Source organism: Macrosteles quadrilineatus, unplaced genomic scaffold (assembly GCF_028750875.1).
Source record: "Macrosteles quadrilineatus isolate MER2022 unplaced genomic scaffold, UCM_ALF_1.0 Scaffold_3__2_contigs__length_128488019, whole genome shotgun sequence".
Lineage (NCBI taxonomy): Eukaryota > Metazoa > Arthropoda > Insecta > Hemiptera > Cicadellidae > Macrosteles > Macrosteles quadrilineatus.
Window position 1 is genome coordinate 45907933 of NW_026542596.1, and position 72089 is coordinate 45980021.

Below are 72089 nucleotides of genomic sequence, written 5' to 3' on the forward strand. Positions count from 1 at the left end.
TAATTAACATATTCAAAAAAGATATGATTGAAATAATTATCTGTGGCAGTGTAGTTTTTTTTTTTTTTTTTTAGGGAGAGGTGGGAAAATGCATTTATGCACACAGGTTGCTAGCCTGTAGTGTGGAACTCCAACGGGCTTAAGGCCCAGAGACTACCCACTAAAAACCTCCTCTACTCTTCGGACACTAGCCTGGGAACACTTGTCGCACTTCATCAGAACTAGGCCGAGTTTGCCTACGCCCGAGGGGCTTACGCCGTGTCTAGCCGTTTATTTCTTATCAAATCTAGACTATGTTCCGATCTAGATCATTCTTTTTAGCTTGAAGGACATTCCGGACAAAGTGCGACCAGCAGTCCCAGTAGTCCTCACCCTTCAGCAAGGTCTCACAGATCGATTCAATCGACAGCACCCCAAGATGTTGAATGGCCTCCTGGCGAAGCATATCCCATTGTGGACAGTGGAAAAAAGTGTGTTCCGCGTCGTCGGGAATGCATGGGCAGTAAATGCAGTCAGGTGAATTCGTTTTGGTCATCAAGTGCAGGTACGACTGAAAATAGCCGTGACCTGACAAGAACTGCGTGAGGTAATAGTCAACCTCACCGTGCCGCCGTTCTACCCACGGTTGGACCTGCCTGATGAGTCTGGCAGTCCAACGTCCTCGAGTCTCCCTTTCCCAGCTTTCTTGCCACATCTGAAAAGTGCGGGAGCGCTCTTCTGTTCTTGCAGCGTCCTTTCCGATGTAGCCTTGTCTCTGGTAGATTGCCTTCCTCTCCGCTGCCAAGAGTTTGACTGGGATAACTCCAGCGATCACCAAAACGGCCGGTTCGGACACCGTACGGTACGCGGAAGCGACCCTGAGTGCCGCCTGACGCTGCACTCGTGCGAGCCTCAACCTATACGCCTCCTTGTTAAGCGCGTCTGCCCACACCTCAGAGCCATAGAGAAGCACGGACTGGACTGCAGACATCAGTAGTCTTCTACGGCTGGACCGGGGACCACCGACATTGGCCATAAGCCTACTAAGAGCAGCAACACTCCTAGCAGCCTTGTCCGCCGTACGGAAGATCTGGTCCCTCCAGCTCAGCTTGTTGTCCACCATGACACCAAGGTACTTGGCGGTTCGCGTGGTTTGGACAACTACGTTCCCAACTCGTAGCGGAACGATGGTTTCAATCTGTTTTTTCGTGAGGATGACGATCTCTGTCTTGCGCAGAGCGAGTGTCAGACCATGATCAGTCATCCAGGCGTTTACAACGCGCATGACTTGGTTCAGTTTCAGTTGGGCTAGCTCAACGTTGCGTGCAGCAATGAGGGCTGCGACGTCATCGGCGTACCCAACTAAAACGGTCTCCTCTGGCATCTCAGATCTCAGAAGGCTGTCGTAGGCAGCGTTCCACAAATCTGGGCCGAGTATCGAACCTTGCGCGGCACCGGAAGTAACATCCATCGTCCGCGAACCATCTTTAGTTTCGTAATTAAGAGTTCTGCAGCGCAGGTAGTCCTCGATCAGCCTCAACAGATATGCTGGTACGCGGAAGCTGTTCCTCAACGCGCTCAACATATCGACCCATCTCGCCGAGTTAAAAGCATTCTTGACATCTAGCGTAACAAGAAGCACGATACGGCGAGAGTAATGATTGAAGCTCTCGGCACGCTCTACCGCTCTGTGTACCTCGGATATCGCGTCGATTGTTGACCGACCCTTTCTGAAGCCGTACTGACGAGGAGGCAAATCTCCGGCAGCTTCCACGGCAGACGTCAGGTGGCAGCGGATCAGTTTCTCGAAGAGTTTTCCGGCCACATCCAACATACAGAGGGGTCTGTAAGACGACGGCATATTCGGGTCACCTTTCCCCTTGCTGATTAGCACAAGCCTAGCCCTTTTCCAAGGAGTTGGGAAAACCCCTTCGCACAGGCATGTGTTGTACATTCTCAGCAGTAAGAGGGGGTTAACTGAGAATACCTTCTTGAGAGCCTCACTGGGAATACCATCAGGACCAGGTGCTTTTCTATTTTTCAGGGAGAGGACAGATGATTCCAGCTCTTTAATGCTAAAGAGTGGAATGTCCCCTACCTCGCCATAGTCGAAAAAAGGCCGCCGAGGATGAGACGGAAAGAGGGCGGTGACGATCCTGTCCATGGTGGTGCCCTCCATGACGGAAGGTGGTGATCGGGCGCCGAGTTTCTGGGTTACAACCTTGTAGCCCAGTCCCCAAGGATCAGAGTCAACATCCTCCTGAAGCCTCCTCCAACAGCTAACCTTGCTCCTGATGATAGCCCGACGAAGAGCTTTCTTCGCAGCCCTATAAGCCGCTGACTTAGCCTCGAAATCCGGGAATCTTCTGGCCCTCATAGCGGCACGTCTGGCTTTCAGACAAGCTTTCCGAAGGTTCGAGATCTCTAAAGTCCACCAGTACACAGCTTGCTTATCGCGACGGCGTCCCCTGCGTGGCATGGCCTGGTCACAAGCCGAGACAATCAGTTCCATCGTGGACGTTACCAATGCCTCGGCGTCAACAGGTGCAGCAGAATTCACCAGCGCTCCCCGTGAGATTACGTCAGTGAACTTCTCAACATCCAGCTTGTCCGTATTCCATTGGCGTGGTCCAGATCGTGATACAGGCGCCTGATTATGGTGTTCATCCAGTATATCAAAAACGATGTACTGATGATCACTTGCCGTGAGGTCTTCGATGACTCTCCAGTTGGAGATCCGTGCTAGTAGTGATTCCGACGAGAAGGAGATATCGGGGATCGTACCTCTCATGCCGGGGCGCCGGAAAGTAGGCGTGTCGCCCTCGTTTAAGACGACAAGTCCGGCCCTGGCGGCAAAGTCCAGGATGTATTTCCCCCGGGAGTTTGTAGAGGTCATACCCCACTCCACAGCCCTCGCATTAAAATCACCAGCAACAACGACATGCCCAACGGTACCCCGTACACTGTCTTCTAAGCGGTCAATCTTCAGACGGAATTCCCGAATTGGCTCGTTGGGGGTAAGGTAGACACTAAAAAACGTGACGTCCCTACACCTGACCCAAACGAAGCCTCGGCCGCGTCCGTGATCTCGCACTGGTGCTTCCGTGCTGTTTCGAACCCAACAAGCGGCAGTACCAAGAGAATCTGGGAACCAGAAGTGTGGGTCCCTGTCACGGTACTGCTCGCTGATCAGAAGGGTGTCCGCACCGATCTCTTGGGCCAGCTGATCTAAGAGGGAGTCAGCCGTTCTGGACCTCTCAAGGTTACCCTGGAGAATCCTCACTTCCTAGACCTAGCCTTCTCAAGGTCGAGTGCAGCCTTGAAAACACTGCATCGCCCAGCCCCTGGAATGTGACCTAATGAGGCGTCCTTTTGGCCTTTCTCTGCGCAGAGAAAACAACGCTCTGCTGCGGTACAGTTCTTCCTGTTGTGGCCCGAGCCGCCACACCTGAAACAATTCTTGGATAGGTCGGGTCCTTTACAGTTTCGGGAAGAGTGACCAAACCCGAGGCAGCGAAAGCATCACGGTACAACCACCCTCCGTCTGAGCCTGCAATTGACCCATCCAATTCTCAGATGTGTGAGATTAAGCAGCTTGCTGGCATCTTGGTTTCGCATTTCAGCGATAGCTATGCGTTGCTCGCTGCGGTTGGGCCGCGTAAGCCATACTTTAAGGGAGTCGGCATTTTGGATATCAGGGATGGCCTTGTTGATAGCCTCCCTGACTTCAGCCTCAGTCGAAAGACCGTCAAGGTCCCGGATCTCCACCGAGGTCCTAGGCTCGAGTTCCCGAACAGTACCGTGGTCCCCCAGAGCCTCTCTGACCTTTGCAGCAAAAGCCACTCGGTCACCAGATTTCCCCAGCTCGAGGAGAACTTTCCCATTCTGGGTACACCTGATTGACTTAACAATCGTATCCGTCTCCTCTGGCTTGGCCTTAGACTTGAGTCGACCCAAGACTTCAGCAAAAGAGCGCAGTGTAGTGGCACCACAGGTTATAGCAATGATTCATCCATTTATTAAGTTTTAGACCTTTAACTGTAATAAAATATTAAATTATTGGTCAGTCATAAGTAATCAACTGACTTAAGCCGGTAAGATACTGAGGCAACGTAGATAAAATAGCTAAAAAGCGTAAATGAACAACTTCATTTTACCCAGATTTAAGTTCTAAAAGTATAGTGTATGGTTATTAGGTTTTTTAGTTGTTATAATAACGTCAAGTTAGTTAGATTATTAGCTAAGGAAAATAGTCTGGTATTTGATAACACACTTTTAACCCGATCTAGAATCCGCTAATTACCATTATTTATCTAGTTAATAACTTACTTTATGATCTTGAGCTATTTAATTGTTGATAACATGGATGTAGTAAATTACTTACTTCAGCTATTAAATGCCCCAAACAGTGTAAATCTGGTCATGAATTTAAGATTATAGATAGTAATTATCTTTAATCGTTATTATAATGTAAGTTAGGTATCCTTTAACAAAAAACCTTTTACAAACAGTACAAGTATTATTGGGAACAATTTTGTAAAGGTATATTTAAAAATAATAATAATATTTAATAAAAACATTGTAGGCCTATATCCCTTTTTATGCGTGGTTGAAAAAAATAATTTAAAAACGTTTTCATCATCAACACAATTATACAGAAATCGTTTATCTTAGCTTAATAATGTGTATGCTCAAAACCGATCAGTGCTTTATATACGCATAATGTGACGGTTAATGTTCATTAATACAGTGTGTCCCGGAACTCTCTACCAGGATTTTAGGACATTTTTCCTGAGTAAGAGACACATATAAATATCTTATTTAAATTGTCTGGATATCCTCAGTTACCCACACTGCCGCTATTCAATCTTTTTCAGATATTAAGATTTATCTAAAAAGTGGTTCGAGATACGAAATTGAAAATTTGAACAAACATTTATTGTCAAGAATCACTTTTTTAAGGCAACTTAATTACAAATCAATTGACACCTTACTTTTTAAGATTTGACGAATTTTACCTGAGATATGGCAGCTTTAAAGATACATGACCACTGGGGGTTAGTTGCAGTGCATGAATCCAGTGCACTTAATCTTAAAAATAAAGGTATCAATCGATTTGTAATTAAGTTGCCTTAGAAAGTTATCCTTAAAAACGTTGTAAACTCAACGGGTTTGTGAGTATTTAAAAACAAAAGTTTAAGTGGCCACTATTTTGTTTTGTGATTTTAACAAATTCTCAGAACTTTATTATAGCTTTGTCTAGTTAACATAAATGTTTTTGAAAAGTTTTAATTTCGTATGTCTAACCACTTTTTGGAAAAAAAATAAGTGAAAAAAACTAAATGGTGGCTGTGTGAGTAACTAAGGATTTCCGGACGATTTAAATATGATATTCAGATATGTTTATTACTGAGGAACAATTCCCTAAAATATTGGTGGAGAGTTCCAGGACACCCTGTATTTAAAATATGCATAGTTTTAGCAATGAAAAACCTTTGAAATAAAATATTCATCTTTCTACTGAGAGTGTTGATTGAGTTCGGGTGTTGGGTTGTAATGCATATTGAAAATCTTTACATTTTCTTACGTGATAAGCGTTGTTGAAATTATTTTTGCAATCATGTGTAGTAAAAAGTTTTTTATGTTTCTTTAATTGAGTACAGATTAGTAAACTCATTGTATTTTTTTGTATCACCATCTGTACTGCATTGTCAATAATCTATGTACACCATAAATGCATATTTGTATCCTTTTTACGGCTAACGTATTATTAACAGTGTGATATCTTAAAATTGATCTCTTGCTTACAATAACTATATCGTTGTAGAACGAAAAATCTTCCTTCACCATATTATTTTACAAAAAAGTAAGAGAGGAAATTATCACTATAATACTACAGCAGGAGTAAGATACAAAACCAACTGCACATTGATATACCTGCGACTTTCGTAGATGGTGTGCTTAATGTACTGCGCATAAAGTATACAACAGAGAAGACCCGTATTATCATGCAGGGTTAAACAGACACACAACACCTTACACGGTCCGTCGCCTACTGAGCTCATGGCTAACACAGCTGTGCAGCTTTTAGGGTCAGTGGATGTGAACTGCAGTACTTTAATAGAGGTTGAAAAATGTAGCTTCTTGTTTGAATTTTAAAGATATTTAAATGTTTTAAAATCTCAGTTTAAAAGGTCTTAAACCATATAATTATTTAAGTTTTTTAAATGTATACATTTTCAGTTTTATTTATAGAAACCCAAAAATATCGGGTGATAACAAGGATTTTTTTTGTTTTTTTTTCATGATACTGGGAACTTTACACACCAAGTGAGATTCTTTTTAAGTAAGACAATCATATATATTAAGGAACTCATAATTATTATCCAATAGCTCTAATTTTATAGTTTGGAAAAAATAAAAGTTGATGGTAAGGAAATATCTAATATAAAAAAACAGATGGATAAAAAACCATACTAACCATATCAACCACATAAACCATATAAAACCATATGATGGAAAAAAGACTTATTGTTTAAATTACTGTAAAAATATATCAGACAAGTTTAACCAAACTTTTGAAAAAATATAAAACTATTTTACTATGTAATTTAATGCATGATCTTATTTGTATTGTTATTTTTAGTCATCAAGATGTACAAGTGTTCAGTTGCTAATAATATGTATAATTCCATTTAGGCCATAGTACAGATTAATTTTTTGTTAGTTTTTGCTGTTGTAAGTCAAATTATAATATAAGTTAAACAATTAACATGCCAATTTAAAAACGTTGAGATTAAAAGTTTCGCTACTTTATGCTGAGGTGTTTCTGGTGACACATAGCTATAAACGTTCTTCACGTGTAAGCTACACAACACTGTGCCATGTACAGGATATACAGTACCAACCTAGATGCAGGTACAGGACGTAAATAACAGTTAACATAGAAGCGTTACAGGTTTAACATTGGAACTACCATGTTGGACCTCGTAATGGTTCTTGTTTTACAATATTTATTTCCTTGAATACTCTGTGATAAAGACTCAGTTTTGTCACAAACAAAATTCGAGTGAGTGGTGTAATTAAAATGATAAAAATAAAAATACCCCCGCCGCAGCAAACCTACAGACTTAGCGAATTTCCATTTGCCTGATTGGATTAACACTAAAATGTCTCCTTAAAAATATCACATTTATTCCCTATTTAACCAGAATTAGTTTAACAAGAACTTAGATTTGCTGCAACAAGAAGAGTAAACAGTTTTTTTTAATGTAAAATGTTAAAAGGTACTGTAGTTTAGTAAGAAATTAATGTATTTTCCGAATTTGATCAAAATATGTTCATAAACAAGCAAACCACAACAGTTGACTTATTCTCCATAAAAATAACATGAAAATTTTAAAATTAAATTTTTTTTAATTTACTCCGTATCAATTAGGCGCATAATAACCCTTTAATATACTAAATTATTTGTTTTTTAAGCTCTGCAAACTGGTTTAGAAAGAAATTGTGAAATTTTGTGTTATTAGGGTCAAAAATGGGAAAACCTATTTTTACCCTATAAAACCCCCCATAAACCCCCGTTCCCATTGCCTGATCGTGCTGGTTCGCGGACTCATTCAAGTTTATCCCGCCTTACATCTTCAAACCAAATGTTATCAAAATCGGACAAAAATTACTCAAGTTATCGTGCGGATGGACACATATATATATATATACATATATAAAATTAGAACGAATGGTGTTTTTGGCCTCTAGGGACATCAAAATGAAAAAATAAATCGGTCCGGGGCCGAGGTCTTACCATGAGACATACGGTAATAGCTACTTTCCCATAGGGAAATTCGCTAATATGTTTATTCTAGTTAACAAAATATATTGTATTAAAAAAACAGGTACATAGCACAATATAAAAAAACAATACAAGTTATTATTTACATTTTGTAAAATTAAAAGTACTAAAAAAATAAAGTTTTTTTGTTCCTTTTTACTACACATGTCTACTCTACGATGCTATTTTTACAAACGAGGTCTTTATTAGGTCTTTTAATACTTATTCATTCACATATTGTGTGATATCTTACCCATTTAACAATAATTTAACCGAGTATTCTGTATATACCTATCATTGGAGAACATTATATTCTTATATTTTACAATCGTATTATAGTTTACTTACTAATATATAAAGACTTGCAGAAGCTTCAATTTCACTCCATACATCTCGTGTACAGTAATAGCCCATTATCTCTACATTATAATGGACCGGAAATAATGGACACCCTGCAGTGATTTCCCCATTATCACATTTATCGGGCTTAATATAGTGTTACTAGCTATTATTTACTCGTTTCAATTATATCATTTTCATTTCTAACTTACATTTTTGTATTATTTCAACTTATTAGCTAAAGAAACTAATTTCAAAATTTTCAAAATTATATTTCCGGCCATCGATTGTACACATCTGTAATACACTTTTAACCTTCAATTATATAATTCGATTCAAAATTCGGTTTACAAATTAAAATAAAAGAATCTAAACGTGTGATTTTTGATTTTTTTTATGCTGCATACGTAGTTTAAAAAACAAAATCTCTATCAATTTAACCAAGTTGATTTATTCCTGTTTTATATTTCACTATTTTCTAAAACATAAATATATTTCAATACCTTACAAGGGTAAATGAACTCTTTTAACATTTAAAGATTATTAGATTATAGAATTTGATCAGTAAATAGTTTTTGTAAAGTAACATTATCTCAAAATAAAACTATTAGAATAGACCAGTTGTAATATTACAAGTAATGGTAAAACAAAGCATAGTGTATAGAGGTGTATTTCAGCAAAACACCACAACATACAAATGTACTGGATTACTGTTTTAACCATGTTAAATGACCACAGTGTCCTGTACCTGTATTTGTACGCTCACCGTTGTGCCCAAGTTGATTTATTGTACGTGTTTGTGGTTAATGTGCCGGGAAAATGTACACAGAACCTAACAGGTTTTTGTGAAGTCTTTTACAGAGCTTTTCTCATTTGGGGAAAAACACGCCCTCTATGAGGGCATTAATTCTAACATAATTTCATCAGTACAGTAGTTTACCTTCGTACTGTACCGGCTCACCCCTTGCTTTGCTGAATACGTTCCACGCACAGATGTGTAGTCCATGTGGACGGGCAAATACAAGGTAAAATGAGACCGCCAAGCTCTAATAACACTAAAAATACAAATTAATTGTATATTACTACCAAACCACCCATTTTAACATTGTAATACTTTAGATGTTTATTCATGTTTTTGTTAAATGCAATAACAATTTATATATAAACTATGTACCTGAACAATGTAACTCACACCAAATGTATCAGGTACGGACTGTAAAATAAATGTTAAACATTCAATTTAGAACTCTATGTTCCTACCTCTCTACTCTGCATACACATTAACGTTCAATAATTTATAAAAAAACAGTTGTTTGTGACGATGGAAAGTTATTATCTGGTGACAATAACACACTATTGCTCTACTGTACTTGTGGATCAAAGCTGATTTATCTGATTTGTCAGTAACAACATAGAATCTAACTTAGAGCTTTTTTGCCTGTCATTACGTTAAGCTGCGTCTAGAGTTCTACTGTAATTATGCATGTTTTACTCCAAACATCTGTCAATGCTAATTTCAAGTCTTCAGATGCTGACCCAAGATTTGCATCTAAATAGCCACTGAAGCTCATCTATATCATCTATCATGATACATTAATATATATTATTTAGCAGAGTAGTTTGGATTAGTTAATGTAGTATTATCTTATGAAGTCCAATAATTTATTTTACTATGCATAGCATAATAAGGTCCATAACTAGTAATGCGAATTTTGTATGGGGTTTAGGTACCCAAAACATAAATTTTCATCCTAGGTGTATGACATATATTTTTATATTATCTTTTGGATTACTTTGAACCATGAGGGTTTCAAGTGTGACAAGAGGTATACAATGGCTTAGGAGCAAATGATACACGATTTTCCTACATAAGTTTTGTAAAATTACCTAAAACCTAATTAGTGTATTTTAGGAAATAAAAAATGATTGTTGGTTGATTCGCCGTGTTAAGTGTTCATAATTGAACCTGGTGGCTGTCAAAAGACACTTGTTTATGCTCAGTGATTGTTTCATGTCAAAAAGTGAATGTGAAAACTCTCGTATATAGTTTCGATGTTAAAACCAAAACTCTCAATAAACTTACACGATGATATATAATTTTAGTATGAATTTAGTTGTTAAAGTACAAAAATACGAGTAGTTGTAAGTGTAATGTTTAATGTAGCCAAATGATGGACCATTCCTAATGAGTAATGCTGGAGTTTTATAAACTAGAAATGTTTTATTGTGCATTACTCTTTAGTAATTTATGTTCGATTGTGCAAGTTTGATTCTGATCAACTCATGAACAGTATTTTCCGTGGGACGATCTGACGTCTCCATTTTGACCTAGAATTTGCATCTAAATGGAATCAGACATTCCGTTAGTAAGGGTGGCATCATGAATCAATCTTAGACGCGATATAAGGTAATGTATTACGTCATAAGAACTAATATATTTGTCATCAAAAATACAACATATTATCGACTTATCGATTAAAGTAAGGTTTGTTATATGATATTATTTTGAACTCATTTTACCTAAAACAGTAATCTCTCATAGTTTGGCCGCAATAAACCTAAGATATGACATTTACGTCATTACCTGGAGAGCACTTTTACATTCATCTTACTTATTGCATGTCATCTCATTCTTGATTTAATGTCCAATTTCTTTGAACAAATTCTAAATATTAGTTATACATTATTTATTTTTATGCTTTAAGAGATAAAATCCCACACGTGATTAAGCTACATAAACGTTTACAAACGAGAAAGGTAATTATGAAAATATATAAATAACTTATAAAGTGAAACTTATTTCACACCCTAATTGTGGCATAAGTTCAAAATATATACTAATAGTTCCATAAATATGTATATTAACATAAAAAAAATCATGGTTTGGGTTTAATTTATTGTGTTTCATATTGTAGGAAGTGCTTCCTATAAGGAATAATATTAACGAAAGATTAAGAAAAAAATTATGATAGTTGAAAGTTGAATATACTTCCAAACGTTGTAGCTCCTAAAACACAAACTGAAGTTCAAACTTCTTTTGCTGTATGTTCATAGAACACTTTTCATTCCTAAATCTTGTGTAAAAAGTTTGAAAGGATGGTCGAAGAGAAAGCATTTCTTTATTCAAGATTCAATATGTAAATGACGCAGCCGCTGATAGTGAAGATATACTAGTTTGCGTTTCTCATCGATCAAAAACATGTTTTTCATAGTGCATATCTATGAAAAGTACTAAATAAAATACAATCATATAGTTCTTTGGTATTATACCGACCACGCCTAATAACTCTAACCTAACCTATGTTTTAGGAGGCTTAAGGTGGACTATGTTTTAGGTAAGGTTAGGTTAGAAAGATTTCGTTATTTATACTAATTAATATCTTATTTGGAAGTCGATTTATCGGTGTGGTCGGTATAATACCAAAGTACCAAACGTATGAGTAAATATGGACTCTTTGATTATTATTCGTCTATTCCTAATGTATTGAAAAAACAAATTTAATTGGTTTAGGTTGTTCCTGACGCATTTGAAAATATATACGTTTGACAATAATTTACTCGTAAATTCTTTTGAGTGAAACAAATGTTACTAAACTACGAATATTTAGTAGATTTAATTCCTTTTAATTGACCACTTACAAAGCTCGATTCGATTTGTCTCTTATATCAACAGAATAGCACCCCTAATACTTCTCTTTACCCTTAAGATTAAATTACCAATGCTTAACTAAATCATCTGTGAATAAGCTAGATAGATACACTTTTTATTGCAACAGACTTTTGGAGCAAAGCAGTATTCTACTGCGTCTAAATATAACACAAATCTAAAATAAACTTTAGATTTATAAGTATATCGTAGTGTCAACATAAAATAATTTGTATTTATTTTATAGAAACATGCATTTACTATAAACAGAAATAAGACATTCTAGAAAATTCTGCTCAATATGGAAACGATAAAGTAAAAAATCTGCCTAACTTAAATATATCTTAAACTATGTAATCATAAAAAAAAATCAATAAGGCAAACCATATCTTGTGATAATTCCAGGTTCATTTCGATCATGGATACAACGAATTATGCATACTATAGAAAATAAAGTTTGTACACCACAAAATTCATTAATATAATAACTTGTTGTTTTGTATTTGAAACTGTTCTTATTTGGTTTATGTGTTTGTTAGGGTTAATCTCGTAACCATTGCCGCAGATGGAGTATGAATGAAAGCCATTTGCAAAATCTCCACATAAATGTGCACTGAAAGTCCTTGAATAATAATACTGGACTGGAGCAAATGCCAACTATTTATATGTAGATGTGGAAGAACTATATTGAAGGCAGGCCAAGGGCTGCAAACTACGGACTTTATTCCTTTGTGTTTTTATCATCAATTAAATTTAGTTTAGCAACGTAATTTGGTTATTATAATTGTACACTTTTCTACAGCTCTTCTTATCCATCTTTAAAATCGTTAAAAACGACCAATTAAAATTTATCATATAAAAATTGACATTTGAAGTTGAATTTGCCATCAAGGAAATAATAACTTAATCGACGATTCCCTCGTGGGAAAATATAAATGAAAGTATTTTTAATACTGTACTAAAATAACAAGTTTGCAAATATGAAATATTGCATTTACTTTAACCCAAGAGATCGCCATAACGAGTACTGCCACCAATTGCTTTATACAAGTGTATCAAATATTTATAAGGTAAATTTGAAATTGACAAATATGCCTGAAATTGAATAGAAAGTATGTGATTAAATTCAAACTTCGAGAACGAATATTTGTCCCACATATATCCCACTTTTATGGCACAATATATTGAATCACTTTGGCAGACAATTTTAATATTTTGTGATATAGTTTGCCTGAATCGAATCACGTAATTTTGGATACAATGACAATAAAACATGTCAATGACAGGACTAGGACACAGTAATGATAACGGTTATTTAACGGTCCATAATGCACAATGTACCAGGTCAGCAATGACTGTTATATGCAAAACTGTTATATGGAACAGTAGTAATGTTTCTAAACAAATTTAGCTTGAAAACTGGTTGCTGAAGTTTATGAGATCATATTAGGACCAACTTTACACATTGGTTTATCCCATAACAGTCTGTTATATAATAAATGTTAAGTATAGTACATGTTTCGAATATTTTTTCTAGTTTTACTAAAAGTTATAGAACCATATTAGGAAATTCATACTTACTAAACTTGGTAATTATGATAACCGTTGAAGTACCCTTATTTTAGTCAATTTTTTTCAAAAAGGCCTACAATAAAAAGAAAATTACTCTTTTATCATTATCAAGTATTATTTCTTAATGAATATTATTCCTACTATGGGTTGCTCATATAGAAGGAAATAGAATATTGTAATAGTGATAATATGCATAAAATAAAAGAAAATAGTTTTCAGTTGATGTAGACAAACAGGTCTATAGACTGTTTCTATCATTTATATTACAAAAAGGGGAAAATATTTTCTAAATTAAAAATACCTTTTAACAACGTGTTAAGATAAGCCTCGAAATTTCTAGAACGTATTTGTTTCATTTGTCGATAAGTGATTTGTATGCAAATGATTTAAGCATGCTTTTCAACTGATTCGCGAACGAGTTGTTTGGTGGGTGAGTCGAACCCTTTTGTTTTATCGCTTGCTTATTTACTTTTTTTATAATTGATATGGTTTTAAACCAACTTGAAACATGAGTTTAGCGAATGCTAACATTACAAGCAATATTTGAATAAATTGAAATAACTTAAAACTGCAACTTGAAATAAAAAGACTTGTAGGACTAATCAAAAACAAAACTTTCAATGAAAAAAACCCTGATTAAAAATAAATTACACGTTTATTCTATATCAGATGTAAATATGTATGTATGATATGTTTACTTCTTTATATTTTTACTAAAATGGAATACGATTCAGTTGTGGTATACAGAATCTCTTCAAATAAATTAGCTTCCTGTGTGTAGAATTTATTGATGTAATCTTAAAACAATTTTAAATGTCTTTAAATGTATCATATATTAAGGGTTGTAAATGTAATGCATCAAACATATAAATTTTATTGAAAGGAATTGTGACAATTTAACAAACGGTGTGCCCTAACTTGTTCCCAACCGAGTTGTATTCAATTTCTAACAAATTACCAGTTCTCTGAGTTGATACGCAGAGTTTCAATTGTGAAGACCTTCACTGACTGCCAACCTAATTACCTAAATATGCTACATTATACACTATGTATGAATGGAAATATCATTGTCAGATATACATGTGTTGAAAATTAATTATGGGCCTTTTTTAGCAAACAGACACAAACATTAAAATTGTCTGGAAAACGCTAATCAAGTTTGTAAAAAGAGTTAAATTTCATTAAACTTTTTATTAAATTTACAGCTAAATCCCCCACCCCAATGTACGTGTCTTCTCTTGACACAAGATTCATTGTCCATCAATGTGTTTTCACACGTTTCGTATCTGCTTAGCAAATAGCAAGCATACAAAGGGGGCTTTACTGGAAAGATTTAGCATTTGCCAGAAGACCAAAAGAGTATACAACATTGTTTTATTGTCTCTGTGTAAGTTAAAAAATAGTTATTATTTCTTATTGAAATCAAGAAACTGTTTTGTTGTATATTTTGTTAAATGACATGGCCAATGCATGTATATGTTATTTTGGTTAAATACATGACTTATTGACTTGGGATCTTGTAGCTTTTACAAATTTCGTGATTTTGACTTTTTGTACATTTCAAAAGAAAGACGACGTTTCCAATCATCCATGAAAACAATTTCGCTTCCGTTTATTTTCCATTTTTAGGCAAAGAAAGTTAAAATTATTTGTAATAAATTGAATTCATCGTGTTATAATTGGTAATGCTGTAGCCAAAGTGTATCAAGAACAACAAATTAATGTTATAAATACCTCCTAAAAATTACATTTACAGATTATTTTGACGGTTTTATGCTCAGACGTGAAACTTGTTGTTTATTTTTAACAACAAAGTACTTTAAGTCATTCGAACTCAGAGAATCCGGCTAGCTGATAATACGTTAAGCTGAAACCAAACTTGTTAAAGTCAAGGAAAAACTAGGTAAAGGGTGTTTTACAGGAAATTCGTGATTACAATGTCAAAGAAAAGTTCCCTCGTGTATCTTCAGTTGTCAACACAGTTTGTGAAAATAACTAATTCTCATCATTTATCCAGCTAGGCTGTTGCTTGTAATGGGAAAGCAGAAAATATGGTTGTCAAATACTGTATCCTTCCATTTAGTGTATACAATTGAGCAGTATGCGTTTTCATGTCCATAGGAAATATGGAAATACCGAGACACCATGCAAAACGTGTAAAAAACGTATTATAAAACGTATAATGTTCATATTAAGTAGCATACCTAATGGGGAGAGAGCTGGTCCTCTAGTTGGAGCGAAGGACTTTGGTCCCTGAGTTCCCGGGCTTAAATCCCGCCAAATCACCAATGGATTTTATCTAAGTGATAATGCCGCATCCCTATGTCTAGCCCTAAGTAATGTGAAAAACCATCCCGGGCTCGTGCCTAGCGTCTTAGGAAAAATAATTATCATACCTATGCAAATGAACTCTTTGATATGTTAACAATACAACATTGACAATTACGTCATTAGCTTTACTAGCGTGTTTACTTTTTATATTCCTGCTACATGTGACCAGATATTTTTTTCAATTGAATGTTATTTTTCTATTTGAACCAAACAGCTGTTTCAAAGGTACAGACCTTATCATATTTTTATTATGCTAATTAATTTACGAACAACTCCTTGACACCTAATAAAATAGTTGGGTGTACATGTTTTGTGCCTAAAAATATGTTTTTCTGTTCAGCGAAATACTTTTCAGTGTACACTACATAATCTATAATATTAAAACGAAACAGTGTTTTTTTATTTCACGATTCTGAATCAACCACTCGACGGATTTTCATGATTTTTGTGTTGAAAGAAAGATAATTTTGAAAACTAGGGAATGTCGAAGCCATAATTTTAGTATAGGGTCCCAGTTTTTTAGAAATTAAGTTTTAATTTTGAAAAAGTCTAGCAGCCGACGCTAAGATTCTAAACTAGCTTTTGGCAAAAAATAATTTGCTTAACATAACAGCTGTAAACATTCAGCTTTTGTGTCACAAATTCAGCATTTGGATAAAAATGTAAAGACATACTTAGGGTTGACTTATTTATACTATGTGTAATGCTAATCATTGATAAGTTCAATTCTTCTGTAAGAGGATGACAGATTAATTAAATATACATAGTAAAATACTAGGATGTTCAAATTATTTTTTAAAGCAATCTTTGTAATCTTCGATTTGTTTTAGAGCAATATAATTTATTTTAACTAACAGCTGGTTAAATATAAACTATGGAACTATGAGGTTATTTTATTTACTCTTATTTTGTCATTGATTATAGGAAATAAGTAAGATTAGTAGAGATAATTAGACCAAAGTTTAAACCACAGTTTGAACCAAAATTAATTAAACCACAGTACAAATCGAGGCTCTGTACACGAGTCTTAATAAAAAAGGATAAATGCAAATTATTTTACTGCTCCACTTTTTCAAGGAATGATTAGAAAAATAACAAATGTTTACATGTTTTAATTCTTAATGGTAGCTTTTTGTTTACAATTAATGTTTGTCGGCTTTAACTTTGTTTGGATTAGGCCCGGAAATATTGATGTCATAAAAAGAAGATCAAGAATATTTAGGAATCACGATTTTAAATTACCACCTCAAACTCAGCCGGGTTTTATACAAAGATAAACAGATGGATGACAGATTGAACACAACGTCAACATTGTTATGTTATAATAAAGGTTTACTAATCGAAAAGTAGTTCTGATCATAAAATTATAAATTCTAACAAAAGATGTACAGTTAAGAAGTAATCACATTCTAAGCGAAATCTTTGACAAAAAGTTAACGCCTCCGGTGGGATTCAGAATTTTCGATTCCCACCCCTCCTCCGGTGACCACTACCCTCAGGCCATAAACCAGGGGATTAACCCAAACAAAGATCTGGGCCGCTGTCCGTCTCCCGTCAACATTGACCTAGGATACTGCAATTAGACAAACCCATCCTTTTAAGGCTTGTGCCTTATATAAATATACTAACACAAAATAAGTTAATTAAAAGAAGAGATTATAACATTGAAACACTTTTGTATTAAGAAAGAACTACAATAAAATCAAATATAAAGTTTACAAACAGTCAGCTGATCATATGATAATTTTAACATTCAAAGTATAGTTGAGACAGTAATTAGCAGATTCAAATTAATGGCAAAACCATGTAGCCACATACTCCCCTCCCAGTGTCAACGAGGAACGTAACGATGCGGGGGGTGAACACTACGACCTGATCTTGTAAAAATCAGTGTTTTTTTAAGGTCGACATCTTCATTTCTGTCTTTGGTCTTGTCTACTTGAGTTTCTCTAGGTTGCATGTCATTTTTTCTTACGTTAATGGTCGTATCGTTCATAGAATCTTGAAGGAGGAATGCCGGTTTGAGTCGGTCAATAGAAATCGACGTAGGTCCTCGTGGAGTAAGAATAGTAAACCACTTGTCAGATCGCGAAACCACTTGGTAAGGGCCATCATAGACAGCTTGCAACGGTCTTCGGGATGAATCGTGACGAACAAAAACATGGTTGGATGTTCTTAATTCTGGATGAACAAAGACCTTCTTAGAAGAATGGTATTTGGCTTCTATTGGTTTGAGATCATTCATTTTTCTTTTCAGATTGTACACTAAATCGGGAACATTTGTTGAGGTATCTTCTGTAGTTTGAAAAAGATCGCATGGCAATCTGATGGACTGACCTAGTGTCATTTCTGCAGCAGTAACATTGTGTTCTGGAATAATATAAGATCTTAGTCCCAGTAGAACCATTGGTAACGTCTGTGTCCAGTTAGATGTGAGTTGAGCCGTTAATGCAGATTTCAGATGTCGGTGCCATCTCTCGATCTTTCCATTAGCTTCAGGGTGATACGCTGTAGTTTTAATGTGATGGATACCGAGATGTTTTGTTAATTCCTGAAATAAATTGCAGTCGAATTGTCTTCCTCTATCTGTAGTAATGTTTTGAGGAACTCCAAATCTAGCAATCCAGGTAGAAAGAAGAGCTTCTGCAACTGTTCCAGCAGTAATATCCTTGATAGGCGTTGCTTCGACCCATCGTGTAAAGCGATCTATGATAGTTAGCAAGTACGTAAATCCTTGAGAAGGTGGCAAGGGTCCAACTATGTCCACATTAATGTGAGAAAAACGTCCATTAATGTTGTTGTAAGCTCCAATCTCAGAAGTAGTACGTTTCCAAACCTTTGATTTCTGGCAAGCTACACATGCTTTGGCCCAAAGTCTGACATCTTTATTCATGGAAGGCCAAACAAAACGTTGTTTAATAAGGTCCAGAGATCCTTTGATTCCAGGATGTGCCAGGTTGTGAAGGGAGTCAAATAACTGTTTTCTGAACTGCTGAGGAATAAATGGTCGTAGTCTTCCAGTACTTGTGTCACAACACAGCTCTGAGCCATTAGGAAGTAAAATATTTTTGAATATCAAAGAAGTTGTGTTTGAGTACTTAAGGTTTTTAAGTTCAGCATCTTGAGATTGAGTTTCAGAAATTTGTTCAAATGATATAGATGAAGGTAGGTCAATAGCACTTATTCTTGACATGAAATCAGCAGGAATGTTTTGTTTTCCTGGAAGATACCTTATGTCGGTAGTGAACTGTCCAATGAAGTCTAGATGACGCAATTGCCTTGGACTAGATGTATCAGAGGGTTTATTGAAGGCAAAAGATAGAGGTTTGTGATCTGTATATATAACAAAACTTCGCCCTTCAAGGAGATAACGGAAGTGCTTCACAGATAGGTATGCAGCCAGGAGTTCCCTGTCATAGGTACTGTATTTTTTTTTAGTTGTTGTAAGGGATTTAGAGAAAAACCCAAGAGGTTCAAAGTTTCCATTACAAATCTGGTGGAGAGACGAACCTATAGCGAAGTTTGATGCATCGACCATGAGAGCTAAAGGAGCATCAGGAGATGGGTGTGCTAGAAGTGTGGCATTGACTAGCTGGCCCTTTGCATCCTCAAAAGCTTTCTTAGATTCTGAAGTCCAAATTATTTTTCGTTTATCAGACTTATGTGTACCCTTACACAAACCAAATAGTTGTTGCTGAATAGCAGCTGCGTTAGGAAGTGAACTTCTGTAAAAGTGTATAAGTCCAAGGAATCTACGAAGCTCAAGAATGGTTTCAGGAAGTTTGCAACTAACAATAGCTTCGACTTTATCAGGAAGAGGAGAAATTCCTTGTTTCGAAACTGTGTAACCAAGAAAAGAGATCTCAGTCACGCCAAATACGCTCTTTGACGTATTAATATTAATGTGATGCTTATTAAGTCTATCAAAAACAGTTTGCAAGTGATTAATATGTTCATCTTCTGAGGAGGATGCTACTAGAATATCATCTAAGTAACAAAAGGTAAACTCTAGATCATGCAAAAGAGAATTAATATATCTCTGGAAAGTTTGTGCAGCATTCCTTAATCCAAATGGCATTTTTAGAAATTCAAATAATCCAAAAGGCGTTATGACAGCAGTTTTTGGAATGCCATCAGGAGCTACTGGAATGTGATGAAAAGCCCGAACAAGATCAATTTTAGAAAATATAGTTTTTCCATTTAACTGGCTGTTAAAATCATGCAAATAAGGTATAGGATATCTATCAGGAACTGTTTTTGCATTTAGGGCACGGTAATCCCCGCAAGGTCTCCATGTACCATCAGTTTTAGGAACTAAATGAAGTGGACTGGACCAACAGCTTTTTGAAGGTCTGCAAATGCCTAACTCAACCATCTTGTGAAACTCCTTTTTAGCTACCGCAAGTTTTTCTGGAGGTAAACGTCTAGCTCTAAAGTTCACAGGCTGACCTGTTGTCTGAATTGAGTGAAAAACTGTGTCCTGTGAAACTTGAAAATTAGGATTTTCTTTCAGTAAATTAGGATATTGGTTGATAAGTTTTGAGTATTTACCTTTTGGGTCAAGAACCAATACAGATTGTTGATTTGAAAGTTTTTGAATTCCAATAACAGATAATTGAGTCCTGTTATCGATTAGTCTTTTATTTTTGATATCAACAAGTAAACCATAATGTGATAAAAAGTCTGCGCCAATTATGGGTTGGGTTACGTCTGCAACTATGAAAGACCAGACAAACTTTCTTTTCAAGCCTAGATCAAGTTTTATGTCTTGTTTACCGTACGTTTTGATAACAGAACCATTGGCAGCATATAATTGTCTATTACTTACAGCACATTTGTCTTTGTTTGTGAGAGGCAAAACAGATATGTCTGCTCCAGAATCCACGAGAAACTTACGACCACAGGGTAAGTTGGTTACAAATAAGCGGCGAGATTGAAAGCCCCTGTCATCCTGAGCCGCATTTAGTGACGGGGCAGGAAGTTTTCCTGTTGTGCATTCTTTTTTGGTGTGAACAAACAAGGTTGAACACATTTTTTAGCATTTTTACCAAATTTGTTATGATACCAGCAAATTTCACCTTGATCATTTCTCTCTTTAGGATAGTAATTGTTCTTATGTTTGACTGGGAAGTTGCGTTTACTTAACTTAAGAAGTCCATCAATAGACTGAGTTAGTTCGCTGACTTGTTTTTCTAAGTTGGCAATCCGATCACTAGATTGCGCAACATCTCCTTGAGCACAAACGTAGTTGTCGACAGCTGATAGTTCAGCTATTTGGTCACCTAATTTAGCTAAGTCATCAAGAGAATTGGTTTGAGAAGCAGCTAGAGCAGTACGAATGTGACTAGGTAGACGTTGTAGAAAAATAACTTTCAAAAAACTGTCAGTTACCTGTGTGCCTGCTAAGGTTCTCATTTCACGAAGAAGAGTTGTCGGCTTCTTATCTCCGAGAAAAACTTCTGTTGTCAGTTGTTTTAGTTTGGCATTTTCTGAAATTTCGTATTCTGAGCAGAGCCTTTCTTTTAAGTCAGAGTAGGGAGTTTGAGACAAAGGTTTGGTAATAAAATCCGAAAGGTGACTTGCAACTTCATTGTCCAGTGAGCTCATTACATAATTGTATTTAGTTCTTTCCTTTGAAATTCCATGAAGAGAAAACTGACATTCAATTTGATGAAACCAAAGTGAAACATTTTTTGACCAAAATGGTGGAATTTTCACTTGAATTGGTGAGATTTGTGAAGCCTCTGGTGTACTAGGAGTTGGAGTAGAATCTTGATTATTCATTATGGTCCAATTGAATTAATGACAATAAAAAGTACAGTAAGGGGTCACCAAATAAGGCTTGTGCCTTACATAAATATACTAACACAAAATAAGTTAATTAAAAGAAGAGATTATAACATTGAAACACTTTTGTATTAAGAAAGAACTACAATAAAATCAAATATAAAGTTTACAAACAGTCAGCTGATCATATGATAATTTTAACATTCAAAGTATAGTTGAGACAGTAATTAGCAGATTCAAATTAATGGCAAAACCATGTAGCCACACTTTTATGAAATCGTGTGCAGTCGTGGTTACGTTTAGGGGCGCCTATATCAGCGCTCCCAAACGTGAAAATATCACTTTTATTTCAACTATGAATATATTGTAGTTTAAATTACCTAATATGGGAAATGTACGATTTATTTATTCAATGATGGTGGGTAATTATCAAGGATAGCACTGATAACGGTATGGATAATAAACATTGACAATTACGTCATTAGCTTTACTAGCGTGTTTACTTTTTATATTCCTGCTACATGTGACCAGTTCTTTTTTTCAATTGAATGTTATTTCTATTTGAACCAAACAGCTGTTTCAAAACAAACTGTTATTGTTTTTAATTTTCTTTGTTTACATTTATTTATTTAGCAATTAATGCAGTGAAATTGATATAAAGGAAAGGTGTGACGATTAGTTTTGATGTTAGGACACCAAAGTTAAATTATGTGTACCTACTGTGAATTTTATTAGATATTATCGTTTTTTTGAGGTCGTTTCTATTCAGACCTACTGGAAATTGTGTATAGTAGTTGTATTGTGGTGATAATAATTATGGAAGAGGGAGGTATGCTATGGAAGGTGGTATCGTTGACTAGGTCTATACCGTGCTATTACCTTATTACTCTCTCTACCGTAGGCTACTTATAATCAGTGTGCGTCTGTGCGAATCGGCTGCAAATCTCACTTCAACGCTTTTCACATCGTAAAAAATTCAGAATTACTATTTTATTGTAAAATTATCGGATTTAAAATGCATATCGTATAAGCCTATGATGGAATAAAAACAGATTTGGTCACACAACATTTGTTTACAAGATGATTTTTCACATTAAAGCTGCAAGGAACTTTCCTTTTATTTGTGTAAACTAGCTGATCTGAATTGTACACGGTTTTAACTGACTACTGAATTCCCGAACGTAGGACGGGCTAACACCTTGTATAATAATAATAGATAATTAATTGTAACAATTCAATATTTCCACTGTTATTTTTTTAGAATAATTTTAACTTTCACCATATGTTTTCTTTGTATCAATATGTCAATTTATCAAACCTTGTATAATATATGACCAAGCAGACCAATAGGTAATCAATGTAATACAATATAATAAAGAACATTTTCAAATAACCTAATTTCATGTAAATATATAATAGTCTATAACTTTTGTAACAAAATTGCTTCAAATTCAACATAATTTTATTTACATAACTTTTCAAAATTCAAATTAGCTCTATAGCAAATGAAATTTATTATAATATATATGTGTGAACAGTGGCCTACAATTCTCTGTGATTAAGTCAGCATTGACATATGTGAGTGCAACAATGCATCAAACCTGCATCAATTCCAAGAGAGCTGAGCTAGTATGAAGATGTAAATTGGATACTACATATTTAATATCAAAATTTATAAAAAAAAGTGCCTAACTTTGAACCTAAATTATTGAAATTCGATTAAAGAAGAACCGTCCTTGTTAAGAACATTAATCATTATTACATCAAGAAATTTACCGTGAAGAAGACATCAATTTTTGGTGAGATCACTCCAATAGACATTTTCTATCCTTGGAAGCCATTAAAACATTTTAGGCCTAACTTTTGAACATTTGTACCAGAATTTAAAAGTCAAGAAACACTAATCAAGTCATTAAATCAACCAATCAGAAAATAATTTGAACCTATTTTATATTTCAAACAAAATTTTAATTAGGCTATATAAAATCACGAGATTAAATTCAAATGCCGCTCGATCACCCCACCTGAGAAAAAGATTCATGCAATAAATTATAACACCTGAACCTTTAGAACTATTGTAATAGGCTTAGCCTAAAGCTTTCATGATTAAATTCATTCCCCACTGATTGTAAACTTTATTGTGAACCCTTTATTTTCTTTTACTATCAATTTTGTATTTTAATTAAATAAATTTAAGTTTCGATTTTGTACATAGAGTTTCTTGTTCAGACATAGAGTTGTACATAGAGTGTACATAGAGTTGTACATAGAGTATTCTTAACTTTAAGGTTGATTACATTATTGATAAAAATATTTGTAATCCACTTATCGGTTGATCATTTGACTTGTCTCAGCCGTATACTCGTACATGTTCATAACGAAAAATAATCTTTTCATATAAGAAAAATTCTCTATTGTACTCATGGGACCATTATAGCAAATACTTTTAATCAATGTATGTTACTGTGGTTACTACCTACCACATTTAAATTTTTCGTGTCAAGCAAGTGGATTTAAAATTCCAAAATGGCCAAGAACACAGAAAACATGACACGTATAGTCCAGGACATAATCACGCTTGAGGTAGGAGATCAGCACCAGACTTCAACAGACGTCAATGTGGAGACTAAATGTTGGATAATTGATACAAAGACATTTGATATAGTTGAAGTTGATGAGCCTACAACAGACAGCTTTGAAAACCTTTTGCACCATCAAAGAGGAGGGTACCAAATTGAAGATTTTGAAGTAGGTGTTAAGGAAACTCTAACAAAATACGATGAGCTTGAACATCAGACCGTTCCAACACGTACAGCAAGTTCACGCCCAACTCGTGCACTTCCCCAAGACGATCAGCCCCCAGAACCTCTTCCTCCTACACCCGAAATTTGTGGAGGTCTTAAACCTCGTCCACGCCCAATTAGTGTACTTCCTCCAGAAGTTCCTCCTGTACCCCAAATTTGGTCTCCTCGGGACAACAGATTTCCATGATAGAGCACACCAAATGGCACTTCAACACCAGGAACCGAGGTCTAGGAGAGGAAACCACTACTGGGATTCCACATGAGAATGTAATTGTGAACGCCTGATAAAAAGCCTATGTGCCCCAAGTGTTTAATAAATAAAATATTTTAAAAAGTGTTGCTGCTTTTTAAAACCCGAAGTCATAGTTGTAAAGGTAGTATAGGAAACAATTTAAAAATTCATATCTTTAATGATCCCATTTTATTCCTATTTTTATGTGTTGAATCGACCTGGTCTAGTCATAGAGGACGGGACTTCGGTCCCTGAGGCCCCGGGTTCAAATCCTACCAGTTTACCGATAAATTTATCTTAGTATATATCCGCGACAGCTAGATCTAGTCTGAAATAATGAGAAAAACTACCTTGGGATAGTGTGTATTTATACTTTTAGAAATAACAGCATAGATTAAACATACTCCCTGTGTAATCTACGATAACAGTTATACAAAATACTAACGTTTGGACGTTTGGATCGGTGGTTGACACAGTGGCTTCATGGGGAGTAGCCGATTCGGGAGCTTTATTGGAAATATACGTATGACGTCAAAGTTGCCTGATCGCAGTCAGGCCACATATGCAAAACATATTGCTAACGTTTTTATAACACAACTATTAATACCTATATTAAAAATTACAAAGTTATAAGAGATTATTTTATACAATCAAAATAACAGCTGGGTAAGAAATGGCAGCCGTTTAAAAATTTAAATGGCCGATTCAAGAAATATTTGGCATCCTTTTCTGACTCGGCTATGTTTTTGAGTTCGGGCTTTGCGGCGATGTGTTTTAACATAGAAAAGGTTTTTTTTTATAAGACCGGTTTAATTTGATACAAAACTTGACCCTATGCCTCTGTTTAAGAGTGTTGTCTTAATTCTCGTGAGCCATCCCTCCTAGAGGTAAAAAGTAATAATGGCTTTAAACAAACAACATTAGACATTTAGACATTTATAGTTATTATTGATATACCAAGTTTTGTCACATTATATAAAATGGCAAAAAATACGTTACACCAATCCAGGCCTTTTCAACCACACTGTATTTATGTATAATTATTATTTAACTTCCACAGGCACTTGAGCATCCACAGTAACCAAATGGTTTCACATATTGAAGTTAACCCATATTATCCTCTGTCTACGCAGTTTACTTTGCACGATAGTCTGGCTTTTGAATAAAAGTAATTCGCGATTAATAGCGTATGTTTTACTTCTTAACGAGTATAAACAAATGTAAAAAATGTCCCTGGCTTAAAATGCATATTTTACTGGAATAATGACTGTGTTATAGTTTTTTTCTATTGGAGATGGGAACATCTACTTTAGGCAAGATTTCCCTGCGTCAGACTTTCACTTTGTCATGAGTAAATACTGGTTTATAGATTAAATGTTCCTTCTTCATGCATAAAACATTAAATGGATGATTGAATATATTTTACTTCAAAAGTTTTACTGTTTGATCGTGCATATTTTACTGCACCATGAATAGTATACTGGTTTCGGTGTAAAAAACGGTGAGGTTGCGTGCATCGTAAATAAACAATCAGAGATAGTCTCTTCGTTTTTACTTTATCTTAAAGTTGAGGTCATGAGGATAAGAGGGAGGACACGCTATCCTAATCTTTCAACACTGACAGTAGAAAATGCTACATTATACCATAGATGAAGTAACATTACTTTATCTATGACTAGCAGAGTACCCGTCCTACGTACGGGGTTGGCATATAAGTATAAAATGCTTATTGCAGTTATGGGTGAGGACATTGTTTAAGGAAGTATGGTTATTTTTTGCTACCACTGCCCCTGAACCATAGAAAAAAGTAAATGTCTTATTGTGTACTACAGCTTTTTGTTGCTAGTTGGTTCTAATTAGCTGTTGTCATAAATGCAAAAAAATAATAGTGCTGCACCCTGTATGTAAACCTTAAAACCTGTTAATGCTATTTAATATCATAGAACTAAATTGTGCAGTTAAAACAGCTGACAAAATTCTTTAATTCCTTTTGGATATATTTTATAAAACTTGGCAAATTTGTTTATTCTATACTAAGCTAATAGTATTTCCCTAAAATCGCACTTCGTAACCCTCCCTGTAGCAGCGTGACCTAGACACTCGTTAAACCTAATGTTATTGAATTCGATTTAATTGAAAATAGGCTGCAGGTGTGCTGCAGCGGCGGTAATATGGAATTGTAATTGATGTAGAAAGAAGACTTTGTAATAGTATATGATTAACTCTAAGTTATATAAGATACTAAAAAAATCTATCTCGTCGGTCCCAATTAGTAGTGTCCTTCGCTTAAAAAAATTTACTTTTCGCTACTGCAACTGACTGCAACCAACGCTACTATTCGTATTCGCTAGCTGCTATACCCGTGCCTTGCACTTGCAACGGGGTCAGTATGCAAAAGAGTTAAATGCTGGTTCTTTGAAAATGCCAAATTGTTTCACTCCCTACCATTTATTTTAGAAACGAAATTGAATTGTATTAGCCTACTTAACTTGATAATAGTAATAGGTCTAGTCCTTTTTTGTTAAGCCATACTGTGAATACTTAATTAGGCTACATAGGATACAAAACCAATGATATATTTTAAGGTATAATAAAAGAACCTGTTTACTGATTTGGACAGTAAACGAAAAGCTATCACAATAGTGTAGTTTTCTATCATATTTTAGGGAAATGGCAATCAGGCAAATGGAAATTCGCTTAGTTTATAGGTTTGCTGAAGTAGGGATATTAATTTAATGTGTACACAAAAATATATCTAAAACATAATTCTCATACAACTCAGGACCCTTATCCTGGCCAACATACATAACATTGGGTTTATCCTTATACTTATTTTTGGCCTAGGTTGATACGGCAATGATTGTAGAATCTTAATTATTTCCCATATCCATGAATAATTTTTTTTTACAATGAAATATTCACTGTACAATATTATTACAGCATATCACAAATATTAGAACAGACATTTAAGTAATGTTAAATAATGTTTACATCCAGGCTAGTGACATAATTATTTTAAATATGATCCTTACCCTCTCTGTTCTAATATTCGTGCAATATTTAAATAAATGTTTGAATCAGCTGTGTAGAATTGTGAAATAAAAATTCATTTAACAGTTAGTTCTGCTTTTTTACATTTTTTAACTTTGTAGGTTTGTTCTTTGTTACCATGGATACCATCAATCAATATTTATTTTTAAATCTCTCACCTCAATTTTCTTAAAACCCACGGGGCATAGCCCTAGGACAATATCGAAGCGGGAATAGTTCTATATGTATCCTTAGAGCTGGAGCTTCATTTGTGTGCAACTTGACCCAGTTGGTTCAGTAGTTTTTGAGATTATCTCATACAAACACTCAGACACACAGACACACAGACGCACAGACGCACAGACACACAGACGCACAGACACACAGACGCACAGACACTCAGACACACAGACATACAGACACTCAGACACACAGACACACAGACACACAGACACACAGACACACAGACGCACAGACACTCAGACACACAGACACACAGACGCACAGACAGACACCGACTCTTCTTTATAATAGTATAGATTATACCAAAAAGATTACTGTCAAAGTTTATGAACAGAAGCCATACTAATGTAGTAATTTAAGAAATAATTTTTAGAACATAACGTGTGTCTTTATAATAAAACCTATACACATGAACAATATTTTAAAACTAAACAGCTGAAAGGTAGACAAACGGTATAAATAAGCTTGGATAACGCCATGAATTTCAAGAGGAATCTGTTGTATGTATATCATAGCTATCATAAATGAATCCTAAATAAATCTTCCAAAATGTATCATATATGTTTAGGCTAATGTTTTAAATACTCAATAATACAAAAGTATACCAAGTAAATGACAATAATCAAACGTTATAACTATGAAGAACCAAAATAAATAACCTAAAATTAAAGACAGTGTACCCATTCCATAGAATTGGTTTTTCTTAACCCTTTCAGTGTTATGAAGCGATATATCGTTGTTTTAAAAAATCTCTAAGGGATATAGAGAAGAAGGTTATTTTAACAAAAAGAAGCAAAACGGCCATTGGTGACCTGCATGTTCATAGGATTCACTATCAACCACTTAGCTAAAAGATTCGCCCATTCCGATGATTTCGAGTTGTCAAGGATTGTGAACACCTCACTATGCCCCAGTGGTTGTAGTATATCGCTACAAACACACAGGTCACCAATTATTTGCCACACAGGACGGGGATCGAACCCGAGCAGACGAATGCCACTGGCCAAGTGACACACGCCCTAACCTTCTCGGCTATCTGTGCTTGAAGACTGAGGAGTCAAAAACCGGTATTTAAGCTGACGCCACCGATTGCGAACAGATAGTGCTACAGATGGTTGTTCAATGCGTTACTAGGTAGCAGCACTAGTTATTCACGGACTATTTAGGTATATTTTCAGTTGAAACACAACAGTGATATGATCATAATATTGTGTTCCTGAGATTTTGCTGCAAAACATTATTTTCCCTAAAATGGCTATATTACGATAACCTCGTCCAACTAAATCAAAGTTAAATTCAATATTACATTGTAAACTATATGCCTTTTGATTTTATGAGATTTTGGTTTCAAACAATGCTATCAGAACATAAAAATTTAAAGGAAAACCAGGAAAATTACAACAAAAACTAAGTTTTATTTAATGTTTACTACAAATACCAGGATTTATCTTTGCTATACATTTCGTATTGTCTTATTATTCAAAATTAGCCTAATTAATAAAATAGTGATAACATTACAGTTAAAATTCAACAGCAGGTAATGGAATTGAAAGGCAAACAAAAAAGTCTTACGAAATTCGAATTATTGGCCTAGCACTGAAAGGGTTAAGACGCAAGGCTCGAGCCCGGGATTGTTTTTCACATTACTCCAGGCTACCGGGCATTATCACTCAAATAACATAAATTGGTGATTTGGAGGGATTTGAACCCGGGACCCCAGGGACCCCAAGGACCGAAGTCACTTGCTCTAGCCACTAGACCAGCTCGCACCCCCCATTCCATAGAATTAGCATCATTATGGTGCTTATGAACTTAAATTATAAAGGCTACTGTATAATTTTTTTTCAATGCTCCAAATTCACATAGTTATTTAGTCTCCTTATTATTAGCACTTTAAAAAAATGGACGGACGTTCATTTTAGTGTCAACAAATTTCCCATATAGTGAATAATCTATTACCGTAGTAGGATTGTTAGACCTGGACCCGGGACCAATTTACTTTTTCGTTTTGAGGTCCCTAGAGGCCAAAATCACCATCTGTTCAAATTCATATATATATATAGAGGGTGTTCAAAAAAGGTGGGGACATATTTTACCAAGTTATTATATGTATGTGTGTGTGTCCGTTAGCACGATAACTCGAGCAACAATTACCCGATTTTGATGAAATTTGGTACGAACGTGTAAACCTACATTTATTCGATCGAGGTCACGAACCAGCATAATCGGGCTCAGGGGTTTATGGGGGGTTTTATGGGGTAGAAATAGGGTTTTCTCATTATTAACCATAAAAACACAAAAATACACAATTTATTTCAAAACCATTTTTAGAGCTTAAAAAACAAATAATTTAGTATATTGAAGCGTTATTATGCACCTAATGGTTAAGGAGAAAATTAAAAAAGAAATTTAGTTCAAAATTCTCATGTTGTTCTTATGGAGAATAAGTAATCTGTTGTAGTTTGCTTGTTTATGAACTTTATTGTTTAAACTTGCAAAATACATTTGTTTCTTCCTAAACTACAGTATTAACATTTAATTTAAAAAAACACTTTTTTCCCTCCCTGTTGCAGCAAACCTAAGTACTCGTTTAACTAATTCTATTTAAATAGGGAATAAATGTGATATCTTTAAGGATACATTTTAGTGTAAATCCAATCAGGCAAATGGAAAATCGCTAAGTCGGCAGGTTTGCTGCGGTGGGGTATTAGTATTTTATAACAGTGTGTTAGTTCGTGTAACAAAACGTACTTAAAAAGGCAATTTTACTTAGTAGGTAAATATTTTTATCTCTTGTTGATCGACGCAAGTGCAAAATCGATTAGAGAAACAAAACAATCATTTAGATGTTCCATACGTTAAAATTGTTATCTGCTTTTAATGAAAACTGACGTCAGTGAAACATCTGGTGGAGACAAACAGTCTACTGCATGCACCACTGAATATTGTCGACGCCTTCAACTGTGTCTATACAACGACTGGTCTCGACATGTTCTGTGTGTTATCGACTGTACAATGAAGGAACTGCCAGGCTTTCTTTGTCTTTTAAGATATAACGCCGATTATGGTTTTAATTATATCGTTAGCAATTTTTTATTGATTTGAGAGAGTTTAGGATATTACAGGTTGTCAATATTGTATTTATGTGTAAAATGGTGACGTTACATTTCAAATATTATTAGATAGAAATTATGTTAAAATGCTAGCATCAAAGAACTTTATGGTATAATAATTTTAAAATAGTGTTAAGTAATAGTTTTAAATAATTCTAGGAGGAATTTAATATATCGATCAACACATTTAAACTTTTTACTATACACAAAATCTATTATATTCCAAAATAACGCTTTCCAATAAAGCTGTTTGTGCTAGAAGGAATCAAAATATCTACGAGATACTCTGGTCAGAAAGCTGACCGCTGGTAAATTGGTTTTGTTCGATAGTGGCTGTCTCTAGTGGCTTTACATGGAGATTGGGCTATAGAAAAGTTAAACTGTAAACTGTAAATTTTGATTTTTATTTTGGATAAAAGTAGACTGATACGTAAACATGCATGAAGGTAGGGTTGTTCGATGATTCATATACTTGTTTTTAAAACGTTATTAACACGAAACTCTGAAAAAATATTAGGTAAAAATTTGAGCAATATTTTTTTCTGTTTTTCTTCAAAAGATCTACAGATTGTAAATTTACGCAGTTTATTAATACGCCAGACAGTTAATTTAAACTTCCAGTGACGCATGAGTTAGATATTAGATGTTAGAGTCAGATGTGTGTCTTGGTAACTAAATTGGTTTTTCCGTAAATAAAAAAGTCTGTTCAAAAAAACAACTACGGCCTAATTTTTTAAATAATATTTTACAATTTTAAGTATTACGTTTTACCACTATCCATCTTATAAACTAAGGTAATTTTACATCAAGGTTATATTCAGTGGTCAGTTGGAGAAACATTTAAAAGTACTTTCTAAGATGAATGATATAAGAAAATAAATATAGTATTTAACCAATTTAGTATTCATATGTGAGAATGTGTATCTCACCGTACAACGGCATAATGCAATCTATGTAGCACGAATACTCATAAACATAAACAAATTACGTATTTGGTCCAAATTAAAAAAAAAACTGCTTTACTAATAGCATTAATTAACATATGATTTTGTTTACTTTCGGACAAAAAACTTCATTTTTTTATGTTTAACAATAAAATATAAGTTGGTATATAAAAGAACATGATAGAAAGTAAAATTCAAATATCCTAAAATATAAGACAGTACATAATATCATGTAAAGGTTGTAGGAGAGCCATTGCTTTAACAGATCTTCTTGTTTGCATTTCTATGGTATTTTATGATTAATAGATCTAAACTCCTTAAATTTAAAGGACGATTTAAACTTATTCTCTGTTTTTTTTAGTTTGGTAGTTAATTTAGTATTTAGACTTTTTTTAAGTAATTGTTTTTGGTATAATCATTTCTATCAGTGGATTTATCCAGTCCTAAAATTCCAATCATATGATCAGTTGCATTTAAATGAGTTTTATCTAGCTGTATATTTACCTGTAATCTATGTTTGACTTTATCTCTGTAGACATAGAGTAATGGTAGAGGTATTAATCATAATAATTATTCATATCACCATTCATTTAGAAACTTAAGTTCGAAGCTGAAATCATCATGGATTTTAGCATTTTGTTTATTAGGACAAATATTTGTATTATTTATTAATTAACCGTATTACATAACTTAGAATAGGAATTGTTTTAATGTTAATGAATGTGTTAGGATGGGGTATTATGAAATCTGTAGCATCTTCATTTGTCTCAAAATCTATAGAGCTATCGTCATTGAAGTATCGTACTGTGCTACATATATTGCATCATATAAGTATCACAACCAAGGGGTTTTTTGTTATTATGGACTATTTGCCTAGTTGTAAATGTTTTTAGTTATTCTTTTTTGTAAGTTGGTTGTTAGAAAATTAAAAGGACAATCTTATATTTAAAATATGACCCTAAAGGATTATCTGAGTAAATAACATTATTAACAATCATAACAAATATAAGTTAAAATTAAAAATCTAAAATAATCCAAGAATATTTGTTACTAATTTAAAACATTGTTTATTAACTTCAAAACTAAAATTGGACAGTGGATTGTTCTAAATAGGAGCTTAAGAAAAGAAAAATGTAAACTGTTTAACTTAAGGTAATTCTATACAGTACCTATTGTAAATATTTTACACGTTTTATCGCAAGATTGATGAGGCAACTAAACATTCCATCTCGGATGTTAAATTTGTATGTTAACAAACATACAACATTGTGCATTGTGTTTTGTATGTTAGCTTTTTATCAAAACCTTCGTATTTGTTGTGAGCCACCGACAGATTGTGATGATCTAAATTACTGATTTCTGTGGAATACACAAACCTTTTTACCAAACTAATGGAATAACCTACCTGTATTGTGAGCTATAGCAACAGTTATGACTTATCAACTGTGTCAGGAACATAAAGTTAGGTAGAAAACAGAGTTTGAGACACTAGCTTATTCTGGAACTGGCGTGACCAAATATCTTTTTCCTACAGTCACCCGACAAAGTTGGCTTCCCTGTACTGTTTATAGTACAGAAAGCTGATAATTGCTGCATATTTATACTTTGCCGTACGGTTTATACTTTGCCGCACGGTTTATACTTTGCCGCACATCAGGATTCCAACCAAACAACACAAAACAGCGTGGTTTTATTATGCACGTAATCCGTGTACGCTTGGAAATAGGTTGGCAACACTTAAAGATAATAATACTATGAACAGCTGATTGACTATTATAACTACGATTTAACCTGTCATTTCGTGTTTATAGTTTTGGTATTTCTGAACTTTCTGGACTTTTCTTTTAAACGTTTTTAAAACATTCCTACGGTCTTAATAAACAAGAAAATACCTTTAAAGCATTTTTTTTAGGCGCGGAAACCACTTCAAATTACAAAAACATACGGAACTATATTCTCAAAAGACGGAGCACATTTCTTGCCGAGGAAAAATAGCGGAGTGATACGGACCACGGGTACTACTTTCTTCAGGGCACCATTTGTGTAATTGTGTTGCTAGCTGAACCTAAAAACGTGTTGTATAGTGTTTGAAAGACTAATTATTTATGTTTTATAGTGACTGTAGGAAAAATATAATGTGTAACACGAGTGAAAAAGGCCTTTGCTGCACTCGAGATCATTCCGCACTCGCCTGCGGCTCGTGCGTAAACATTGCTCTCGTGTGCAGCAAAGTGCCACTTTCACCACTAGTTACACAAATAACTATTAATAATAAATTAATTTGCGACAGCTGTTCTATATAGATGAAATTACTACTTTAATATCTAACAGCTTGTACTAGTCAATGTTTATATTCAATGTTTTAAATAAGCCCAAGTATTGTACAAATTATTATTATTATTAAGATGTTTTAATTATTACCATAAGAGATGGGGACGCCACCTATGTGTGTATTTGGACACAAATGTGAGTGCAGAATGGAATGGAGTTTGATTCCTTGTGTAGCTTTGTTACTAACTAAGACTAACCGTTTGAAAGCTCAATGAACAAGGACAGCTAGGACCATCAAACGCTACACACCTTTCTCAGGATCGAACCGACGTAAAACGAAAAGAGAAGTCTAACACTTTTTAGAGTGAATATTAACAAAGACAATAGAGTAAATATTTGAACAGGATATATAATTGTTGAAGAATATAATTTCGGATGCTTTACTCCTGTGGTAAAGCTTACTTAAATTTTAAACATGAAAAGTTAATTGCTTTAAATAGAAGTTTATGGAACAAAGGAGTTAAGTATTCATTTTTAAGTAGTTTCAAACAATAGAATCAATAAACGATCTATAACTGTTATCTAAGGACACAAAGTACCGTAAGCATAAAGTAGAAAAACTAAAGTAGCACTTCCTAGTATCATTGTAGTAACGTTTTTGCTAACTTCGTTATTACAAAGAAAATAAAAGAATCTTTAATCCCACTTGGAAACTTTCTGCGAAATGAGGGTATACGAAGCAGTTATAAAACTATAATTAGCATTAAAGTACTGTTGGTTTATGTATATTGTTTATATTGTTTATAAGAGTTAATTATAAATACATTTGTTGATAGAGCTCTTAATAATTGCTAAAACCATGTACTACTAAAACGATTGCACTTAAATACTAAAAAAAATTGCAAAGTGGTTAATATAGTAAAACCTTGCGAAACCCTAAAATACAAATGTTTAAACGCATTAATGGAAGTTTTTATCATCATTATAAAGCTTTAACTAAAACCTGTAAAAAAAATTAGTTTTACTTCTCACCTTTGATGAAATAGTTTTATTTTTCGTCATTCCGATCAGTTAACCATTTTATTGATGATAGAAGTCCTATGTTTTATTTATTTTTTATTTAGATGTTTAAAAGTGACTTTCCAATGTTTAAAAATTACCGTGACGTCTTGGCGTTTGTCTTAAAATTTACAATCGAAGAGAACCACCTTCGTTTTTAGTTCGTTTTAAGGAGGTCACGATGATAAGAGACACGCAAGCCTAATCGTTCAACACTGAGATTATACAGGTACAATGTATTAAGAAGGCAGCTCTTAAAGCTATTTCCGGGAACAGAATCTTACTATTTTAGATATATGCGGTAATCTGAAGACGTTATTTTTGTATAACCTTTATTGCATTCTAAAAAAACTATTAACGTAATGAACTATTATTTAAAGTTATAGTTTTTAACTCTTATTTAATTCAGTCTCGACAGACAACAATTTAATTGACAATGAAATTGACTCAGAAATATATTAATTTTGCAAATGTTAAATATTGCAATTTAATATTTTACTTGAACGGTTAGGCCAAAAAGGGGAAAAGAAGGGAGAATCATAAAATAATAATTTTTAACAATTGTGATAATCTCATATAGTAGGAAATGATCCATTTCAAGGATTTAATATAACGCATTAAAAACAGTAAAATAAGAAATTAACCAAGCTGTAATTTGTTTCATTGCTGCAATTGTATATTACCATTTGGTAATTATATTGAAATTACCATTACAGTAAATATGCTTAATGAGTATATTTATATACAATTTCCTCTTTACGCGCAACGTACATTATACCTAATTTGTAAGTCATTATATTTTAATTACCCACTTAAATTGAAATCGTTAACAAATATAGGATTATTGCACGAATACTAGAAAAATACCGGTATGGATCATAAACATAAACAAACTACGTTGTTGGCCCGAATCCTATACTAATAGCATTGATGATTGAACGTATGTTTTGGCAGTTCCATTTAAGTAATGTTAAATCATGTTTATTTTCGGGCCAAAAATGTCATTTGTTTATGTTTATGATCCATACCGATATTTTTCTAGTATTCGTGGCTAATTGGACGCAAAATTTATTACGTAGTTTTTAAATGAAGTGATTAAGTGAAACATATGGTGAAGACAAACAGTCTACTGCATGCACCAATGAATATTGTTGACGCCTTCAACTGTGTCTATACAACGACTGGTCTCGACATGTTCCGTGTGTTATCGACTGTACAATGAAGGAACTGACAGGCTGCCACTGTCATGATTAATTATGGTTTTAATTATGTCATTAGCTATATTGTGTTGAATAATATAGTTTAATAATTTAGACTCCAACAATATTCCATTCACTCGGAGAATTATTTTTTAAGGTTAGGAATATGTTATCGACTCCATTTCAATAGAAGAATGAAATTGTACGATAATATCTATTGAAATACCATATTTAAAGATCTTTGTAATTATATCAAGCAGGCTTATCAAAGTATTGGTTTTCCCCAAAACCAATCCCATTTACATTGATAGACAGTAACTGTTAAAGACAAAAGGAGCGAATGAGTTGCAGCTTGCTACCCTTAACTAATTACCAAATTAGTTTATATGCATTGTTGTCCACATGATTTAGTGTTATCGGTCATTCGTTTTGAATAAGGCCCCTATTAGCCGTGAGCAACATGTGGCGCAGCTAGTGGAGCCACCGGTGTCGGACGTGTAGAGGGGCATGGAGTCAAATGGTGCCTATTAGCCGCGGGGAGACCGGTGGCGCCGCCGAAAAAGCTGCCCGAGGTGTTGCCGGGAGTGATTTTGCCCGGCAACATGTGTCGCGACCGTTTTAGTGTCCAGGCAGTCGGGGGGCATTGCAGTATATGGAGCCTATTAGCCGTAGGCAACATGCGACGCCACTGACTGCGCTCGCATGCGTTAAAAACGTAAAAACGGAGCATGCCACACAGTCTACATCGTGGTTTGAGTCGATTGAGGCGTGCATCGCCATATTGTTGGTCTATTGATTAGTTACTTCTGTTCACGTTGTTTACCAGTGTGACCTTTTTAACAGTGTATTCTTTCCTTTTTGTGTCATTCATTAGCGTTTTTAGTTGTCTTTAGTTTTGAAAAAACAATGTCTAGTGCCAATAGTGACGTGGTAATTGTGGATGCAGTAGAAGAAATCGCTCTTCTTTTTTAACAGGAGAACAAGAAGAAGGAGCTCCGAACTGCTCAAAGTCATGTTTGACACTAGAGTGTTGGTGTGAATTCCGCGGTTTGAGCGAGCTACAAATGTGTCGCGCGACTAGTGTCCAGGTTCCAAAACGCTGTGGGCCACCAGCGGCTCCACCGGCGGCTCCACTAGCTGCGCCACATGTTGCTCACGGCTAATAGGGGCCTAAGATCCAACATATGTTTTCCTCTATAACGCAACCCATGTTTAAGACCGATAATGAACATAGTTAAATAGAAAACAAGTATTGCATTACTGATTATTAAGGGTTATAAAATTAAATTTGTAGTATTACGTACTAGAATCTTACCTAAGAACCTTGTGGCAAATCTTACTTTGTATGAAATGAATAACCTATGTTAATGCATTCTTCTACAAATTATTACAGCTTTTGAAAAAAACCATGTTGAGTCTTAGTCAAAATGAATTTTCAGTAACATAGAAACATGGAGTCAACAATGTTAAAATGAAAATCAGCTGATCGGATGCAGGTCTACCAACTAAAGGCCTATGCTTATTTTCACCCTAAACAGTAAACATCAAATCATCCTGTAGCCTACTTTTTTTTCGGGTTGTGTTTAGAAAACACAGTTTGTATTTTATTGGATTATAGCAAACTCCTATCTATGATAAAAGTAAAATATACAGAAGCTATATCTATCATAAAATAATGCTGATCATTCCATACAATCGTTTAAATTTACTTCAATTCTATAAACGTTTTAACTTTGTTACGGTTGTATTTTGTTTAAGCTAAAAATTGCACGTACCTAAAAGATATTTTACAACAACATTTAGAAGACGAAACAAATTTTAGCACTAGTGGTAGTAATTAGTCTATAATTGTCCGTAATATGCAATTTGGATTTTAATAGAGTCTTGTAAAATTTGAATTAATACGCCGAGGTTTAATCTTAAAAATAGAGATGTTGAATAATTCAACCATAGAAATCGCAGGCACCAAATTTCTCATGTCAGTGAAAACGTATAGTCATTAAGTATGTCAATATTTTATTAAAATGTATCTTACAAAATTAGTCCAATGGAAGAAATTTGAAAAATCGAGTATTACATAGAAATGTAATCCTAGTACTCGTTCTAAAAATTATTAAATTGTATTATAATACTTATCTGACTTAATTACTCGTGTTTAATTATTAAATATAACGAATAAATAGAATAATTGTATTTTAATGTTTTAATTCTATATCCTTATGGACATAGTTCTGAGTAAAATATAAGAATACCACAATATTTCTAACCTGGAGTATTAAACAATGTAGATGGTTGTAGGTCGAGCTAGTATTGGAAATTTAATATGGGTGTGGGTTGTTGGATGTTGCCTTTTTTATTGTTAGAAAGAAACGTGCGATAAAATCCGGTTTAATGATTCAAGTAATGTGTCTGAGGCTGAATTCATTGTGTTTGAAAGTTAGTCAGCTAGTGCGTCATTTAGTTGAGGTCTAAAACCAGCATGAAGAGAATTTCTCGAACGAGATGGTTAGCCTAGAAACTATTAATCGAATGTCACCTTAAAATTGACTGAAATGTATTATACAAAGAGACACAGGACTGAAAAGAGACACAGTTTTTAAAATAAGTATAATTTCTATACTTACAAAAATAAATAATAAAAACGTATAAAAGTAAAAAAAAAAATCAAATTGGTTAAAAGTCCTTCGTTTCCAACTCACAAAGACACGTTACTTATCGCACTCAAGGCGAATTTCAAATCTGATCTCTACTTCGTACTTGGAACTGATGAAGTTGGGGAAGATGGAGTTAGGAGTAACGAGGAACTGCTTGGCGAGGGTGGAGCATAGTGCTTGCTCCACAGGCTCCACGGAGTCTAAAGTCTGGGAGTAGCAGAAGCTGAAGTGATCCTTGACCACAGTGACGTCACATAGGACTCTGGACACCCTGGACTCCCGCTGTAGCCACTGGACGATCACGGGGATCTGCTTCTTGTAGAAGTTGTTGGTGATGTGCACCCAGAAGAGGCAGTCCTCTACAGCTACCAAAGAGGCTGAGTACTCTTCATCAGAGACGATAAAGTCAGGAGCTCTCACAACAGCTGGGGAAGTAAGGAAAGACTTGGGGTGTGTTGAGGCCACGTGGTCTAGCAGTCCAGTAATTTCATCTTGCCATGAACATCCTCGCACTTTACACTTTTCCATCCTGAACCGACACTCCCTCTCGTGGTCGATGAGCGACTCTCTGTCCAACACTAGGGTGCATCCTCTGTAGGAGTTACGACACTGAGAGGGTAGAAGGTCCATGAGGGCGTTGAGGAACACAGGGTTGATTCGGGAGAAGGGTGCCCTGCAAGTAGGGCAGTGTTGCTGCGTCTGCTTGCACTGGCGACATATGGCGTGACCGTTGTTACATAGGGTTGTAGGGCTGCGTACTCTCTCTAGACACACGGGACACTTGGCTGTACTGTCGATGGTGGCTAACATCTTCTGGTAATCCTCCATCGTCAGCGAGGTCCTGTAACACAAACATGAATGGGAATTAATTTACTGTTACTACACTTACTGTTGTTGTTGTTTGAAGAATAGAGGGTCTTCTGGCAATCCTCCATCGTCAGAGAGGTCTTGTAACACATGCATTAATTGAAATCAATTTGCTGTTACTACAATGTATTAATAGCAAATCAATGTCATGTGATGTTTGTTGTTTAGACAATCGACGATCTTCTGGCAATCCTCCACCGTCACTGAGGTTTTAAAAACATTCACATAAACACATAGTTGCCGTTACTGCGTAAACCGCTATTTATAGTTGTTACGGATGTTTTCTGGTAATCTTCCACCATTAGCAACTACTTGAAACTAATTATTTGTAAAAATTATTGGTTGCTAATGCATATAATGCTACTATTACAGAGGGTCCCTTTTACAGAGGGGTTATGAATAATATTCCTTCTCACAACTGTTTTCTAAGTATACACAGAATACGTTCTAAGTATTAACCAAATTGGTCCTTTACATAATAATATGTTATTTTGTAAGTCTAATTGAATTTAAATAGCCTAGTTACGTATAATACTATTTTTAGTGGTTTGTAGTTCTCTTGAATTCGTCCTCAAATAGTTTTGGCTGCAACCCACAAGATTGGAAAATGTGTAGAGACATAAAACAGCTTACAAACAAAACATTTGTGTGATATCTCTGACTCGTCCTTATGTTGAATGACCCATTTTGGTTTCTGCCAAGACTTAATTAATCAACGTAATAACGTACACGAACCCAATCAAATGAAAATTATAAAGTTCCAGCGACATTTTGATATCATCAAAAAGTTAGGTACTGTGATAAGAGGCAAACGTACAACATTCAACATTTAAGAAGCTGTTAGAAGCATTAAAGATCAGCACTGCTGACCTTCGTTTAGCTCGTTGCTGGCCTGTGGCTGATTTCTTCTCCTCAATCTGGTCGTCGTTGTAGCGTGAACTGTGTACTCTTTTGAGTTTTGCTAGTGTGTCAATATTTTGACAAAATCGAAAGAAAGATAAATTGTACACCTTGGTGGATACGATTATGACTTAAGAGTCGGCAGGACCACGGGCCATTTTGGATTTTCTGCCCATTAATGGTTGAAACATATTACGGCATTGTTTAGGTAAAAAGGCGAAAAATATCTCACTTTAAAGCTATAATTGAAACCGCGGTCGTGATTTTCTATCCACTAAAACTAAATCTAATAAAACTATATTGCTAATGCTATCTAATAAAACTAAAATGCACCACTTAATTTCATTCAATCTTTATAGCGACTTAGCAGACGCACAGGCACAGCCTATGTCTGTTAATTCCAGGACTAAATTGATAGGAACAACCTTTGACACATGTATATAGTTAATTAGTTATAGATAAAACTTTTTGATCAGCATTGTACGTGTTATTAATATTACGAAAAGTAAATAAAAGAAACGTCTTATAACACTTAAATCATATATTTACGCTTATACTGTTACTCACAAGACAGTAAATATACAAAAAAGATGGTATTACCGTAATATACAAGCGTAAATATATGTTTTAAGTGTTATAAGACGTTTCTTTTATTTACTTTCCGTAAATTAGTTATAGTTAATTAGTTTAATTTTGCATACAACCCTTTTTCTTTTTTTGTATATTTGGTTGTGTAATTTTATATATGTGGTGGAATAAATTCATTCATTCATACTTTTTAATTTTAATTATTTTGTCAAACTACATAAACATATTGACTTAAACTGTAATTATTTTCAACCTCTAAAACACAAGTTTTAAAAATCCGAAAAATAATTCACCCGGAAAATAAATTTAAGAATCATATAAAATGTTTTGTTCTTCAATTAAGCTTACTCTGCATGATTGACATGCTTCATTGTGAACGCATGTTTTTGCTGATCTGCGCTAGGACGTTTTGCCTGGCATCTGACAGTCAAAAACAATGCAAAATTATTGACTCCTGCCGACTTTTAAGAAAACCCGAAACCTACTTTATTCGAATAGTTTTAATTTTAGAATTCTTTAACTGAAATATGTGTTATCATCATGCAGCCACCCACGCATGACCACGTATGTTATACATGTGTTGTAGTGTCCTGCAAGGAGTGGGCGAGGAGATATTTACAGCGATGATGCAGCAGGAAGGCATGAGCTTGGGTTGAATAAGAATGATAAACAAAGCCGTGGGACGACCACTGCGTCTATTGGTTGCCCGCGACCTTGGCCGCTGGATCGGTTACGTTACCTGAGGCGGTTGGGTTACGTTTAATTTCATATCCGGTTTCTAAGATTTCCGTCGTCTTAACCTTGCCGTTTCAGACCTACTTCCTCATCTAGCATACTTTGTTTGATTACATGTTTTGACGCTTTTGGAATGTTTATGATTTGTAGAGAAATAGTTTAAAACCGTGGTGTTACTATCTACCATTGTTCTTTTCGTCAGATACCATCATTAATAAATACGAAAATAAATAAAAATACATCTAATCACACATGAACAATATATTTACACCTATACTAAATTAACAAGACAGTTAATATACACATGGAAGAAGGTAGTGTTGATCGATTACAGTCCTTTATACAACCAATTAAATATCCCATTCATGATTAACCTCTAAAATATAAAATTGGTAAAGCTTCTAGTAGATTTTTTACTTTAAGTTTAATTGAATTTTATACATCTAAGAAATATTTTAGGGGGAAATACTTAATTGTTTAATTAGTGATTAAAATAAGATTGTAACTGAACACTCGACTCTTAATTTTTAAAATCTGTTTTCTTCTTTTAAACATTAAATAACCATAACATTATTAAATAATAGCTGGGCAAAAATACACACCAAAAATGTTTATTTATAATTAGAATAGTATATTTATTTGGCATTTGGAACTGGCAATCCAACTCCACTGAAGATCAAACCAGAAACTTTCAGATTCAAGGGTAAGTAGGGCCTATTGTAACCTATTGCTAACACCACTCATCCTACACTCACCACGTATGGTCGCCGTTTTATAAGAAAGTATTTAAGTATTCTTGTCGCAAACTATACATAGCGGTGCATTCATATTACTTTATCGTAATATAGTATGAAGGAAATATTTACAGTAGATAATGAAATTTTGCGAATTGTTTCAGGAAAATACGTTATCATGAATACCTCCTCAGTGTTTATTGGTATATTAGTTACAAATACAAACACGTGTTAACTTATACTGTTTTAAATTAATTTTACTCCTTAATGAGGTATAATTAATCATTTAGTGTTTAGTGCCCCTACTAAATAATCACGATTTTTTTATGGATAGCCAATATTAACGTCAACGAAGGAAGATCATAGTTGAATTCCAGAGGAAATTAGCCCTTAGCAGATCATGATTGCAGTTAATTAGCTAAGATTATTTACGCTAATTTATCGTTATTTACAATTTATAAAATCTCGGGCGTACCTAGTCAGAAACAAAGCTACATGCAACATAAAATTTTTTACATTCATCCTCCACTCATATTTTGGTTAAAATACGCACCTAGGTGGCGTCCTCATCTCGATTGGTAATAATAATAATAATAATAATAATAATTCAATTAAATTCAATTCAATTTAATTTGTTTATTTCTCGCATGCGAAAATTTGTTGTACACTGCAACGCCTTGTATACCTCTCTAGCTGCAAGCTATTTGAGAGGAAAACTTATATCTATTGCCTTATTATACTATCTTTTACAGGTACATCGTATAAATCCATTTATTTTATTTTCGAATTAAATAATCTTTAATAAACAACCATAATTTGAACAAAAACATTTTTTTTTCTTTTTTTCTTTTTATGTTTTTTTTTATTATTATATTTGACTATGAGTTTGTGTGTTTATTATATATGCGTGTGTGTGTGCATCATAGTAGTATTATGGAAATAGTTAATCCTGGGCCGGGCTGGTAGCCCCGTGTTAAAACTCGGAGTCGTCAATGCCTCTGTCACCCAGTTTCACCATTCCATATCATGTATAAGTTTACATATACATGAGACAACCAAACACAATAATACTCATACTCATAAAATACTCATAAAACAACGAGTGATTAGCATTTTACAATACCAAAAGACTTTATGAATAAAAACTAACAATATTTCCCCTATCCTGTCTCCTCACTTTGGGAAAAAAAGCAATACCAATAATCCATTCCAGTCCAGATCAAAATAGATGGAAGTAAAAAGTGAGGTTATGTAGCTCAAATCTTCATTCCTCAACTCATGCTTGGTTAATGACTACATTATACATGAAAATGTTGATAAAATTAAAATAAATAAATACCAAGTCCTATAATATTAGCCTATAGTCCCCCCAGTTTATGTTGTCGTGTTCCCTTATGTGATACTAACATTTTTTAACATAATAATAATAATAATAATAATATTTATCAAACCCTTTATCTTAGATTATCAGATACAAAATTTTAACATGATAGAAAATACAAATTTAAGTAATGTTTTATGTATACAAAGATTTTGGAAATCATTACAATGGAACTAACTTCCAAAGTTTATAGCAGTGACTTTGCAAATCGTTAACATCGTCTATTGTGTCCCTACAACAAATTATAGTGGTACACGATAAACTGAAATGTTTTCAACATTTGGGAAATCAGTAACTCAAAGTTATTTGGTAGTTTCAATTTGTTTAGTTGCACGAAATCAGGCATTCAACACCGAAACACTAAATAATATTTAGAGATAACATTGCAGCCAAAGTACTGTTTCTATAAAAAGCTTTACATTCCTGAGCCGTGATTGATTCACACTTGGCGAGACTCAACGCCTGAGGAAGATATCCTCCCACGGTCATGGTCGTCGGTCGTTTACCTCTGCCTGGAGATAATGTGAGGACAATGAACACAAGAAGTGCACTGAAACATCGCACTATCACCTCTTCAGATGTACCTCTTCAGGAGCCCTATCTAGTAGGCATGCGCGTTGTTTAAAAAAATGCATAAATAAAAATATTGTGAAGTGTTGCGAACTTTATTATCATTATCATTTGAGGTGAGGACGCCACTTATGTGCGGATTCTAACCCAAATATGAGTGAATGGTGAGTTGTGTATCGTGTGATTTCTGGTGTAGCTTTTTTACTGGCTAAGATCACCTGTTCCATTAGTCAGGACCATTAAGAGCCCAATCGAGGACAGCTGGGTAAGGTTTCGAACTATCAAAAAGCTATACTATTTTCAAAGTATCAAATGGGTGACCTTTCGATTACTTGACGAGCTCTATAATCTCTGAGCTACCCGGCTGTTTAGGACCAAATGATTCGTTTGTAAAGTTTACCTATAGCATTTGGATTCCTTCGTTCGTTTTAGGACTACCTCATTGGTTAAATAATTACAGTCAGCCACTAAAAGTGTTATTAAAAGTTGTAGAAACCATGTTATTACCTATTGAAATGTTCTGATATAATAAAAAAATATGAAAATATTTTAATTTTTTAATAAATGGTATTAAAATAAGATTTATGTTTGAAACATAAAACGCATAAAAGTAAAACGAATCTATTTATATTGATATTGATGAACAACTATAAGGCAAAACACTGGAAAAATGATTTAGTTTTGAAATTAAAAACTGCTTCTTTTACTTATAGGTTACCTAAATTTCCTTTGATGTTTTTGTAGTTTTAAATTGATTATTTATCCCAGGCGAAAACAATTAACATTTGAGGCAAACAGTTTTTTTTTTCTCACAGAAGAATCACATTAAATGAAAAGCTTGTTGTTTTATAATGCCAACCCAAACCTCGATGCCCAAGACACGGGCTATATGGCCTTCAGCATAAAGCGTTAGAATTTACGGGCACTCTCTGTGTTACCTGGGCCTGTAAAATAAACAGTCACATGAAATAACTCGTCCTCACTTTATTATTTGAAATGAATGTATACAATTAAGAGTTCACCGTTCATTTTTATCAGAGTGCAAGATGCTAAATTTAACTAGTAGTTATCATCTAACAAGGACAAGAGCAGAGTACTTTTGATGATGATGTATTTAACAATCTTGTAGAAGATATGACAATCTAATCTATTTAATTTTGATTCATTAGTGAACCGATAACGATCCGAGCTCAAATTGAATAGGCCTATGTGGATTAGACTGCAAGGAAAATTCAATTCACACTAACAATAAAGTTCTATCAGTGACTATTACAGAAAATCTTCTAATGTGATTGTTTCGGAATAGTGATATATGTGATAAATTATAGGGACAATTCACAACTCTCTTAGGCTACACTGATGTTTTCTAACTGGAAAATAACTATTTTACAACTTAATGAGTAGAAACCCATCAATATGACAATAGTGTTATCTTTACATTTGCGTGGACGTAGAAGAAACACACATACCAAACAATGCAAGCATATACTTACTTCGAAAACTATACACAGCTACAAAACAAAGAAACAACTAATTTTCAACTTGACATTCATAGGTTTTTGTCAAAATCAAACAAATATTGTACCTAATATTATTGACAAAGAGTAATTTAACAGTAAACATTGACTTAGCCTAAACATTATTGCCAAAAGACAAATTTGAATATCTACATTATACAGGTTTAACGCACCTTGTCTTCAGTATTATAGAATATCTAGGTATCACTCACAATCCACTAGATAATCTGAAACTAGAGACGACCAGATAGGCCCTCATATATTCCCATAAACTTTGAAACACACCATACGCGTAGACACACAATAACAACATAAGCTAATCATACAGCTATGCAATATTATACTTACAAACACACATGTAACAAATACTTTAAACACACAAACTGTTAACCTATTGGTGATACGAGGAGCAATAAATTGACTGTTGAAGTTTGATAAGATAAAGAGTGCATGGGTTACCTCGTGTTTGTCTCGTCCATAGCAGCAGCGGTGGCCCCACTCTCCAACACACAGACACACAGACTGAGTAGAAGATGGCCCTCTAGCAGCTGCCTGTGTCATGACCCTGACAATGGGTGGGGGAGGGGGAAGTTAGGTACTTCCTAATGACGTCACTGACCCAGTAGCTAATGTCATTGGCATATGTCTGTCAATCCCCAATCATTTATTGCCACTCTTGCAAATTTCTGTGTTTACCTATGAAGTGTATTATGAAAGTTCTACTGAACATCAATGTATCAATCTTAAGACAGAAACGTACACATGGGTATTTTTAGAATATGAATGCAAGATAAGTGCAGAATGGATGCAGTCCCTTTTGTAGCTTTTTCATTTGCTTAAGTCTTTTAATAATAGTCTTAAATTAAAAGCTCAATCATCATGGTCCATGTCAACGTCGTTCCGATTTTGACATAGTAAAAAGTTCTAAACCTTAAATTTTTAACTAGAGGTTTTTATATTCAATTACATGATTTCAAAATGCATTCTAATAGCCCTTATCTATATTATTGACTTTGAATTTGTCATTGGACTTTGAGTGTCTAAAGATAAATGCCACAGGCCTACGTTAAATGGTCACGATTTCAAATTTATTTTGTTAGGTATTTAAATTTTGACTTTTATTTAGTTTGTCTTAAAATTAAGGAGTAGCCGAAACATATTAAACCTATACTTATATTTATTTAACTGTAGTTGGCCGCTTTTACTCAAGTATGAACATGTATTAAATAAACGTGACTCTAGGTTTTCTTCCACACTTTATAATTCGTCATGCGTATATATTTATTTTGATATAATTGGTAGGGAATAAAGATAATGATACTCTATTTCTATCACATAATAAAGAATTGCCTGTAATGTATTGAACTCAATAAATGCAAATATACCAAGAAGGTGTCCCTCTTTATTTTTTTTGGGGGGGGGGGGTCAGAAATTTGAGTATGCAACTCTGTTGGAAACAAAATAAAATATAAAATAATTTATCATAATAACACGACAAATCTTTTAACCTTGATAGTAGTACTAGTTTCAAACAATGTCCTGATTAATATAGTGTCAAATTAACTGGTGATTCCGTAATGAAGTGAACTATCAAGTTCAAGGTCACGTCAGTCTGGACACAATAACCCAACTAGGAAGTACCTAGTGTAGGCCTACTCCTACATTATTTAGAGGCTGCACATAGAAAACGTGATAAACTGTGGGAAGTCAAGGTAACTCCGGTTTATCGTTACAACCGATTTAGGTCTGTCTGGTGTATATCGTTTGACGACTGCAAAACGTAAATGTACTCACCTCTAGCATGTATTTTATGAATGTGTTTAGTGTGCTGCATAATTTAGTCTTATGTAGATGGAGAAACGAGCATGGTGTGGTAATTATCACCGAATTTGCATGCATTTCCATTGTTGTAAAGGTGTAAGGTACATTATGGATTCAAACGTAGACTATCAAGGTCATGCCGGACTACAAGATATAGACCTGCAGTTACTTGGATGTGCCTAGAGTCTGTTGTTTGGAAGGTGGACAGTGTAGTCAACTTTATAAGGTCAAGTGTCAAGGTCAGGCCGGACTGCAAGGTATCACCTGCTACAGTAACATGGATGAGTCTAGGGTCAGTTGTTTGGAAGGTGGACAGTGTAGTCAACTTTAGAAGGTTAAAAGTCAGGGTCAGGCCGGACTGCAAGGTATCATCTGCTACAGTAACTTGGATGTGTCTAGGGTCTGTTGTTTGGAAGGTGGACAGTGTAGTCAGCTTTAGAAGGTTAATTGTCAAGGTCATGCCGGACTGCAAAGTATCACCTGCTACGGTAACTTGGATGTGTCTAGGGTCTGTTGTTTGGAAGGTGGACAGTGTAGTCAGCTTTAGAAGGTTAAAAGTCAGGGTCAGGCCGGACTGCAAGGTATCATCTGCTACAGTAACTTGGATGTGTTTAGGGTCTGTTGTTTGGAAGGTGGACAGTGTACTCAGCTTTAGAAGGTTAAGGCCACTCTGGCCTTTATCACCAAGCTTACGTCACCCTGGTTGATTAACTAACCCAGTTTCTTCCGCTTTGTTTACAAAGGTCGCTTTGTTTCGATTAAAATGCAAAACTAATCGCTTTAGTTATAATACTGCATTGTCAGTAAATGCTGTTAAGTAAATACGTAGAGAGAAAATAGTATATTACAAAATTTTTGTTTAACTTAGATGTGAAATAACATTGCTAAAATATTGATTTGGCCTCAATCTTATTACGAGAGTTGTATACTGGATTAAGTTTTTTGTTAAAATCGGTATGGATCAAATTTTGATACTCATGTCTTACTATTAAAATAAATTCTTCATCTGGCACTGATATAGAAAAGTTAAAGGATATTAAAAGCTAAATGTGAGTATACAGTGTCCATCAAAACAAATTTATCACTATTACCCTTTGGTTTTTAATACCAATTAATGTAGGCAGAGTTTTGTGTTCATGTTATTTTGGAAGCTGCTTTAACATTTTTTAATACAACTTCAATTATATATTAACTATAAATAATAGATAATACTTCCAACAAATCACAAAACCTTGACATGTTTATGTTATTAGAAAATGAAGCTAATTATCATTGTCGATTGCATGATTTCCATTGATTTTTTCTGGAAAAGTACTCGCATAATAATTATATTGTTGATATTGTCATTAGGCTAAGCAGATCTGTATAATTGGTTAAGAATTTTAATTGTATATAAACAACGTACATTGTATTTACTTGTGAGTTATATGCTCCTATAGGAAGAGCAAGTAGAGCGCGGGACTTAATTTGCCTGAGGTCAGCGATTACATAATAAAATTTATGTGTTCACATTTTACTATGTTACGTTATGTGTTATGTTCGCTTCGTGAGGTCCCAAGTTCAAATTCCACCAACCACCAATGGATTTCATCTATGTGCAAATGCCACTAACCTCTAGGACTAGCCTGAAATGATGTGTAAAACAGTTTCGGGCTATAACTAACACTCTAGGATGTAAAGGTAGGGCAAAAATATACGTGAGGTAATCAGGCTTTTTAAATGAATTACCAAATAAAATATTATTTCATACGAAAACTTAATACAGTTCCTATCTACGTAATTATAAGAGTTATATACCATATTTAATTGAGTTCCATCCTTGATTAACGAGCAATGGAGCATTGTAATAATATTTCATGTTACTCTACATAATAGGCTCTTGTTGCAATCCAATTATTTTAAATACACATAAAAACTACTGTTAAATTAGGAAATATGTCACAGTATTTTATTAGAATTGTAGAAAACTGATTAATTTTTAACACATTCATTTTAGTTGCTACCGAATTTTAAATTTAATAAACACTGCAATTCCATACTGCGATTCATAATATTTTACTTTTGTTTTAAACTTTACATAAAACAGAAAACTAAGTTTGTAACTGGCAACATTTCTAGTTTAACAAATTCAATGTGATGTGCTGTCTTAACAATTAAAGTTAGCTGTCAACTAAAAGGAAAATCAGCGATTTTCTAAATGAGAATATTTTATTTTATTCTACTTGGTTTTTACATGTGTATGCCATTGTTCCCTTGAATGATTTAACTAAAAAATAACAAATGAATATTGTTCATACAATCTCTATTACTTGAATTTGTAAACATTTCTTTTTATGAGTTTACTTATAATTACCAATTTAAATATATATATACATAAAAATAATAGTTTAGTTACGTTACAATTAACAACAGGAAACAAATAAAAGATAAGGAATGAGATGAAAAGAATTGTTTTATCATAACATGTCGGTACACGATCACATATTACTCAATTAAATCCCTATCATAAAACTATAACAAACTATCGATGTTGTCAGTATTCAATTAGTATCGCCCCAGGTGACTGAGTCAATGATGGACGCTGGTAGTGCTGCTGTTTTATATCCTCTGAGAAATATAACATGGAGAAATTTGCTGATTTATTATTTTCTGTTTTTTTTTTGTGTTCTAAAGTAAATAAAATGAAAGTACATAAAATTTGAATTTATATGCCAAGTTTTAAAGCTTGAAATATAATCAGTAGTTGTAATTATTTATTCTGCTTTAAAACTACAATTTTGGCAATTTTATCAAAGAAAAAAATCTAAAATATGCCTGTGCTACTTAGGTATCGGTTTTGATTTAACACGAAAAGTGAAATCATACACATTTATGTGCTTGGGTATATGCAAGTGGGATAAAGCTAAGAGAAATATTTATAATTTTTAGCGAATTTCCCTATAGAAACTATAACTACTAGTAACTATAACCGTAGGTCTCATGTTAAGACTTGGGCCCGGACCGATTTACTTTTTCATTTTGATTTCCCCCAAAGACCAAAAACACTATTCGTTCAAACTTTTATATTATTTTTATATTATTTTTATATTATTTTTTTATATATATATATCTTTAAATATATATGTGTGTGTCCCTGAACATGATAACTTGAGTATTTTTGTTCGATTTTAATGAAATTGGGTTTGAAGGTGTAAGGCAGGATGAACTTGAATGAGTTTGATTTTGAGAACCAGCATGATCGGACAATGGGAACGGGGTTTTACGAGGGGTCATATGGGGTAAAAATTGGGTTTTCTCGTTTTTGACCATCAAAGAACCAAATTCCCCAATTTCTCTAGACCATTTTAAGGAACTTAAAAAGACAAATAATTTAGCATATTGAAGTTGTTTTGTGGGGTTATTGGTAAAAAAAATCAGGAAATTTAAAATATAAAATTCCCATGTTATTCTTATTGAGAATATTTTAAAATGTTGTTGTTTGCTTGTTTATGGATACATTTTGATCAAACTTGGCAAATGTATTTATTTTATATTAGGCTATTAATATTTTACTAAAAAACATACTTTGTTAGCCTCTCTGTAGCAGCAATACTAGCTACTCGTTTAACCTAATGTTATTTAAATAGATATTATTGTATATCAATGCAGACAAATGGAAATTCTCTTAGTCTGTAGGTTTGCTGTTGTGGGGATATTATGTTTTATTTGTAATAAAACGAAAATAACGTAAAAAACGACGATCGCAATGAAACCGCCAAAAACCTTTACAGGTATGGTGAATGAATATAAAACGTAGACGGAGAAAAGAGCAAGTAGGTTCAGACAGATAAGACCTTTTTCACGATAATATTATAAATGTATGCAGTAGATAAAACATGAAAGACAAAGTTGGTCTGTTATCTCATGGAAGCAGCAGTGAGATATTGTTTCTCTAAAATACCATCTCCTCTGCTATTGGAATCTTACATCAAGCGGGGGTGAGTGATGACACTGTTCATCTTATACCTACCCCTAATACGGTAAATCCATACTCATACCTAGCGTGCTATATGATGCTGTAAAATTAAAATATTTCTATTTGTAGTAGTCGAACAACTATCACAAGGAAGGCTATTTTTCAAAATATAATCATATATTATTAGGATAATATAGAGGTTTCCTTAATAAATACGGTGTCAAACCAATATTAATAATTGCAGTTGAATATGTTAATTTATTATTAACGTATAATATAACAGCGGAGCTTTACTAAAGAAGAAACTTTAAATAATAATATAACTGTACAATTACCTCGTCACAGCTCCGTAGTTTCCGTATATATTACGGCCGTTTCGGCATCAAAATGCCATCCTCAGATACATACATCCACCGGATTTGGCGTCGTCAAACTTGAAACACACACGTAACACGATAACAAACATTTAAAACATAAAAACGAAAGACAGGCCTGTCGCGCACATGATGAGTACGTGTACGGAAGCTGACTGCAAGTATCAATAGGGTTCACGATAAATGTTTGTTATCGTGTTACGTGTGTGTTCCAAGTTTGACGACGCCAAATCCGGTGGATGTATGTATCTGAGGATGGCATTTTGATGCCGAAACGGCCGTAATATATACGGAAACTACGGAGCTGTGACGAGGTAATTGTAAAATTATATTATAGTCATCAATTCAGCTCAGGGGCTAAACCATGTCTATTGATCTTTAAATAATGATCAAATGTTTAACTATATAAAGTTGAGGGTATAACCTTTTCGATCATGAGAATCCATTAAATTAACAAGGGGGTTTAAAAAAAAAAAATTAATGTTTCGTTAACAGTTTAAAGGAGAAAGGTAAATTATTACATTTATATATTCATACTAATTGTAACCTTTTATTATCGAAATAATATTCTTCAAAAGTCATGTGAAATATTAATTTTCTTATGTATACTATAAGTTTACTATAAGGTGTTAGATTAATGAAAAATACAATAAATTAAGATATGGTAACATTTCGTCGTAGTATACAATAATAATATACATTACAATACGATACTGCCAGAAACCTTTCTCGTATGAATTACCAAACCAATCAGTGCTAAAAATATTGGACCAAACAATTTAAATCCGTAATTTTTCTAAAATACTTGACTGCCCCAATACTAAAACCTTATTTAACTGTAACAAGCATGCATGATTACAAATGTAAAAATATTAATTAACATATTGTATTAAACCGAATGCTTTCGTAAGCTATTAAAAACCAACCTCTAGAGAAAATAAATAATTTAGGTAAAGACCGAGAGCTTAATTGAAAAGTGGTTCACCACTGAATGCTCCCTTTTGGCCGGTCTGTTGGTTGTCAAACAAAATGAGAAACTACCACAGGTCCAACCCAATGTCTTGATTATAATGTAACCATCTTTTAATAGATTGACATGACTTTTGTCATGGTAATGTAATTAAATATACTTGTATACTCAAATTTATGTAATGCTGATTTTCTGAATTAACAGAATGTAATAAATTGTTACTTCTAATCTTGTAACATAATTTATAGTATTTACTAGGTAGGGATTTCTTGACTTCTTCAAATACAATTATAATAATTATTGCTTAATTTATTGAAGGATTTTCATCAGATGGAAGATAGCTTAACTCGTTCAACCAGCTTAACTAGGAACACCTAAACAGACTTGACTTATGCTAAGCACAGAGTAGTATTATCAACCTTCATTTGCCAGTCTATGAATTCAGTAATTGACTTTGTGATAATGAGCGCATCAACATCAACATTAACATAATAGGAGTAAAATACATTATGTCTAATCCGACAGTAGAACAAATAGACGGATTGATAATCTTCATCTCTTGCAAAACTGTTTATCGAGCATATCAACCAACGCAAAAAGCATAACATGCAATTAAGCAAGTGAATGTAATGGATAAAAAATATAAAACTCAAGCTACAGCATGATATTCATGAAAACCGTTTGCAACGCATTTCAATGTAATTCGGTTTACATATTAGATCCAATTATTAAGATTTCATAATTTGCACATAAAGTTGGTTTAGTAGTTTGCGCGCTGGAGTGTCATTTCATTTTCAAAATAGTTAACGCAATAAGTTAAAGTTTCTACTATCTTAATTTATGTTCTCCATAAAAAAGATATGTCCGTTTTTTACAGAGAAAGGAGGTGAAGGTTTTTCAGGGTTTTGAGTATATATACAGGGTGTTTTTTTTTAACTTGCATCTTTATTTATGTAAAATCAGCAATAGATAGAAATATGCAGTTTGCGGGAATCATCTATTGACGTAGGGGGCCCAATTGTTTTGAATTCAACGTTACATTCACATTCCCCCCTTTCCCCTCTTCCCCCAACTTAATTTTTTTTTTATAGTAAGGTACCCCTTGTGACATATCAAATAAAAGAGCATTAAAAAAGAAAATGTTTGATGAAAAAAAAATTAAAACCGGTTCATAAATTTGTGAGATACCTATTTCCCCCCCCCCCCTCTCCCCGGAACTTTTTTTTTTATCGCAAGGTACCTCTTGTGACATATCAAATGAAAGAGCATGAAAAAAGAAAATATTTGGTGAAATTTATTTTTCATTTGATATGTCACAAGGGGGTTACCTTGCAATAAAAAAAAGTTATGGGTAGGGGAAAGGGGGGGGGATTATCTCACAAATTCATGAGACGATTTTCAATTTTTTTTCATCAAACATTTTCTTTTTTTATGCTCTCTTATTTGATATGTCACAAGGGGTACCTTGCTATATAAAAAAATTAGTTGGGGGCAGGGAGGGAAGGGGGGAATGTGAATGTAACGTTGAATTCAAAAAAATTGTGCCCCCTACGTCAAAAAAAGAGTCCCGCAAACTGAATATTTCTATCTATTGTGGTTTTTACATAAATAAAGATGCAAGTTAAAAAAAACACCCTGTATGTAGAACCTTTGTTTATTAATTCAATAATTAATGACTATTAATACTTCAGTATCCAATAGTCAGTGGTAGAACGTAAGAATAGATACTATAACAGCAATAATGTAGGGTAAATAGCTCGTGTGTACATTTAATGAAGTAATGTTTACGAAAACCCAATTAACTGGTCTCTACGTACCACTGATCGTGTTGCAAGACAATATTATTGGTCTGATATCAAAACTATCAATCAAGTTCATATTTAAATATAATGTTTTTAGTTTATTGATAGCCAGTTATACAAATGCTACAAATATACTAATTGTTATGTTATGTTAGTATATTTATGTAATATTTATAGAACATTACAAAACTTAAAAAGCATCTGAGAAAAACACTGTGATTTGAACACATAAAATAAATTAATTTCAGGATTAAGAATGAATAATGTAACAATGGCTAGTAAATATACATTAAGAAAAGCAATCCATATTTTTTTAAGAATTTCAAAGTTTTAATTAGCTATATAGGAATTCTTATTTCAAATTCCCTTTATTATTATGCCTAATATTAATGCGTTCAAATATGTAGCCTACTTGAATAAAGGTTTGACATTGTAAGCAGTACTTCTTCTGTAGGGCATTTTAAGTTGAAATTCGTATGCTTGAGCTAATCCAACCATATCACATATCCTTCATTAAATAAAAATTGTCTTTATATTTTTACATACACGCGAGTCATAAGGAGTTTCACTTAAACTATTAAAAATGTTAAGAGAATCTAAGTGGTGATAGTGCTCGCCTGGTAATAAAAAGGTCGCCAGTTAGATCCTGAAAAAGTGAATCTTTTTCAAACTGGCCTGCCCCTGTCCTTTATCACTGGGCTTTTAATTAATGGTCCTGTGTAATGAAACAGCTGGCATTAGTCAGTAACAAGGCTACACAAGGCGAAGGCATCCACTTCATTATACACTCATCCTTCACTTACATTTGGGTTGAAATACGCATCTAAGTGGACTTTCTACTTTAATTGTTAATTCAATTGATATAACAAATTTATATTCCCTTGACAACACAATAATACATATCTATATATATAAAAGGCAAAGCCCTCACTGACTGACCGACTGACTCACTCATCACTAATTCTCCCACTTCCCACTTACCTAGGAGAATGAAATTTGGTACACTGATTCTTTAGGCATTAAATAGGAAAACTAAGTGGTTTTTATTCTGATCGGACTCTTGGGCTCCACCCCAGTGGCTCTGGAGTTTCCCATGTTAACCTTATGAGTACTCATATTTAAATGGAATTAATGAATCTTAACAGCTGTTTCAATTAAAAAAGTTGGTTCTGTTCTATGATGTTCAATAGCATTAAATTTACAAGAATTACCAACAGGGTGCAGCATTATTATTTTTTTTATTTATGACAACAGTTATGACAATTTGCAACCAAAAGGTGAGTGAGCGTAGCGAACGAACTTCAACCTGGAGGCGAGTTAGCGTAGCAAACGAACTTCTACCAGGACGTGATTGAGCCATGCGAACGAGCTCACTTATGAATTAAAACGGGGCAAAGCCCGCGGGTACAGCTAGTATCTATCTATCTATACTATTATAAAATTGAGGTGGTGTCAGTCTGTCCAGCTGCCACGACTAAATTACTAAACCGATACAGCCCAAATTAAGCTCAAAGATTGTCCACATACCTAGGAATGTCATAGGAAAATTAACTTCCCTGAGCTCTTCTCGGGCTACGCCCCTTGGATGTCCAAAGTTTTGAGATGAGGTTTTCAAAAGTAAATAATAATTAGTCTCCATGGAAGCATGAGAAAATTTGCAATCTTTATTTACCTTTGCGTTGACATTTCAAAGCAAAAATTCAGAACTGCTAAATGCTTATTTCACAATTTCTGACAGCTTATCCATACAAATTAAATTAAATATTTACACGACTATGTGGTAGGTCTATTTAAGTCATTGATCATGGAAAAGGATTCTATAACCATGAAATTTATGAAAATTATGTTATTGATATATTTTAATGTAAACAGTTGGACAAATAAAAATACAGTGTAGGTCATACTTTTTTGGTGGCTCTTTGTTTATGAATTCGATCTACTTAACACGTGTTAAGCGGTATGGTAAATCTTCCCATTGCGAAGCACGCGAACATCAGCTAGTTATCAAAACGTCTTACAAATGTATTAGTAAATAATCTATCATACAACAATAATAGAGGAGTTTTTTTAGTACAAAGATTGTTTTTTAAATCCATAATTATAGGTCCACTTAACTTTTCCGATAAGTCCGTTAAACTACGATCACTTAAGGTTGGTTAAGTGTTGGTTAGTCAAGGTTAGCTTGTAAGCTTCTAAATACGAAATAATTTTCTCCAAAGAAAGTCTATTTGATGTATTCCGCATAATACAAGACATATACTTTACCTAGTATCCGCATTTTGTTCCCATCAACCAGAAAGTTTTATAAAGTATCTTTATAACTTGTGTTTCTTAAATAGTTCGACTAAGTGGTTAGTAATGCTACGTTGATATATTTCAAATAATTTAAGAACCCCGTTGGATTGCCTTATGTCACATCACAATTTTACAACTCTCCCTTTGCTCAGAACAGTGTAAAAGTAATTAAGCTGTAAATAAAAGGTCACTTTGAACTTACAGCACTCGTGTTAAACCTCTCTTTGTTAAGACCTTAAACATTTGTTGAACAACTCCCAGGCGATAAGACCTTTTAAGTTGTTAACTCTGAAGTAGACACCAAACAACAGGAGGGTTCAACTCGTCATTAAATGCGTCAGGTTAAGGTGTATTTACTAATAAATTTACCAGCTGTCAGATGTCGAATATAAGATACCAATAATACCGATAAGATAACGATAAGATTTAATCATTATATTTAGTTTAAATATTATGTTTTAGTTCAATTTCTGTACCGGTAAAACTATTTACTATAAGCTCATAAACATATTTTTATAAAATATAAAAAAATTGGGAAAAAACATTGGAACAGTATATAAATATCAATATCTCATCGTCATTGCGTTTCTTAATAATACCCCCGCCGCAGCAAACCTGCAGACTAAGCGAATTTCCATTTGACTGATTTGATTTACACTGAAATGTCTACTTAAAAATATAACATTTATTCCCGATTTAAATAGAATTAGTTTAACAAGTACTTAGGTTTGCTGCATCAGGGAGGGTAAAACTGTTTTTTTTTTTGTAAAATGTTAATAGTTAGTAAGAAATAAAAACGTTTTCCAAATTTGATCAAAATATGTTCATAAGCAAACTACAACAGTTTAATTATTCTCCATAAGAATAACATGGGAATTTTAAATTTAAAATTTTTTTGAATTTTCTCCGTAACCATTAGGCGCATAATAACGCTTCAATATACTAAATTATTTGTTTTTTTAAGCTCTACAAAATGGTTTGGAAAGAAATTGCTAAATTTTATGTTTTTTGGGTCAAAAATGGGAAAAACCTATTTTTACCCCATAAAACCCCCTGTAAACCCCCGTTCCCATGGTCCGATCATGCTGGATCGCGAACTCGTTCGAATAAACGTAGGTTTACACGTTTGTACCAAATTTCATCAAAATTGGATCATTTTTGCTCGAGTTATCGTGCTAACGGACACACATATATATATATAAATATATATATAAATATATATATATATATATGAATTTGAACGGATGGTGTTTTTGGCCTCTAGGAACTTAAAAACGAAAAAAAAATCGGTCCCGCGTCCAGGTCTTACCATGAGTACTATGGTAATAGCTTATTCCCTATATGGGAAATTCGCTAATAATAAAAACAACCTTGTCTGACCAAAATTTATGAATTTTAGCGAATTTCCCTATAGGGAAGTGTAGCTATTAACGTAGGTGGCACGGTAAGACCTAGACCCGGGACCGATTTACTTTTTCATTTTGATGTCCCCAGAGGCCAAATACTATTCGTTCAAATTTTTATATATGTATATATATATATATATAGACTTATATATATATATATATATATATATATATATATATATACGTCCGTGAATGCGATAACTTGAGTAATTTTTGTCCGATTTTGATGAAATTTTGTTTAAAGGTGTAAAGCGGGATAAACTTGAATGAGTACGCGAACCAGCACGATCGGACCATGGAAACGGGGCTTTACGGGGGGTTTTATGGGGTAAAAATTGGGTTTTCTCACTTTTGACCCTCAAAACACAAAATTTCCCAATTTCTCTTTAGACCTTTTTAAAGAGCTTAAAAAAACAACTAATTTAGTATATAAAAGTATTTTTGTTCGATTATTAGTAACGGAGAACATTAAAAAAAAAAAAAAAAATTAAAATTCCCATGTTATTCTTATGGAGAATATTGTCAAATGTTGTAGTTTGCTTGTTTATGAATATATTTTGATCAAACTTGGCAAATTTATTCATTTTGTACTAAGCTATCAATATTTTACTCAAAAACACACTTTATTAGTTTCCTTGTAGCAGCAAACCTAGGTACTCGCTAAACCTAATGTTATTTAAATATATTTAACTGAAAATCAATTCAGACAAATGGAAATTCGCTTAGTCGGCAGGTTTGCTGCAGCGGGGGTATTTATTAATAGACTACTCGCACACAACTTAAACTGTTAAGAAAAATGTTAAGAAACTTAACATCTTGCATGTAAAGTTCCTTTGGCGAATGAATGCTGAAAAACACCACAGAAATATATAACTGCCTTTATCTGCGTTTACACTAAACTCTCCAAACAACAATAGAGAAATCTTCTACCAAAATATTGACAAAGACTTACTGTGTGGATTGAAACAAAATATAACGTCCAATCTTCAAAGCTGAAAAATGTATAGGCCTAAACAGTATATTTGTTTTTCACTATGCATTTAAACACTATTCAATACTTTCAAAAACTTTCAGACTTATAATTATTTAAAAATTAAATAACCCTACGGTATTTAATATATGGTATTTAAAAACGTATAAAAGCATTTCCAGTAAATAATAAAAAAATATCAAATAGCATGTTGTATCGAGTCAAATCTATGATCTATTCTCCCATAATGTTTGATGCAAGCAAATATACATCTTGCGTTTTGCATAATTTATATTATTAGTATATTTTTATAGTTTTTTTTATTAGCATGTTATTAAAAATGCACTACTTAATACTCTACGGTAATTTAAAAACCTATCATAAAACGATATAAAATTAATTATCGACGCAATCTGGATTAATTATAATTGCCTCAGGTACCAAGTTCATTTAAGATGCGGTTTATAATGTACATTTTACGTTTCAGTATATTTTTCCCAATGTGTATAGTATAACAAATAAGTAAAATGCATCGAAATCGTTGCCAGTATAACTTTAGCGTAGTATGTAAGATAGCTTGGAAACCAAAAATAATTAATTGTCTATTACCACCAATACGGGGAGGACCTTTTTACAAACGCGAAAATCACCATTTTGTCATTATTCAATTTGAAAAGACTTGAACTCTGTAGCGCATAAATATTATACGAATGCCAAAGTGAAGAAAAGGGAGTTTCAGCAATACAAATAACTTTCATATGGTAAAAATTACTATGTGTTAAACAAAGGAAATTCTGGACTATTTAGCAACCGTGGGTTAGTGTTTCAACTACGACCACGGAGGCTACCCTCCAAAACAACGTGGAAGAACATTGACGGTCCCGCCAAGTATAAATTGCGATCCGTGATTAGTTCTCTGTGTTTTTAGTGTTCAACTGCTAGTCCAATCGTTATATTCATAGATATATGCAAACTTTAACTAAGTAAACATTGAAATTAACATCCATGAAACAATTTGCAAGGAACATGATGTTTCAGGCTTACAGTATTATAACTTACAGGTTTACCTAGTTGGTATACCAGCTTGGTATTAAAAGTTCATAGCTCAACCCCTTAGTCAAAAAACCTTTAGTCGACCTTCTGCCTTAAACAATAAGCATTATCAGCGGAAGTGGGAAGCAGTGATTTTCTAAAAATGGCTATTTCCTAATGATACACCTACTTTTCTATATCTTGTGACATTCTTGTCAAGGATTTCCATTAGAGATAAACAATCTTTATTTCAGTGTAAAACTTTCATATTTCAATTTACGGTAAGTAAATTGAAATAGGAAACTTTTACACTGAAATAATCACATTTGGCTAGCCCGTCAGTATCTTAATTTTGCAGTCTGCATTATTATAGTTAAATGGTACTGTATTTATCTACTTTGTAGAACCCGGCATTCAGTTATGATACATACTACTTAGAAACTTAATGGACTAACAGTCATTAAAACAAATGTCAGCCATATTATCTGATAATGGGGAATAAGTCTCGCAATGATATAAAGTAAAACTTAAACTATTTACTGGCAGGAAATAGATACATATTTACTTATTAGTCAATTAGGGGTAAGCCCAGATAATAAAACCAGAACAAACAATCGACGCCAACAGTATTCAATTAGTATCGCCCCAGGTGAATGAGTCGATACTGGACGCGGATCGTGCTGCTGTTTTATATTCTAGGAGGAATTTTACGGGTTTGTATTGAAATTTATTTATACTTTTATATAAAAATCTAATGGTATCTGTCTGTATGTGTATTGCTAATAGGTACAAAAACTACTGAACCAGTGGCCCAGTGGCTTAAATGTTACAAAAATATAGTTACCATACCAAGGCCCATTATAGGACTATTCACATTTCGATACTGACCGTAGGCTTTACCTCTTTGGCTTTAAAAGTTCTGATGTGAACATTTTAAAAGTAAATATTGATTGGTTTCCATGGCTGTGATGAGAACACTAACAATGTTTGTTTGCATTTGCTTTGAAATTTAAATGTAAACAAGAAGAACTGCTAAACTGCATATTTTACAATTTCAGACAGCTGATACAAAGAATATAATAAAGAAATATAATATTTTCCATAACTATGAGGTAGTTTTTTTATAATATAACCTTTTATCAAGGATTATTTATTCTAAAACTATGTCAATGATTATAGAAAAAAAGATTCTATAACCGTCGCTGTATCAACTCCGGCTCTGCTTTGGATTTTTTAAAGCGTCTAAATTATGAAAATAATGTTATTGATATGTTTTCATGGAAACAGTATGAAAATTACAATGTATAGATGTTTTGTATGAATTTGGAGGCTACTTTAAATAAATTGTAACTGCTTAACATGTATTGGATTAACTTAACATAACTTGCACATCATATTGTTTTTTATGTAGATTTAGGTAATTAAGTTATTGTGTTTTGCTAAACCTATGCTTAAATCAAACTAAAGAATATCATATATAACTAAATTGTGTTGATTTTTGTTTTCTAAAATCTGTTGTATATGTGTAACTATATTAAATTATCAAATGGTAATACAAATAATCTTATTTTATCTTAACATAGCTTTCAGTTCACATTTAATTTATTTGATGCATTTATTATTTGTGTTTTGCAACACCACTGATTAAATTAAATCAAGGAACACATCATACAACTAAGCAGTACACAGTGTTCTTTGTTTCTAAAATCAATGAAATATCTGTTACTATGTTTACTTAATGGTAAGTGTGAAAATGTAAATGCAATGGGTGATGAAACTGATTAAAAGAACTGGTTTGTATATTAAGTTGTTTGTTGATATTTTTGTAGAATATAATCAGAGATGCAATAAAACATAATATACTGTATTTGCTATTACATTTTATTAGTCCTTGATGATTTGATAATCATGTTAGTTTTGTATGCTGTCTTTAATGCTAAATTATTTGTTTAAAATTTTTTATAGTACCTATAGATATAGTTTCTTAATATTTCAAAAGATTGATAAGGCACAGCAACATTTCTAAAGTTTATAACAGCTGACTTAGTTCTGCTAATGATTTATTGTGAGTGAAGAAACTGAAGATTGAAGGATTTGTGATTTAATATAAAGAAGAGTGAAATTTAAAAAATGTCCATTTAAATTTAATAATTAGTATTTTTGCAACTTCAAAATTGAAATTTAAAATGACAATTAAAAGATTTGTAAGAAAAGGAGATGAAGGTAAATCTTGTATGTCAAAGTTTTATTCCAAGATTTGGTCAGTTTTTCTCATATCAGCCTACACAAGATTTAAAATTAATCAAAACCAAAATGGTGGTATCCACTACTTACCAGATTTAAAAGTCATAACTTAAACGTTTCTATTAAGGCCATAAAAGTTGAAATTTGTTTCTAAAAGCGTTGGCGGATGTAACTATTATATGCAACGGATGTAAAGATTAAAATTTTCTATTTTCTGTCCTCTTCCCGTTGCAAAATACGGGTACAACAGCTAGTTTTATATATGTACATGAAATTTGGCATTAAAGATTTTAAATGGCCGCCATATTGAAATGGCTTGAGATATTGAAACGAAACTTTGTAAGCCCTTATTACCTACTAAAATACATATTTTAACCCGTTTTGAAACTCTATCTCGAAAAATGCCCAAGATATAAAATAATTCTTAAAAATCACAAAAAGAAATCCAGGCATTTTAGACCATACTTATACGACATTTTATGTTTGTCTTAGCCCGAAGAACAAGTCCAGAAAATATGTCGAGACAATTTGGAAATAACCTGTATTCAATTTTAATATTTAAGAGACTGTTTAATATTTAAGCATAGATTGGTAAATTATCGTAAAACAAAACAAATACTTCAATGTTGTTAGCACTTACTAGAATTACAACTACAGTAAATGGCAAGACAGAAAAGGTTCTAGCTTATGAAAAATAGGTTAAGGTAACTAATAATTTCAATCAGATAAAACCTCTTTTAAGATAATATTACGAATGTATGCAGTTGATAAAACATGAAAGACGAAGATCTTTTAGAATACTGTAATCCATTTGATACGATTTGTTCGTCGAACAAAAATGCATTTTAAGCATTTTTAATGGTTAACAATTAATTATTTAGGTTGATTGTTTGGGTAAATATCAATCATTGCTAACGATAATAATAGATTGTTAAATAATAAATAAATCGATTTTTTATTGTTTCATATGCTGGTGAGGTTTTATGTGAAGTGAAAATTTATAAGACTACTCAAAACCTATATTTGACTACTTTTGCTCAACTAATTACTGTTTTTAGGTAAAGAAAAGCCATGTCATTTATGGAAACTATAAGGGATCTTTATCTTTAAATTTCCAAACTACAATTGTCCTAAGATTGTATTAAATTACCAAGCTTGGGTTAAGCTTAAAAACAAGCTTATAACAAGTTGAAAAAGTGTAAACTTTGAAGCTTAAAAAAAGCCTAGTTAAAGCTTATAAGCTGGTTTACCCAAGCTTAGGCTAAGCTTAAAAAATAAGCTTAAAACATGCCTAGCTTAAGCTTATAAGCTGGTTACCCAAGCTTAGGTTAAGCTTAAAAACCAAGCTTATAACAAGTCTAGTCCAAAGCTTGGGTTAAGCTTAAAAACAAAGTTTATAACAAGCCAAGGTTAAGCTTATAAGCTGGTTACCCAAACTTGGGTTAAGCTTAAAAACCAAGCTTATAACAAGCTAAAAAAGTAAACCTTTGTAGCTTAAAACAAGCCTAGTTTAAGCTTATAAGCTGGTTACCCAAGCTTGGGTTAAGCTTAAAAACCAAAATTATAACAAGCCTAGTTTAAGCTTATAGGCTGGTTACCCAAGCTTTGGTTAAGCTTAAAAACCAACATTATAACAAGCCAAGGTTAAGCTTATAAGCTGGTTACCCAAACTTGGGTTAATCTTAAAAACCAAGCTTATATCAAGCTAAAAAAGTAAACCTTTGTAGCTTAAAACAAGCCTAGTCCCAAGCTTGAAGCTTATCAACCAAGCTTATAACAAGCCTAGTTTAAACATTATAAGCTGGTTACCCAAGCTTGGGTTAAGCTTAAAAACTAAGCTTATAACAAGTTGAAAAACTGTAAATTTTGAAGCTCAAAACAAACCTAGTTTAAGCTTATAAGCTGGTTACCCAAGCTTGGGTTAAGCTTAAAAACCAAGCTTATAACAAGCCTAGTTAGGGCTTATAAGCTGGTTACCCAAGCTTGGGTTATGCTTAAAAACCAAGCTTATAACAAGCCTAGACACAAGCTTGGGTTAAGCTTAAAAACCAAGCTTATAACAAAATCTAGTTTAAACATTATAAGCTGGTTCCCCAAGCTTGGGTTAAGCTTTAAAACCAAGCTTATAACAAGTTGAAAAAGCGTAAACTTTGAAGCTAAAAAAAAGACTAGTTAAAGCTAATAAACCAACTTATTAGCTTTAACTAGGCTTTTTTTAAGCTTCAAAGTTTACACTTTTTCAACTTGTTATTAGCTTGGTTTTTAAGCTTAACCCAAGCTTGGGAAACCAGCTTAAAAGCTTAAACTAGGCTTGTTTAAAGCTACAAAGGTTTACTTTCTTAGCTTGTTATAAGCTTAGTTTTTAAGCTTAACCCAAGTTTGGTTAACCAGCTTATAAGCTTAATCTTGGCTAGTTATAAGCTTGGTTTTTAAGCTGAGCCCAAACTTGGGACTAGACTTGTTATAAGCTTGGTTTTTATGCTTAACCCAAGCTTGCTTAAAAATTAAGCTTATAACATGCCTAGTTTAAGCTTCTAAGCTGGTAACCTAAACTTGGGTTAATCTTAAAAACCAAGCTTATAACAAGCCTAGTTTAAACATTATAAGCTGGTAACCCAAGCTTGGGTTAAGCTTAAAAACTAAGCTTATAACAAGTTAAAAAACTGTAAATTTTGAAGCTCAAAACAAACCTAGTTTAAGCTTATAAGCTGGTTACCCAAGCTTAAGTTAAGCTTAAAAACCAAGCTTATAACAAGCCTAGACACAAGCTTGGGTTAAGCTTAAAAACCAAGCTTATAACAAAAACTAGTTTAAACATTATAAGCTGGTTCCCCAAGCTTGGGTTAAGCTTTAAAACCAAGCTTATAACAAGTTGAAAAACTGTAAATTTTAAAGCTTAAAAAAGCTTAGTTAAAGCTTATAAGCTGGTTTACCCAAAGCTTGAGTTAAGCATAAAAACCAAGCTTATAACAAGCCAAGGTTAAGCTTCTTAGCTCTTTACCCAAACTTGGGTTAATTTAAAAAACTAAGCTTATATCAAGCTAAAAAAGTAAACCTTTGTAGCTTAAAACAAGCCTAGTCCCAAGCTTCAGTTAAGCTTAAAAACCAAGCTTATAACAAGCCTAGTTTAAACATTATAAGCTGTTTTAAACTACAAAGGTTTACTTTTTTAGCTTGTTATAAGCTTGGTTTTTAAGCTTAACCCAAGTTTGGGTAACCAACTTATAAGCTTAACCTTGGCTTGTTATAAGCTTTGTTTTTAAGCTTAACCCAAGCTTTGGACTAGACTTGTTATAAGCTTGGTTTTTAAGCTTAACCTTAGCTGGGGTAACCAGCTTATAAGCTTAAAATAGGCTTGTTTTAAGCTACAAAGGTTAACTTTTATAGCATGTTATAAGCTTGGTTTTTACGCTTTTCCCAAGCTTGGGTAACCAGCTTATAAGCTTAAACTAGGCTTCTTATAAGCTTGGTTTTTAAGCTTAACCCAAGGTTGGGACTAGGCCTGTTATAAGCTTGGTTTTTAAGCTTACCGAAAGCTTGGGTAACCAGCTTATAAGCTTAAACAAGGCTTGTTTTAAGCTACAAAGGTTTACTTTTTTAGTTCGTTATAAGCTTAGGTTTTTAAGCTTATCCTTGGCTTGTTATAAGCTTGGTTTTTAAGCTTAACCTAAGCTTGGGTAAACCAACTTATAAGCCTAAAAAAATTTTGTTTTGAGCATTAAAGTTTACATTTTTTCAGCTTGGTTTTTAAGCTTAACCATGGCTTGGGTAACCAGCTTATAAGCTTAAACCAGGCATGTTATAAGCTTAATGTTTAAGCAAGCTTGGGTTAAGCATAAAAACCAAGCTTATAACAAGCCTAGTCCCAAGTTTGGGCTAAGCTTAAAAACCAAGCTTATAACTAGCCAAGATTAAGCTTATAAGCTGTCTACCCAAACTTGGGTTAAGCTTAAAAACTAAGCTTATAACAAGCTAAGAAAGTAAACCTTTGTAGCTTAAACCAAGCCTAGTTTAAGCTTTTAAGCTGGTTACCCAAGCTTGTGTTAAGCTTAAAAACCAAGCTTGGGTTAAGCTTAAAAACCAAGCTTATAACCAGCCTAGTTTAAGCTTATAAGCTGGTTACCCAAACTTGGGTTAAGCTTAAAAACCAAGCTTATAACAAGTTGAAAAACTGTAAATTTTGAAGCTCAAAACAAACCTAGTTTAAGCTTATAAGCTGGTTACCCAAGCTTAAGTTAAGCTTAAAAACCAAGCTTATAACAAGCCTAGACACAAGCTTGGGTTAAGCTTAAAAACCAAGCTTATAACAAAAACTAGTTTAAACATTGTAAGCTGGTTCCCCAAGCTTGGGTTAAGCTTAAAAACCTAGCTTTTAACAAGTTGAAAAAGCGTAAACTTTGAAGCTTAAAAAAGCCTAGTTAAGGCTTATAAACTAACTTATAAGCTTTAACTAGGGTTTTTTAAGCTTCAAAGTTTACACTTTTTCAACTTGTAATTAGCTTGGTTTTTAAGATTAACCCAAGCTTGGGTAACCAGCTTAAAAGCTTAAACTAGGCTTGTTTTAAGCTACAAAGGTTTACTTTCTTAGCTTGTTATAAGCTTACTTTTAAAGCTTAACCCAAGTTTGGGTAACCAGCTTATAAGCTTAATCTTGGCTAGTTATAAGCTTGGTTTTTATGCTTAGCCCAAACTTGGGACTAGGCTTGTTATAAGCTTGGTTTTTATGCTTAACCCAAGCTTGCTTAAAAATTAAGCTTATAACAAGCCTAGTTTAAGCTTATAAGCTGGTTACCCAAGCTTGGGTTAAGCTTAAATACCAAGCTTATAACAAGCCTATTTTAAGCTTATAAGCTGGTTACCCAAGCTTGTGTTAAGCTTAAAAACCAAGCTTGGAATAAGCTTAAAAACCAAGCTTGGGTAAGCTTAAAAACCAAGCTTATAACCAGCCTAGTTTAAGCTTATAAGCTTGTTACCCAAACTTGGGTTAAGCTTAAAAACCAAGCTTATAACAAGCCTAGACACAAGCTTGGGTTAAGCTTAAAAACCAAGCTTATAACAAAATCTAGTTTAAACATTATAAGCTGGTTCCCCAAGCTTGGGTTAAGCTTTAAAACCAAGCTTATAACAAGTTGAAAAAGCGTAAACTTTGAAGCTAAAAAAAAGCCTAGTTAAAGCTAATAAACCAACTTATAAGCTTTAACTAGGCTTTTTTTATGCTTCAAAGTTTACACTTTTTCAACTTGTTATTAGCTTGGTTTTTAAGCTTAACCCAAGCTTGGGAAACCAGCTTAAAAGCTTAAACTAGGCTTGTTTAAAGCTACAAAGGTTTACTTTCTTAGCTTGTTATAAGCTTAGTTTTTAAGCTTAACCCAAGTTTGGTTAACCAGCTTATAAGCTTAATCTTGGCTAGTTATAAGCTTGGTTTTTAAGCTGAGCCCAAACTTGGGACTAGACTTGTTATAAGCTTGGTTTTTACGCTTAACCCAAGCTTGCTTAAAAATTAAGCTTATAACATGCCTAGTTTAAGCTTCTAAGCTGGTAACCTAAACTTGGGTTAATCTTAAAAACCAAGCTTATAACAAGCCTAGTTTAAACATTATAAGCTGGTAACCCAAGCTTGGGTTAAGCTTAAAAACTAAGCTTATAACAAGTTAAAAAACTGTAAATTTTGAAGCTCAAAACAAACCTAGTTTAAGCTTATAAGCTGGTTACCCAAGCTTAAGTTAAGCTTAAAAACCAAGCTTATAACAAGCCTAGACACAAGCTTGGGTTAAGTTTAAAAACCAAGCTTATAACAAAAACTAGTTTAAACATTATAAGCTGGTTCCCCAAGCTTGGGTTAAGCTTTAAAACCAAGCTTATAACAAGTTGAAAAACTGCAAATTTTAAAGCTTAAAAATCTTAGTTAAAGCTTATAAGCTGGTTTACCCAAAGCTTGAGTTAAGCATAAAAACCAAGCTTATAACAAGCCAAGGTTAAGCTTCTAAGCTCTTTACCCAAACTTGGGGTAATTTAAAAAACTAAGCTTATATCAAGCTAAAAAAGTAAACCTTTGTAGCTTAAAACAAGCCTAGTCCCAAGCTTAAGTTAAGCTTAAAAACCAAGCTTATAACAAGCCTAGTTTAAACATTATAAGCTGTTTTAAACTACAAAGGTTTACTTTTTTAGCTTGTTATTAGCTTGGTTTTTAAGCTTAACCCAAGTTTGGGTAACCAGCTTATAAGCTTAACCTTGGTTTGTTATAAGCTTTGTTTTTAAGCTTAACCCAAGCTTTGGACTAGACTTGTTATAAGCTTGGTTTTTAAGCTTAACCTTAGCTGGGGTAACCAGCTTATAAGCTTAAAATAGGCTTGTTTTAAGCTACAAAGGTTAACTTTTATAGCATGTTATAAGCTTGGTTTTTACGCTTTTCCCAAGCTTGGGCAACCAGCTTATAAGCTTAAACTAGGCTTCTTATAAGCTTGGTTTTTAAGCTTAACCCAAGGTTGGGACTAGGCCTGTTATAAGCTTGGTTTTTAAGCTTACCGAAAGCTTGGGTAACCAGCTTATAAGCTTAAACAAGGCTTGTTTTAAGCTACAAAGGTTTACTTTTTTAGTTCGTTATAAGCTTAGGTTTTTAAGCTTATCCTTGGCTTGTTATAAGCTTGGTTTTTAAGCTTAACCTAAGCTTGGGTAAACCAACTTATAAGCCTAAAAAAATTTTGTTTTGAGCATTAAAGTTTACATTTTTTCAGCTTGGTTTTTAAGCTTAACCATGGCTTGGGTAATCAGCTTATAAGCTTAAACCAGGCATGTTATAAGCTTAATGTTTAAGCAAGCTTGGGTTAAGCATAAAAACCAAGCTTATAACAAGCCTAGTCCCAAGTTTGGGCTAAGCTTAAAAACCAAGCTTATAACTAGCCAAGATTAAGCTTATAAGCTGTCTACCCAAACTTGGGTTAAGCTTAAAAACTAAGCTTATAACAAGCTAAGAAAGTAAACCTTTGTAGCTTAAACCAAGCCTAGTTTAAGCTTTTAAGCTGGTTACCCAAGCTTGTGTTAAGCTTAAAAACCAAGCTTATAACCAGCCTAGTTTAAGCTTATAAGCTGGTTACCCAAACTTGGGTTAAGCTTAAAAACCAAGCTTATAACAAGTTGAAAAACTGTAAATTTAGAAGCTCAAAACAAACCTAGTTTAAGCTTATAAGCTGGTTACCCAAGCTTAAGTTAAGCTTAAAAACCAAGCTTATAACAAGCCTAGACACAAGCTTGGGTTAAGCTTAAAAACCAAGCTTATAACAAAAACTAGTTTAAACATTGTAAGCTGGTTCCCCAAGCTTGGGTTAAGCTTAAAAACCTAGCTTTTAACAAGTTGAAAAAGCGTAAACTTTGAAGCTTAAAAAAGCCTAGTTAAGGCTTATAAACTAACTTATAAGCTTTAACTAGGGTTTTTTAAGCTTCAAAGTTTACACTTTTTCAACTTGTAATTAGCTTGGTTTTTAAGATTAACCCAAGCTTGGGTAACCAGCTTAAAAGCTTAAACTAGGCTTGTTTTAAGCTACAAAGGTTTACTTTCTTAGCTTGTTATAAGCTTACTTTTAAAGCTTAACCCAAGTTTGGGTAACCAGCTTATAAGCTTAATCTTGGCTAGTTATAAGCTTGGTTTTTATGCATAGCCCAAACTTGGGACTAGGCTTGTTATAAGCTTGGTTTTTATGCTTAACCCAAGCTTGCTTAAAAATTAAGCTTATAACAAGCCTAGTTTAAGCTTATAAGCTGGTTACCCAAGCTTGGGTTAAGCTTAAATACCAAGCTTATAACAAGCCTATTTTAAGCTTATAAGCTGGTTACCCAAGCTTGTGTTAAGCTTAAAAACCAAGCTTGGGTTAAGCTTAAAAACCAAGCTTGGGTAAGCTTAAAAACCAAGCTTATAACCAGCCTAGTTTAAGCTTATAAGCTGGTTACCCAAACTTGGGTTAAGCTTAAAAACCAAGCTTATAACAAGCCTAGACACAAGCTTGGGTTAAGCTTAAAAACCAAGCTAATAACAAAAACTAGTTTAAACATTATAAGCTGGTTCCCCAAGCTTGGGTTAAGCTTAAAAACCAAGCTTATAACAAGTTGAAAAAGCGTAAACTTTGAAGCTTAAAAAAGCCTAGTTAAAGCTTATAAACTAACTTATAAGCTTTAACTAGGTTTTTTTAAGCTTCAAAGTTTACACTTTTCAACTTGTAATTAGCTTGGTTTTTAAGCTTAACCCAAGCTTAAGTAACCAGCTTAAAAGCTTAAACTAGGCTTGTTTTAAGCTACAAAGGTTTACTTTCTTAGCTTGTTATAAGCTTAGTTTTTAAGCTTAACCCAAGTTTGGGTAACCAGTCTTTAAGCTTAATCTTGGCTTGTTATAAGCTTGGTTTTTATGCTTAGCCCAAACTTGGGACTAGGCTTGTTATAAGCTTGGTTTTTATGCTTAACCCAAGCTTGCTTAAAAATTAAGCTTATAACATGCCTAGTTTAAGCTTAAAAGCTGGTTACCCAAGCTTGGGTTAAGCTTAAAAAGTAAGTTTTTTAACAAGCCTAGTTTAAGCTTGTAAGCTGGTTACCCAAGCTTAGGTTAAGCTTAAAAACCAAGCTTATAACAAGTCTAGTCCAAAGCTTGGGTTAAGCTTAAAAACCAAGCTTATAGCAAGCCAAGGATAAGCTTAAAAAACTAAGCTTATAACAAGCTAAGAAAGTAAACCTTTGTAGCTTAAAACAAGCCTAGTTTAAGCTTTTAAGCTGGTTACCCAAGCTTGGGTTAAGCTTAAAAACCAGGCTTATAAGAAGTTGTAAAAGTGTAAACTTTGAAGCTTAAAAAAGCCTAGTTAAAGCTTATAAGTTGGTTTATAAGCTTTAACTAGGCTCTTTTAGACTTCAAA

General features: G+C 33.6%; 1 protein-coding gene across 1 annotated transcript; it reads right to left on the reverse strand.

The window, feature by feature from the left end:
• Positions 1–38981: 38981 nt before the first annotated feature.
• Positions 38982–48129, reverse strand: LOC128989170 (E3 ubiquitin-protein ligase sina-like). The gene is made up of 3 exons (XM_054411039.1): positions 48121–48129; positions 46786–46874; positions 38982–39875 (listed from the first exon to the last, which is right to left on the reverse strand). Exons 1-3 carry the CDS (start codon positions 48127–48129, stop codon positions 39089–39091), a joined length of 885 nt encoding a protein of 294 aa, XP_054267014.1. The 3' UTR covers positions 38982–39088.
• Positions 48130–72089: the final 23960 nt, after the last annotated feature.

Bases quoted from the DNA above. Each gene is read 5' to 3' on its own strand.
- LOC128989170 (XM_054411039.1), bottom strand. The intron at 39,876-46,785 runs GTAACCCATGCA...TTTGTGTTACAG, and splicing joins ATGGACGAGACAAACACGAG to GACCTCGCTGACGATGGAGG.